The 72,089-nt window shown below is 37.9% G+C and overlaps 1 protein-coding gene across 1 annotated transcript; it reads right to left on the bottom strand.

The window, feature by feature from the left end:
• Positions 1–21,573: 21,573 nt before the first annotated feature.
• On the bottom strand, positions 21,574–70,816 carry LIX1 (limb and CNS expressed 1). Its single transcript, XM_081300846.1, has 6 exons — positions 70,570–70,816; positions 52,725–52,888; positions 35,982–36,122; positions 33,751–33,846; positions 24,785–24,862; positions 21,574–22,933 (listed from the first exon to the last, which is right to left on the bottom strand). Exons 1-6 carry the CDS (start codon positions 70,649–70,651, stop codon positions 22,646–22,648), a joined length of 849 nt encoding a protein of 282 aa, XP_081156972.1. The 5' UTR covers positions 70,652–70,816; the 3' UTR covers positions 21,574–22,645.
• Between the last annotated feature and the right edge of the window lie 1,273 nt (positions 70,817–72,089).

The following is a 72,089-nucleotide window of genomic DNA, read 5'->3' as shown; positions in this document are numbered from 1 at the left end:
ATAAAAAGTCATAGATGCTTCAACCAATCTTTTTCTAGAAGTATACTTGTCCCTCACTAAGTGGATAAAATGAGAGGTAATCAGTCAGGTCATACTTTATACCAATAAATAAAAAGTTCCGGGGATGAGAGCTAGGTGTCAGTACTTTTTAAGATTCTTAGGTGATTTTTTTTGAGGGGGGGAACCCAGGGACACTCTATCACTGAGCCACATTCCAAGCCCTTTATATATTTTATTTTGAAAGAAGGTCTGGCTAAGTTTCCCAGCCTGACCTTGCATTTGCCATCCCCCTGCCTTTTGTAATCCCTGAGTTGCTGGGATTACAGATAAGCACCACTACACCTGCCTTCAGATGATTCTAATATGCAGCAAAATTCAGGAACTGCCATTATAACCTAGTGTGTGCATCAAGGGCTCTTCTTAGTTCTTGTGGCTCAGCACCCTAACCCTAGTGGTTCCTCAGCCTAACAAGTCTACCAAAAACTCCATTGAACTTTCCCAGACATTCTGCTCCATTTCTTAATCATACTTGATTCAAGTATCTTTAGAATTCAGCAATTTCTTTGAGGGGAAAGCAGGACAAGTTTCTGTCTCCATTCTAAACCCATTCTCTTTTACCAGGATTATGGCCTCCACGTCCCCTGTATTGCCTCATAAGACCCATGAGCCTGACAGAGTTCTGCTGGTTTCTTTAATTCCAGAAGCTTCCCCCTGCCTAAGTGAAGTCCATATTTTCAACTTCTTATTTATTTCCCACATTAGCATGTGTCCCCAGGAGAAAAGTAATGGGATATCAGTTTATCTCTCCATGATCTTCCATCTCCCACCCCACCCCCACTAAATCATGGCTTCTCTAGCATCAACAATTCTCCAATACCTCCAAAACACATGCGCACATATTTTTTTAAAATCTGATTTTCCTGTTGTTTTCAATGAGCATGGTCTTCTCTTAATAACTCCATTACACCCAGAAGTAGAAGTTTAACAATAGACTTTAAAATATTTTAGCTAATTATGTTCAAGATTAACAGTAATAGCTTGCATCCCAAGCCTTATTCAGATAATTATTTATTTTTAATTTTTTTATCGAGCACCTACTATACATAGGGCATTAAGATAAGCAAATAAATAATTTTTTTTGCTCTTGCGGACCTAACATTAAAGTGCAAGAGACGATAATCAAACAATATGATGCCAAGGAGTAATTTAAGGCTAAGAGGAACATAAAATAGGGCAAAGGAACAAAGAGTTGGGAGGGATCTCTTGTTATAAAGGGTGTACGAGAAAGGCCACATTGTGGCCTTCTTAAAAAAAAAAAAAAAAAAAAAGCCTGAATGAAGCCAGAGATCAAGCCATGTGAATGATCTGAGATCAGTTTATTCCACAAACTCAGAACAGCAACCATGAAGGTCCAAGAAAGAGAACATTCCTGGTATGCTAAGCAGCCACCTGATCAGCAAAGCCAGCAACATGATGGGGAAAGGGGTAGAAAATACTAAGGTTTTTGTTTCTCTTATTATTTCTCATGCCCTGTCTTTTTTCTTGTTCAAGGATCTTAATGGGGAAGAGGACACCATTGTCTTTAAGATTCAATTTTCTGTGTATTGAAAGTCCTAGGGCCTTGGCCCTCCATAGGTGATATTTATGTGTTTTTTTCCAAAGAAAGGCTCTATAATGTCTACTCACTCTTCCCATGTTTATGGAGGGCTGACACAATAATACACCGAGCCAGGCTTACAGAATCAGGCTTTCCGTGGTTTGAAATGCTTGGTATTCTTGAGTCACTTTTTTTTTCCCCACTTTAGTACATAAACACTACATATCCTTATATTGCCATTTTTCAATTTTAAAAGAATTAGGTATTAACCATTTGTCCAGTATAAGAGTAGAGAAAGGGCACAAAAAGAGTATGGATTCTGCCTTTGAGGAACTTCATCTTTGAACAGGCATCCCAGTATGAACCTAGATTAAGCCTGTTCCAGGATTTGGGTGGGAAAATGAGACTTTTTTTTTTTTTAATAGAAAAGACATGCCAGGTGCAGTGGCAAATGCCGATAGTCCCAATGACTTGGGAGGCTGAGGCAGGAGGACTGCAAGTTCAAGACCAGACTCAGCAGCTTAGCAAGGCCTTGCCTCTAAATTTGAAAAAATTAAAAGCCTAGGGATGGGGTTCAGTGGTTATGCACTCCTGGGTTCAATCCCTGGTACCCCTCCCCAAGCCCAAATAGAAAAGACAAGTTAGGTAAATAGTTTTATCTAAAGCCAACAGACCAGTGATGAAGAGAGAGGTGTTTAACACACCTACCCCATGTGAACTATTGTTTCTCTGAGAGAAAGATTTAGAAATGTTGTGTAAAAAAAAGAAAAGAGCTATTTCCTGTATGTCTTCTAACACAACCAGAGCTCCAGGCAGGCCAGTTTTGCATCCTGAGTGTCAGAGATAAGCTCCCCAGGTACTATGAACAGGAAGGGGACTAAAAAGATCAGAGAAGCCAGGGGACCAGTCCTCTCCTTAACTGAGAAGATGCAGGAGCAGGCCTCTTTCTTTATGGTCTTGGTTCTCTTGCGCTGGCAGGAGCAGTAATGCCTTTGGGCATGACTGGCTGCATTACCTTCTTGGGTGGGACCATCAGTGCTTTTGGTATCAGCAGTCACAATACAAAATAGGAGAAGAAGATGATGGTACATACTATGTGGTACAAAAAGAATTAGCCTGTAAGCATGTCCAAGATCCTCCCTGTGCATGTCTTCACAAGGGGAAATTTGATTTGAGTCAGAAGTCCTACCAGAAGTGGGATGTGATAAGGACAGAGCATAACATTCTTGGGTCCCCTGGCCACCATACTAAGGATTGACTCCAGGGGTGTTCTACCACTGAGCTGCATATGCATCTCTTTTACTTGAAATTCTGAGTCAGGGTCTTATAAGTTACCCAGTCTGTCTTCGAACTTGCGATCCTCCTTCCTCAGTCTCCCAGATCACTAGGATTACAAGTGTGTACCACTGTGGCTGGCAAGAATGATTTTCTTGATGATACTAGGAATTGAACCCAGGGGTGCTTTAAGATTGAGCTAAACTGCTATTCCTTTTTTTTTTTTTTTTTAATTTTAAGAGTAAGTTGCTGAGGCTGAGCTCAAACTTGCAATACTCCTTCCTCAACCTCCCAAACTGCTGGATTACAAGTGTGCACCACCATGCCTAGCTAAAAATGACCTTTTTTTTAGTTATTGTGGATTAAAATTACACATTTAATTTTTTAAATTTATATATGACAACAGAATGCATTACAATTCTATATTACACATATAGAGCACAATTTCTCAAATCTCTGGTTGTATAGAAAGTATATTCACACCAATTCGCGTCTTCATACATGTACTTTGGATAATAATGTTCATCACATTCCACCATAATTTCGAACCCCATGCCCCCTCACTTCCCCTCCAGCCCCTCTGCCCTTTCTAGAGTTCGTCTATTCCTTCCATGCTCCCCCTCCCTACCCCACTATGGATCAGCCTCCTTATATCAGAGAAAACATTTGGCATTTGGTTTTTTGGGGATTAGTTAACTTCACGGAACCACCATTTGACCCAGCTATCCCTCTCCTTGGTCTATACCTAAAAGACTTAAAATCAGCATATTACAGGGACACAGCCACATCAATGTTTATAGCAGCACAATTCACAATAGCTAAACTATGAAACCAACTTAGATGTCCTTCAGTAGATGAATGGATAAAGAAAATGTGGTATATATACACAGTGGAATATTACTTGGCAATAAAAGAGAATAAAATCATGGCATTTGCAGGTAAATGGTTGGAGTTAGAGAAGATAAAAATGACATTCTTATGGTCATTGTGATATTATTTTTATCCCTAAATAGTAATGGTATCTGGAGGTATTCCTAAGGGGGATAAAGTAAATCCACTTTACATAAGGAGATTAAGGCTCTTTATACTCTAAATTTTAGTATCCTCTCAAAATTTGTATGTAAAGCCCTAACTCCCAATGGTTGGTATAAGGAGGGCCTTTGGGTGATAATTAGATTTATCTGAGATCATGAGGGTGGAGCTCCTTGATGGAATTTGTGTCTTTTTAAGAAGAGTTACCATCACCTCCTTACACTGCCACAAAAGGATACAATGAGAAGGCAGCCATTTACAAGCCAGGAAGAGAGTCCTCATTGGAAACCAAATCTGTTGATCTTCATGTTAGCCTTCCCCACCTCCAGAACTTTGAGGATATAAATGTATGTTGCTTAGGCAACTTTGTGGGGTTTCTATAGCAGCTAGAGTAAAAGCCCAAATTAGTAAGTGATTTATATAAATGTAAATGTAGTATGTTTTCTCTAGAGAACATGAGAGTTAAATCTATGTTTCAGCCTCAGTTAATACATTTATATATTCTCTGTGGCAATGTGGTGGAACTGAAAATGCTTAGCAATTTGGTAACCAGCACATCATATCAGGTGTGTCAGTAAACTTCCTGCCCCACTATAACAAATACCTGAGATAACCAACCTATAAACAGAAAAGATTTATTTTAGCTCACCATTTTGGAAGTTTAATTCCATGGTTGGTTGGCCCCTTTGGTTTAAGGCTGTGGTGCTATATAGCAAGAGCATGTGGCAATGCAAAACCACTCCCCTCGGGCTGAAGTTGGTGGGGGAGAGGAAAGGAGTAGAGTTCTACTATCCCTTCAAGTACACACCTCAGTGACCTAAAGATCTCCCCGTAGTCCCATCTCTTAAAATTTCTACCACCTCCAAATAGTACCAAGCTTTTATGGGCCATTCAAATCCCCTGGTATTATAGTACCAGGGACCTTCCTCCAGATTACAGAAGGTATTAAATATTTTTATTCATGCCTTTATTTCATTCACCCATTACTTCTAAAATATCTATTATTGCTTTTAAGAACTTAACGGTGGATCAGGTCCTAAGCCAGGAGGTGAAGATTTTTGTAAGCATGCTTTGGCTTTGCTTCCCATTGTATTCTGAGCTTCTTGAGCATGTTTACCATTGTGTTTATCATGCATTATTTAAGGAATATTTGTTGAATTAAGGGAATGAATAAATGTGACATTGAGTCTAGCCTTTCTTAGCCAGACTCCCGAGGAACATGGTGATGATCCTGAAGTAGTTCTTCTACTTATTAGCATTGTTGCAGTGTGCACTGCTAATATGATTCTTTTCTCTTGGGCTATAATTAACAACACACATGTTTTATGCCAACATGTTTGTGGAGTTCAAATATGAATAAGACATTGTGAGTTTATGGTCTTGAGGAGAAAAAAGAGACAAACAGGGGAGCTCTGACATAAAATAGAATACGTGGGAAAATGTGGACTCAGTCCAACCTGAGGTTTTAAGTCAGTCTTCTTGGCTATGATTTTGGCTTTACCTTGCTGAACCTACAAAATTTTTCCAGAAATGCTATGATATATCTGACCCCTATTATATTTCATACATTATTATCCTTGTCCTAAAATTAGACTACTTAATCTGCACAACAAACTGAAATGATATTATCCCAGATTGAATATTTAAAAAAAAACAAAAACAGAACCTCAGAAAATTAAAGCAACTTGCCCAAGATGCTTACTAACTAGTAAGTTTGAGAGCTGGGGATGCAAACCCAGGTCAGTCTGCTTTTCTCTTAGTGTAGACTCACATAAAATCAGAATTATACAGTGTGGAGAACACACTGGGCTTGAAGCCAGTTCCCAGAACTATTTCCTATTATCTATGTGACCTTGGGTAAGTCATGTAAAACTCTAAGCCTCAGTTTTTTTCATCTGTAAAGCAGGAATGAGAGTTACATGATAGGATAGTTATGAGCATTCAAATATAGAATTTAATTTGAAGTAGTAAAGCAAAGTGCTTAGCTCCATGAATATTATTAAGAAAAGACATTTTAGTCTCCATAGATCTGACCAGAGATCCATGATGTCCCTGTGTTTGCACAAAATACTTTATTTCTCTTGTGTGCACACTTCAAAAGCATAACTGTTAGCCAAGAGCAAACCCTGAGTAATTGTCTTGAGAATTTGAGGTTTTATCAGTAGCTTTTGAGGTAAAAATGTCTCCCAGAGGAGAAGCAGAAGCATATTTTCACACTAACTTCTAAGTCTCCTAAATTCTTGGGAACAGCTCTGTGAAATAAATTGAAAAAGACTGAAAATACTATGTAAACTTGCTTTTTTCCACTGATGATGGGGATTGGATTTGACAGGAGACCAGCAACTCAGACAAGTCTTAGGATTCCAAGGAATTTTAATGGGCAAATAAAAGTTAATAATAACTGTCAGATCAAGACCCAGATGATCATGTCAAATCCTCACAAGCATCTCAATGGTATTCCTTCCACATCTTATGTATGTGCCAGACTACTATTAGCATGGCCAGTGTGCCACAATATAGCCCAGAGCCATGAAATTTGACAAGGATTTGGTTGACCATATTCATACTCCAAATATGATCCTCAGGCCAGTAGTATCAGTTTCACTTGGAAACTTGGAACTTTTTGGGTTTTACCCAGACATTGGGTGAATCTCGGACTGCAATGCACAAGAACTAGGTGATTTTTACATTCATGAAATTCTAAGAAATATTAAATTAATCCTGATGAGGAAGAGCTTGTGCTCAGATCTATGTAGTGGTGTTGGATGCTTTTTAACTTCCTACCTGTGTATCTTTGGGCAAGTTACTTAATCTCACTGAATCAATTTCCTCATTTATAAACTGTAAATACTAATAGTTCCTATATTACATAATTATTTGAGAGTAAATGTGCAAATTAATATAAAGCATTAGGTTAGTACTTGATGTATATTAAGTGAGCTAAGTGTTCTTATTTTACAAACCCATGTCAAACAGAATAGAAACAGAAAATTATAAACCTCCAAAATGTTGAAGTCAGAGGCCAGTGCTATGGTTTGGATATATCCCCCTGGCCAAAAAAAGTTCCTATATTAATTCAGGAATTAATTAATTAATTAATTAGTTAATAATAAGTGAAATGACTATATTATAAGAGCTGTAACCTCATGAGTGGATTAATCCATTTGATGGACTAATAATCTGAAAGGACTACAGAAATGGGTGGTACACATGAGATGGTAGAGTATGACTGGAGGAAGCAGCCACTGGGGCCATGTCCTTTGGGATTATATATCTTATCCCTGACTCCTTGTGTGCTCTCTTTCTGCTTCTGGGTTGCTATGCGTTGAGCAGTATGCCTTCACCATGCCCTTCTGCCATGATGTTCTGCTTGATCTTGGGCCTAGAGCAAGGGTGTCTGCCAGCCATGGGCTGAAACCTTTGAAACCCTGAGCCAAGAAACTTTACTCCTCTAAGTTGTTCTTGTCAGGTATTTTGGTCACAGTTATGCAAAGCTGACTAACATAACCATCAACTTTGTTTCCTCTCAAAGAAGAACTGTGAAGGAGGGGAAATGTTCACACGGTGGCTTTATGAGGAGATTCATGCCTGGATCAGCCATGACATCTGATCAGACAGATTAGAAAAGGTCAGCAAATATCTGGAACACATATTGCATACCAAAATTTAAGTTAAATTATGGTATATTCTATCTTTTATAATCATAAGCTTCGGTTTCTGTTCAAGTCTGTTTCCTAAGAAAAGCCGAGAGCCTCCCAGTAAAATTGAAATGTCTGTTTTAATGGTTTTAATGACTGTTACCTAATGACTTGGGGTTAGAATGTTTGTTATAGTAACATTTTTGAGAATACATTTTGCCACAGACTACTTTATTTGTTCACCTATGTTTATCATAGGAATTTGATTTTACTCTCTAACCTGTTGATAACAATCTATTATTACATCCCTGATTTTACCCTAAACCACTGGATCAGTATAAAAAGACTGTGCAGACACTCCTCAAATTAGTAGTGCAGCCAGGTGTGGTACTGCTCACCTGTAATCCCAGCAACTTAGGAGACTGGGGCATCACAAGTTTGAGACCAGCCTCAATAACTTAGAAGAATCCTGTCTCAAAATAAATTAAAAAAAGAAAAAAGGACTGTGTATGTATCTAAGTGGTAAAGCACCCCTGAATTTAATCCCTACTACCAAAAAAAAAAAAAAAAAAGAAAAGAAAAGAAAAAAGAATTGAGAGCACAGATTAAAGTTGTTTTATTGTTTTTGTTTTTTTGGAGAGAGAGAGAGAGAGAGAGAGAGAGAGAGAGAGAGAGAGAGAGAGAGAGAGAGAGAGAACCCATGCTGGAGATTGGCAATAGTGTCCTGTGCATGATAAGCAAACTATCTACCACTAAGCTACATCCCAAACTTCTATAAAAGATATTTTTAAAGTAAAATAAAGTAACTTTGCAATTAACTTTAAAATTCACATATGTATGCATTTTAAAGTTAATTTTAAAGTTAATTTAATATATATTTAAATAATAAATGCTGTCTTGCTATGTTGCTCAGGCTAGACTCAAACTCCTGAACTCAAGAATCCTCCTGCCCCAGGCTGCTGAGTAGCTGGATCTATAGACCATGCCACTAGGACCAACGGACCGGCTAACATACATATTGTAGAATTTAAATTTGCCACAATTAGCAAGTGTTAGTCATTATGTACTATTTGGTTGGGCAGAAGGATAGTTACATAAAAAGGGTGGACAAAATAGATTCATATTAGAAGCTCAGATTGTGTGGAATTGGGAAAATTTAAATAGACTATGGATAAAGGATACTAAACATCTATATGTCAAACAGTTCTAGCTGAGTTAACGATACTTTAGAGATTGTATTTTAAGCCATATTTGCTTATTTCAGCATATTAGCTATTTAATCTAGTTTTCCTCCCTCATTAGTTTATGATAACTGAAGTGGACTGTTTTCAATTTAACTTAAGTATGTCTTTTAAAATCATTTTCATCTTTAAAAACATAATTAATTTCTTCAAGTGTCCAGGTGGGAAAATCTCTTCAATAAATATACACACATACATATAAATGTATACACAGGCAAATATTAACAACTTAGATATTAAATGGGGAATTAGTAGATTCATGTGCAGAGAGCAAATTGCTATTTATCGGCTATGCTAAATGATATTTGCATAAAGTAATGCAATTTATTTCTGGAAAATAAACTTCTTTTGTCAGTGGGGAAAAAAATCTTTCTCATGGGAGAAAATCTTTCTCATACCAGGGTTTGTTCAATTTGAACTGCCCAGGCATTTTAGTACCAAAGCTTTCTCTTTTAATTAGTTGGATAAACTAGAATAACTTTCCTGCATACAGAAAGACTATTGTGTTTTAAATGCTCAAAGCCTAATTAATCAAAATATCAGAGTTCATTTGTACCAGAAGAAAACCAGGAGAAGAGATGGGGGAGGAAATTCTCACAGTTGTCTTTGTTCCATGGTGTTAACAGATTTAAAACTTCACCTGTATCACAAACTGTACCTCTGTAAGGACAGTGAGGAGACACAGCTGTCTGCCTTGGCCCTCTTGCCATACCAAGTGGATTTTGTCAAGGCATCTATTGTGAGGGTAAAGAAGCTCATTCGTTTAATGACACATTGGCTCAAGTCATCATTTGCCAACCCCACCGAGGAAAATAAGTGTGTAACCGGCACATGGGCCCCATGTGAGCCTTTCTCTTTTCATGTCCCTTTTCTTTATTCTTTCAGGTCCCACCCCTTTCCTTGGAGGCTGAGGGGATGGGGGTAGGCATAAGGGCTGTTATAGAATATGGAACATCTGTAGGGTATTATTCCAAAACACAGAATAATGGTTTGGTAGGGACAAGAGTAGAAGCAAAAATATTCAGTGGTATAACTGAATAGATTGATGTGAGGAGGAAGGCACAGAAAAGAAAAAGAGGAACTCCTAATATGATTTGAATGGGACCTTTGATGCTTGTGCTTCAAGTTTTCTTCCTGTGGCAGCCGGTTCCTCCAGGCTGAGCTGTTTTCCAGAGAGCAGGATCTGCAAAAGTTGACATGTGCATATTTCAGTGTCTTTCCTTTCCTTTATTTGCAACAAAATCTAAGCTATGGTGAAGGGATGCAAAAGAGACACAGTGATAGTTTGAATATTTTAAGTAAAACTTTTGAAAAACAGAGAACTGGAATAAATTTGTATAAATTCTCCATTCGGCAGAAATAGCAGAGATGGGGATTTCTTATAACATTTATACATAGCCACTTTCTACAGGAAATTTGTCTTCTTCATCTTTGTATAAAGTTGCTAATAATCTTTATTGGTTAATCTGAATGACACATTCTCTGTTTACTCTTTGTATATGTTTGTGTTTAACATTGATGTTAACATTAGTCACTTTATAAAAACATACATTACTTCTATGTAACTGCCCCCATCACTGAACATCTCTAAACATTGTCTATATATATTTTTTTCTCATTTGGTTGAGTAAAAATTTACTGGTGAAAATATAAAAATGGAAGAACAAAGAAATAAAACTTCTTGAATGTGTAGATTCTCCTTCAGATGACAGGCCTAGTTTTGAAATCCAACACTTTTTTTTCTCTTTTGTAGTGAAGAGCATTTACAGATCTTGGGAACCTTACCTATTACAGCAGCAATAACAATAATTCTAAGACTTTTAAAAGGTAGCTTTGTAGGGGAAATTGAACCACATATATTGCAATCTGTAATTGATTTTCTATTTTTGGAGAGTAATCTCATAATATGTGCTAAGTATTTATTATGTGTTAAGAATCTTTAAATATTCAAACCATTTGTCAAATTAATTCCACCCTAGAAAATGTTTGCTTATTTTTATGTGATTTTGAAAAAGGGATTGAGGCCACTTATATTAAAAAGAATTCATAAAAGAATACTCAAAATGAAGATTTTAAAAGAGAGTTCATAAAAACCTAACAGAACTACCTTTGGAGAAAATAAATCAGACAAAAAATGTAGTTTGTACAAGAATTTTCAGAATCGTGCTACTAAAGATATTGAAAACTAGAACAACAAAAATTCCCCTGAAGAGCAAATAAATTTACCGATGACATACTATTTAAGAAAAGTGTGGGAAACATGGTAACACATGTAAAACTTAACATGAAATAATGTTAAAAGACTAAAATAGGACAAAATAATGTGGATAAAAATCAGAGCTATATAAATATATGTAAACCTGCGATAAAAGTGAGATAAAATAGCTTATGTTTGTTAGGTCTTTATTTTTCCTTTTAACATAAAAAAAATCTCCTGCCTAAGGAATTTTTCACCATGGCTTCCTTCTACCATTGGGATGGTTGTATCAGATGGTAGCAGATGGGTGGAATTTAAACCTTCTGTGCATTGTTATCAACCCTCGAGGGAGAATCACAAGAACCAAGTTATTATCTGATTGAAGTTTGGTTTGTTGTTCACCGCCAAGACATTTACCTACCCTTTAATTTTTTTTTTCCTTTGTTGAGGTTAAAAACAAAAGAATGATAGCAATAGAAAGAAAATTTTACCATTCTTTTAGGGGAAAACTGAATGATGAATCAATATATCTTCCAAAAAACTTCTATAGCTAATGAATTCCAAGGCAGTAAAACTCACATTTGGATATTAATCAACATGAAATCCTGAAACTGTCATTGTTGGTTGTTTATTCTCCCCAACCCCCATGAGTTTACTTTCAATCTTCAGTTCTCATTAAAAAAAATCCTGATATACATAAACTGAAATTTAATAGATAATATAGTTTCCCTCTTTACCCATAACCCTTCCTTCCCCAAAATATTGGAGCATAGTGTTCCGAATTTATTTTTTACATGTTTAATTTATTTTCTTAAAATCTATACCTTTTGTATTGCTTTGAAAATTGTTTTTCAATCAATCTATATTGGATCTTTTTGTGTCTATACATGAAGATCTGCCTTCTTCTTTTTTTAATTAATTAATTTATTTTAATTAGGCATATATGACAGCAGAATGCATTTGATTCATTGTAAAAATGGCAGCACAACTTTGCATTTCTATGGTTGTACAAGATGTAGCATCACACCATATGTGCAGTCATACATGTACCTAGGGTAATGGTATTCATCTCATTCCATCGTCTTTCCTGCCCCCATGCACCTCCCTCTCCTTCCTCCCCTTTGCCCAAAGTTCCTCCATTCTCTGCCTTCTTTTAATAACTGCATAGTACAGCTAAATGCTAAGAGAAATACAATGCAAGTTTCAAATGTGAGTCACATATGCAATTATACATATACTAGTAAATATAAAAAGATAAAAATAAATAGATGAAATTAACTTTATTAATATCTCCCAATATACCCAGAACATTATCATTTCAGTATGCAGTCAATGTAAAAATTATTAATTAGCTATTTTACTTTACATTCAAAATGCAGTGTATCCTCAATTTAAACTAGCTATATTTCAAGTGCTTAGTAGGTATATGTGACTAATGACTACCATATTGGACAGCACAGGAAGTGATGTATCATGAACATACTTAACTAGTCTCTACTAAAGAACATTTCAATGTTTATTATTATGAACAATAAAATAAGGAATATCTCTTTGTATATATTTATGTAGAAGTGTTTCTACAGGGTGAATTTTGTAGAAGTCAAAGGGACAAATCATATCAAATTTAATAACACTGACTCCAAAAAAGACTGCATCAATTTTCATTCTCACCCATACAGTGTATTTCCTCACAGACTCACCAATGTTGGATATTATAATTCACTACTTTTCCCAGTATGACTGGTAGAAATTTTATTATTCGATAAATAGTGAGGTTGAAAATAGGAATTTCTTCTCCTGGGAATTTCATGTTGAGCTTGCATTTTTCTCATAATAGAATAAACCTGTCTTCATTTTCTAGGTTAATGGAACCAGATTCTAACTTTTAATTCTGTATGTCTAGATTCCGGAGACTTCCTTCCTCTTACACAGTGAAGCTCAATTCACATCTGGAAACTGACTGGAAAGCCCCTATTCTTCAGCCCAGTGCAGGGAATGAGGGCAGTCCTCAAACTTCTAGTTCAAGACACAAAAATCAATGCTGTTTGGCACACACACTATCATTCCAAGTTCCCCATCTTTGTAAAGGTTTACCAGAAACATACAAGGTAACTATCTTTTCTTTGCCCTTAGGATAGAAGAAACTTTATTGTTATCAAGAAAAATATGCTGGAAGTGCCTCTCTAAGTTACATATTTAACATAAAGTACTCCAGGTTATCAGTGGTGTAGAAATGCATGGCACAAAGAAAAAAAAAAGTTATTGCTATAAAAATTACATATATAGCAGTATTTTATTACATATAATATACATTAATATAATAATATTAATATGATATATACAATAATATGTTGTTATAAAGCAATGACAATAATAAAAAAGGAAAGAAGGAAGGAAAAAGAAAAAAGAAAGGAGGGAAGGTGAGTAGCTTTATTGGGAGTAAATGTGAGAAGGCTTTAATTACCATAGTCAACCCCTTTGACTAGGGTCACAGAACTTGAATGCTCAAGTGTGAATAAAGAATAATTTGAATAAAATGAATGGAATGTGTAACAGATGACCACAGCATGAGAAGGAAATTGAAGATTGAATCAAGAGAAGGAGTGGCCCTTGAGTTAAAAGGAAAAATGAGGGGTCAGAGTTAGAAGGACGAAAGTTTCTGCTTTGTACTAAGTACTGTAGGAAGAGAAAACTTCCTGTCCTCTGAAGATTCAGTACTGGAGTTTGTGAAGTAAACAGACAGTGCACAGATTAACTGGAGAAAAACAAGTTTTATTATGTTTTCTCCCTTTTTATTTTATTTTGCTTTGGTGGTCTTTTTGTGTCCAAAAATGTGTGGGGGTCCCATAAAGTAAAACTTGAAAAAAAAAAAAAAGAGAGAGAGACTTGAAGAAGGGCCACATGATTGAAGCTAATATTCAATGTCCTGATGAAGATAGGGGCTGAGAGTTTCTAGGTAAATGGAGGAAATGCAAAGGGTAATAATAAAAAGGGTAGAGCAGTCAGTCAGAAGGAGCAAGTCTGGACAGAGCTTATCTGGGTTTGGTGTTTTCTTTCCTATGAACTAATCTTCCCTGGTTGGTGAGATTCCTGAGGAGGGGTTACTGACAGCTGAGTTCCCTTTTAGAGGATTTGTCTTTAGGAAGGCAAGGGGAATTTAGAGTCCCTCCTTGAGCACTGGGGGAGGAAGAGGTACTGGAGATAGGAGAGCAGGAGTTCAGAGAGACTATGTGTCTTTAGTTCACAGTGCTTGGCAGCAGGGCATTCTGGCCCATGCCTGTAATCCCAGTGGCTCCAGAGGCTGAGTCAGGGAGAGCCACAGGTTTCAAATCAGCCTCAGCAACTTTGTGAAAGCTGTCTCAAAATAAAAGAATAAAAAGGGCTGGTGATGTGGCCCAGTGGTTAAGGTGTTTCTGGGTTCATTCCCCAAAGCAACAAAGTGCTTGGCAGGCCTAAGCATCACACTTGGGGGTATCATTTTCTGAGCAGCAACAGTATGATTAGCTCCCATCTTCCCCAGAGTCCTTTTCTCAACTGAGATCCTCCTTTTAACTCTGACGCACTCTCTTCTAGCTGTACATATAGCTTTTGGGTTTGTTTGTTTGTTTGCTTGTTTTTTTTTCTTCAGGCCATTCATCTAAGACCCTGTAAATCCTTCAGTCAACGTGTGTGACACTTGCAATGCCTGCAATGAAGTTGATTATGTGGCAAGATGTAACCTGTCAAAGCCTCTCTTCACTGGAGTAATAGCCAAGCCCCACTGGCTTTTCATAGACAGCTGGTAAATCAGCCAAGGAGAGACTGTCCTTAGATTCTCATGGGAAAAAAAATGAAAAAGGATGCATGACATAGTGCCAATAACAATGCTCTAAATGAAAGGTAGTAAGTTCTCTTAATTTACGGAATTTAATCTTTAACAAATATATTTACGTGAATCATCATTTGAGGTAAAAGGAGCTATGTTTTGATGTTTTGGCCTTTATGAGAATTAATGTTTCCTCCCTTTTTATTTTATTTTGCTTTGGTGGTCTTTTGGTGTCCAAAAATGTTTTCTTTTAATCCAAGAAGCCATCATAAGTAAATAAATAAATGTATTTCCCAGATCATTTGCAAGATTAACTGAAAGGATAAAATATCTCCCACTTTTCAGTTTCAACTAATTATGGTAACAAGTTGACTTCTTAACTCTCATTGTCATCTGGAATCTCACTGACTCACCTGAATTTTCAAAATTTCCATATGGAAAACTGTATGCACCCAGCAGTACCTATTGACTTCCAGACAGCATCTAACAAATCACTACATGAAAACTATCCAGGAGAGACACAATGGATTGCCTCCAAATAAATTGTTTTCAAAATCATTTTAGGATTCACTGAGTCTGCCTTGAGTCAGAGGAGGGCCATACTGTAGGCTTGCAAGTCACTCAATATCAAGTAGGGATGTATGAACTATCTAGGTTTTTGAACTGCCCAGTTTTCCTACAACTGTTTTCATTTGTGGGGATAAACAGTTTTCCTTTCTATTAAGGAGCATTAGCAGCCACTGATAATGAAAGCCAGGGCCCACCAGAAATAGACCAGAAGAAATTCCCTGACTCACTTGCATAGCACCAATTCATCAGCTCTGAAGATATATGAAGTGTGACTGCAGAGTAATGAGAGTGATTAGGTTTCCCCACACATCAGAACACTTAAATATAAATGAGCACTCTCCCCTTGGGGAGTCCTTAGGGAACCTGTCTGCTTATTCCAGTGTGATTGGTCTGGAAGTATTTTTTGGATTTCCCCTCTGGGGAGAATGTTCTTTTGAACATCCTTAATAGTGACAGTTTGTCCTTTGAGGATGGATTTGATTTTTGGAAATGGTACAATGTATTCATAGTATACATCTGTTGTTTTTGTCTACCCAGAAAGTTTTTCCCAATTTCTGGTTAGAGACTACATTTCTTCTATTGTTTATTCTGTCTTTGAAGGCTCTCAAAGAGGAAATGCTTTTAAAAATGTCTTGGGAGCAGAATACAACAGTTACTAATAGGGCATTATGTAAAATTGTGGATGTGTAACGGACGTGATTCTGCAATCTGCATTTGGAGTAAAATTGGGGGTTCATAACCCACTTCAATCTAATGTATGAAATATGATATGTCAAGAGCTTTGTAATGTTGTGAACAACCAATAAAAAAAATAAAGAAAAAAAAGAGAAATAAAAACAAAGATATACAAAAAAAAAAAGAAGGTGACAGTGCAACAATTATATTTTCCATTTTTAGCATTTTTCAAGATCAATGTCTTAATTAATTTATAATCATTAAAATGAAATCATTTAGAAAAAAAAATGTCTTGGGAAATGGCCACGTTTCCCTCTGGTCACTGAACCCATTATTTTGTGTGGGTTTCTCCTCCTTTCTGGGTGTAAATTTAGGTAGGCTGACTTGATCACTGGGCTCAGAGGGACAGAGAGATGACATGGGCCTGACCACAGGCATTTATTCAGGAATGGCTGCCTGACAAAAGCACCACGAATGCCCTCAGCTCCGGAACTGGCATTGTAGGGAAGTGTCTCACTCTCTATGACAGAGTGAGACATTGGTTGCTGCACATGGAGAGAGACATTTGCTGATACAAGGAAAGAGCCTGCCTAAAAATGGAGCCAACACAAAAGAAAGCAGATCTGAGACATGAGCAGTGCAGGTCCATACACAACTGTCTGTGCACGTCCATACACAACTGTACATTAAGAGAGACTAAATTCTGGTTTGTGCTCCTGAATTCAGATATTTCTGGAGCAAAAATTGGCCTGGGATCTTGTGTGTGTGTTGTATGTGTGTGATGAAGCAGTAAAGTCCCTCTTTGTCAACAGGTTTGACTTAGATTTCTATCTTACCCCAGATTAGTCCTTACCACTCAGAGCCATGTTTGGTGAATGACTGAACTTACCAAGAAGCGAGTATGGAAGGCATCAAGACAATTATGACAAACTTCTACTCAAGAAACACTTACTGAGCGCCTGTGAAGTGTTGGGCTTAGGGTCAAGATGCTGAGATGAGTTGGTCAGTTCAAGGTGCCAAGCACTTTCACTTACAAAAGACTCTGCTTTTCTCCTTTTGCTTATGCACACTTGCAAGGTTCTTCTCAGGGAGGACTTAGTGGCAGGAAGGCTACCACTATTTAAAAAAAAAAAATAGAATTTTATTTTCCCTCTCTAGTTCTACCTATTGTAGAACATGAGAACACAGAAATTTCTATGCAGGAGGAAAAGAACAGAATGGTTAGCACATAATTCGCTAGTTTATTTCAGAGTAGAGAAGGACTCCTGATCTTGAGATACCTTGTGGAGTGGGAGGAGCAGTGAGTGGGTTAATGTCAACCTTGTCACTAAATCTAGTGCTGAATCTAATTTTCCCAGCAGTATTCCTGTCACTGAAGAAGATCCTCCTTGAGTCAGCTTTTTTGTTCTATTCCGAGTATGAAAAGTCCCAGATAGTCAAATGTTGTTTGCTCTTAAGTGAGTAAGATGAGATTTCTTTGTTTGTAGGGTGTGTGATTTGCTCAGAAAAAGAATAAGGAAGTTTACTGGAAGGTGTGTGGGCCCACAGTCCTTGTCATCCTCTCCTGGGCCTCATGCTCTCACCATCTTGGATCTCTGCCTCTCTATATATGTGTTCTCTACACCAGCCAACTTCTCCACCTTCTGCTGACCAACTTCCTTTACTGATATGGTTTCTGCTTTCTTATCCCTTTAACAGGCAGAGCTTCTTTCAACTTCAGCTCCCATTTCAAAATGGCAAATTCCTTCTATGTTTCTTAGTAAATATCCCTGAGGAGGACACTAATCAGTCCAGGGTGTAGATTTGAGCAGATTTCCCAGAATCCCGCGCTAACTGATGGTGTTGTTAGTTGGGACCAGAATGAGCCAATGTCACCTGGAGCCAAATAAGATCACTGAGGAAACAGGAAAGCTTAGAGGTAACCTGTCCACCGTAGTCCTGCTTCACATGCCTCTGCCTGCCCCCACAGACCCGGCAGAGAGGCTTATTGGCTGCTTTTTAAAGTCACCTAGACATTCCTATTTCTACTTATAACAATTCATAGAAATTTTCTAGGGGTTTGTGGGAAAGTCAGGAAAAGTCATCTCTTTTTAGAAGTTGGTAGAAGAAGCAACTTCTTGTTGATGGCAGTGGTGAGGCACTGAAAAGTTGATCTATTGGGGAACAAAGGAAAGTAAAGAGACTGTCCAGAAAACTAATCTAAAACTGAGAATTGCACTTAGAAAGGCATTCAGTAGGATGCCCTATGGATACTCCTTGTCCTACCTTCTTTGCCCCTACACAATCTAAATCCATATTAGGTCCTATAGATTCATATTTTAGGTACCCTATGGCTTATATAGGCTGGTCTAACAGACTTATGACCATTTATGACTTTGTTTCCTATGGAAAAATTCACCCTCAGGGTTGAATTAACTGATTTACAAATGGACTTGTGGAATACAATTTCTGCCAAAATTGAAAACTGCCCATCAATAGCAATTTGGGACTTTCACTTGGGAACGATAACTAGAAAATCAACAGCTCTTAGAAAAAGGTTCTCCTTGCTTTCCCACCACTTATTCTGTTCCCAGAGGAAAGTATTACCAGGGTTTAGTAACATTTTAATAAGTGAACTTAACCATGAACAATAGAGATTGTCATGGTTTCTAGTAGAGCAGTTAAGAATAAAGTTGAGTGTTGGAGCCAAAGTGATTCGAGAGTGGGAGTTGCACTTGTGGGAGAGAACCAGCACATCTCCTCTTCTGCTTCTCTCTATCTTCCAGGAGAGGTATTCCTTTTTGTGTGCTCTCCTTCAAGGCCAGGACTCTGCTGCTCAGTAAAGGATGTGTTAGATAACTCTAGGCCAGGAGATCTCAAATTAAGTGTGCTCTGAAACACAGAAGTGGTAAATAATCTAGACCCTCTGCCAGAAATTTTTTAATAAGTCTGGAGTACAGCACAGAAATTTGTGTTTTTAAACCAGGACCCCAGATGATTCTGGTGCAGATGGTTCATGTATCATATTTGAGAAAGACCCTATACTCTGGGGCAGAATCTGGCTCTCTGGCTTGGATGAGGGATGTGTGTAAGCACCAATGCATGTGGGCACTTGCCCTGTTTTAATTCTGGGCTCCAGGAGAGACATTTTGTCTAAACAAAAGGATTTGCCCCTATCTATGCCAGAAGACCTCCACATATGAGTTTGGGATCAAGTTCAAATGAAGTAATATCTCCCACTGATTAGGGCATTGATCTCTGATCATTGAATCCCTGGGCAGAGCAGAGATTCTCAGCCTTCTTTTACATTAGAATTACCTGGGGATCTTTAAACAATATTGATGTCTGGACTGCACTCTCAAAGAGTTGATTTCATTTGGATATAGTTTAGATACAGTCTGGATATCTAGATTTTTTTAAAAAAACTCTTTGGCTATTTCTAATGTGTAACCAAAATTGAAAACCACTATGATAGGGAAAATGAGCTTTATTTTCCTGGAGTCCTACCTGAAAACAATTTTAATATTAATCCTTTCTTTTTTTTTTTTTTTTTTTTTTTGCAGAACTGGGTTGAACCTAGGGCTTTGTACTTGAGCTACATCCCCAGCCCTTAATATTAACTCTTTAAAAATTTTATTATACTTTTCACCATAAAAGAAATCTCAAATTTGCATTTCTACATGGCAAAAGAAACAAACAAAAATAACAGGAAAGAATACCTTGATTAGGGTTTCCCTGTGAATACAGTTAACAATAATGAAAACATTGCTAGTCTGCCTTCTTTTGTCAGTTAGCTACAAAAAATGTCATGACATGATAAAACCCAGAATTCCCTAATATCTCAGCTATAGATAAAGTCAACTACAATGATACCTTTGGCTTTAAGTGCTTTCCTTAAAAAAATAAGAACGTTTTAAACCATTATAGTTTTTTACCTTTGTATTTGTCTAGAGACCTATATGATGAGATTCATGGTTGAGAATAATTACATTTCATGAATTCTATTTCTTTGCTAGAAATAGGTAAATAAAATTAATAGCAAAAGTAAAAGTGAACTTTTAAACAAATGGATAGCTGATTTTTAACATTAGAGGAACAATGATTTTATTAAGTCTGTAATAATCTGATATATTTACCCAAATTTTGTGGCTAGTTTGTCTAAGCTTTCTTTATAACAGCATGGTACATTTGGATTTTATGAAAATTAGACTGTCTTTTGTCAAACAGTGGAATTCTGTACTTCCGGATGATAATATTTATCTTAGAAATAGGGTGCATGGCCTGGCTATATCTAAGCTACATTGTATATCTGATGTGACACTAAAGAGACTGTGTGTATGTGTTCAAAATTATGAGTCCTGAACTGGGGGCCAATAATCCTCTAGGCAATCTGTGGACTTTCGAAGGTCAATGTACTCTTTGAAACTGTTCAGTTTTGAGTGTATCTGTCTTGTTCTATTTTCCTTGGTGATGGGCCATAACCTTTTTGAGAGTCTCAAGGAGTTTATAACTAAATAAAGAACAAAAAAATAATCCATTATGATTCAGGGCTCCATATGTGGTCCCTTTTACTTCAATGTATTACTGTGAACAAGATATAGAAAAAGAAAAGAAAAAAATCTGCTTTGTACCTCAACCTTGCTCTTCCCTGTGCCAAGACTGCTCATGTTTATGTGATGTTCTGATAACCATTGTCTTAGCCAAAATTGATTTGCTATAAATGGGAATCAAAGGGACCAGTCATTTTTCAACTTTTGTTTCTTTTGCCTCTATTTGCAGTTTAAAGAAAATAGTTTTCTAATTGTGGGACAGAATGTAAATTTGACATTGTCCCATCTGATCCCTGTTTTCCTATACTTAATTAGATGGTGTCTCTTTGAGGTGGTCATTGTCAAAGGCTGCAAATCCTCATAGTAACTTAACTCTAGATATACTCAACATGGGAAAGTGTGGACTTTTTGAAATGATAATGTAAAGAGGAATGATTTATGAAAAAAATACTTTAAATAGTAAATTTCCTTAACTTTAAAATTTATTTCACATACAAAAGTTAATTGTAATTCCTTTTCAGGAATATAAGGGAATATTGTTCTCTTATAGGTGACTTTTAACCCAATTATGGGAGGAATGTGACTTTTGGCAAAGTAATATTTTAAGGTAAAATTTACCATTGCCTTTTTGAGATATTAGAGTAGGACAATTGTGTAATTAAAATTTCCCCTGGTCTGAGAAATGGGATGTTTATAATTTTTTTTATTATCAAGACTGTTTACAAAGTATATGGTCAGATATAGTGGTTTTCATAAGAATTTAAAGATTGACACTAATCTTTGTACATATTTAAATATGAGGGTGAAATATATTTTGTAAGCTTCAATGTAATTATAATGATTTAACTTTGAGAAAGTTAGTCTGCATTTGCATAAGAAAAAGAGACTATTTAAACAATTCATAATTGAAAAAATCTTTAATTTGAATTTTGTCTAAATTCAGAATACTCCTTTTCATGTTACAGATATAGAAATATCTATGAACCTTTAAAATTACCGATGCCTTTTCTTAAATCTAAGTGGCCAGGAACTATCTGAAAATTAGTTTGTATTTTACTATGATTTTCTAATTGGTTGGTTGATTCATAGAGATGGGTCAGATAGAGATGGAAACATCTTATCCCTCTTGTAAAGAAGATTCCAGTGACTTAATAATAATGATATTATTCATGAGCTCCTGGTTTCTTATGTATTTAACAACAAAGACAGCTAAAATCTCTCTAGTGCTGTGAAAGGAATCAAAAGTGCTTTGTTACATGCTAATGATTTTTCAAAATGTTTTAATGTTTAAAATGTGATTAATTTTCTCAATTGTAGATATGTCTGCAGTAGCAAAAATAAAAGCAAATTATTTCAAGTCACCTCTTTGCAAATTAAAAACAAATATGATTAACTGCAAGACTCAGAAATTGAATAGTATTTCTTCTTGAGGAAGAAAAATAAGAGTACCACTGTAGGTGACATTTACCTTCCCCTATGGAAGAATGGGGTTTCAAAAAATTATTACAGTGGTGTTTTAATCCACGTTAAATTTATCTAAGATTTTCATACTGTTGCCACTTTAAGATCTTTGATAGTGAAATGTCCAGAAAACATTCCCATTGCTGCCTTGGATTATACTTTGTGGAGTAAAAACTGACATTTAGCTTTCAGAGATTGGAAAGAGACTCTGACCCTTTATATTTTTAAAAACAATCTGTATTGTTTATTTAATTCCAAGTATTTTTTTTAAATTGCTATCCTACCACTTCCCCTGGTCCTGGCTGCTATATTGGTCTATTCTTTAAAACAACATATACAGTCTAGCAAGGCACATGTCAGCTAGGCTTTAGATTGGAGCTAACCCTGGAAAATGTTTGTTCAAACAACCCTGTCTTCAATCTTTCCTTCTGAGGTGAAGCTTTTGAGAAAGTAATGAGAAAATAAATCAAGTGGGAGATTGGGATCTGCCTGAGTCCTGTCACTCCCACGGTCTATGAATGGCATGGATGGGAGTATTAGTACAGCCTTCAGGTAGTAGCTATTGATGCTCCTTCAAAGAGCTTCCTAAGGTTAGAGTCCTTGGGGGCACTGGGACCTGGCCTTGCTAGTGGTAGCCACAAAGGGCTGCAAGACTCAGTTGGTCATCACCGGGTGAGGAAGGGTCAGGGTCACTGTAGATCTGAGTCAGGGCTAAGCTTAGGATTTCTTTCTTCTCTTTATAAAACCGTAGTTCTTGTCCTGCTTTCCTGGCTTCCTCCAACTGCCTCAGGGCCATTCGCAGCTCTTGAGAGAGAATTCCTGGCGACTCCCGCTCCTTCATGATCCAGTCCAGTGCCATGTGGCTGCGCATCTTTTCATCTAGTGAATACTGGGAATAATAGGAGATGACTTCCTGGGAACCAAGAAACCAAAGTTCAGAGTGTCAGTAGAGAGCCACAGAAGCACGGTGCTCAAGGCCTCCCTCCCCCTCCACCCCAGTCTTGGGCTTTACCAACAACCAAATTTCTCTGATATCCAGAGATGAAAACCAAATCTCCTGGACATACTTTTAAAAACGAAATGATGAGCTAATTTTGGTCCAGCTGAACAAGTCACTCAGGTCTGCCTCAAAATACTATTAGGAATGACAATAATGTTCACAAAATAAAGCCCTTACATCTCTAAAAAACACAAGCCTTCTTTTGAAAAATATATTCCTAGAAAAAAATTGGTATGAATATTGCCTCATTCTTTCATTGGACACTTCTGCCCAGCATCATCTTCTTTGAGAAGATAGAAAGAGTGAAACACCTTTTGCAGAAAATAGGAAGTGTTTATTCAAGGGAACTTCAGAACAAGACTTGTTGGAAGCCAGGAGAGTCAGCCTCCTAGCTGCTGTGGTATTCACATAAGGAAAATAACAGTCTAGATAGGTCATGGTTACTACATAGAGAATGTTAAAAATGTATTATGGAATGTAGACATTATCATTATTGACAGGATAATGATAGCTTCATGGTATATTCTCTCTTGCTTTGGAAATGATTAAAAATTAGCCACTACCATCAATTCTTTTTTTAAATTTTTTTTTAGTTGTACACAATACCTTTATTTTGTTTATTTGTTTTTATGTGGTGCGGAGGATCGAACCCAGGGTCTTGCACATGCTAGGTGAGTGCTCTACCACTGAGCCACAACCCCAGCCTCTACCTTCAATTCTTCTGTTAAAAAAAAAATTGTTAATACATCCTACTGTCATGTATAGGTTTGATTGTATGGAGTGGATGCATTGCTTATTTTTATTTTCAAAAACATATGGTATTTATTTATGACCTTAACAAATTAAAAACAATCATGGAAAAGTGTTTATAACCAACCCGGCATATTTCAAAGGCCTCTTACAAAATCAAAGGAAAGAGGGGAAAAAAAAATAGCCAAAGCCATTGTCAGCTACTCATTTCTTTTCCATTTTTGACATTTTGAAAACCAGGCTTTCTAAGCAAAGAACAACAGAAAACTCCAGGGGCTGCAGTGCGCAGGAAAACTTTCACATTCAGCCTCCACTTGCTGACTATAGAGGCTTTGTTCCTCATACAAATTCCTGTTAGGAAATACTCAAAAATAAACTGCCGTCTTTCAAATTCTTATGGTGGATAAAGAAAGGATAAATCTCCCAGAGGCCAGCAGGTGAAGACCATTAATATACAGGAGAGGGTTTACATTTGCTTTTAACAAGGGGGAAAGGGTGCTTCTCATAAGTAATGAAGAAGGAGTAGGACCCTGTCTCTGAAAAAGGAAGAACTGCCAAAAAAACTGAGGTGATTGAATGCCAGCTTGTCCAACTTTACAATTCTTTCTGTAGTCCACTGGGAACTTTTAGTGGGTGGGGGTGGGGATACCCTAACCACAACCACCTTTGCCTATTGGCAGTGAGAATGTTCCAGACAGTGAATCTCAACTTCCTTCTGCACTGGAGGTTGTGAAGGCACCAAGCCGGAGGAGATTCTACATCTAACTTGGAGACCAAGTCTGTCAATGATGGCTGCATTTGGCATTCAGTACAGGTATTTATATCAGTCCTAAATCCAGCCACCATTTTTCATATATTCAGACTGTTTTATATATTTCTTCATGTGCCCTCTACTCTTGATAAATAATTACAAAATTTAAGTAGACAAATAATCTACATCAAGGAAATCCCCTAAGAAGATGACAACCAGCCATCTGCTTTATCATACAGAGCAAACCTACTAGACAGTCTCACCTGTCGAGAACACTTCGTTTCACGAAGGGCTTTTAGACTTCCATTCCAGTGCAGTAGTTGGAAAATGGTCATCAGCTCCTATGAAATGGAACAGCTGTCATTAGTTATGAAGCAGAAGTGTCCATCTGCAAGAGAGGACCAGGGCATAATTCTGATCCCCAAAAGTATCAGGGAAACATGCAATATTGTCATAATACTTTGGGACTTTTCAAAGAGTAGAGTCCCCAGGCTCCTGGAGAATTCATCCTTCACGCCCTTGCTATATCCGTGCTTTCATAACACAGTAACTAAATAATTGACATGTATTTTTCAACAATGAAAAGTCATATGCTCTAATAATCATACACCCAAAACGTTTCCTAAATATACCAGAACATCTGAGAAATAATGTAAAGGCAAGGTTAGATGTTGTATTGTTTTTTTGAAATTGTCAGAGATTGGGAGCATTTTAAATGTTCTTTTTTTTTTCTTTTAAGAAATGTTTAAATAAAGTATGACAAATCCACACTACTGAATACTTCACATACGAAAAGGATGAGAACATTCTCTAAGTTCTAATGTAAAGAATTCCATGGTATATCATCAAAACAAAAGCAAGGTGCAAACAGGTGTAGTCTGTGCTACTATTTGTTTAAAAAAGAGGGGCTGCAGTTGTGCCTCAGTGGCAGAGGCACTTATCTAGCACGTGTGAGGCACTGAGTTTGATCCTCAGCATCACATTAAAAAAATAAGTAAATGAAGGTTAAAAAAATGTACCTACTTAAAAAAAAAAAAAGAATAAAAGCTCCCTCTGTACCATTGACATGTAACTGCCTGGAAGAGTTCTGTCAAAATACAAAAGAATCTGGTAATAAGGTTGGTGATGTAGTTCAGGTGGTAGAGGCTTATCATGTGTGTAAGGCCCTGAGAGCATTCCTCAGAACCAAAATAATAATAGTAAAACAAACAAACAAATAAATAATCTGGTCGGGTATGGTGGCAGATACCTGTTATACCAATGACTGGGGAGGCTGAGGTAGGAGGAAGGCAAGTTTGAGACCAGTCTTAACAACTTAGCAAGAAATTGTCTTGAAGGAGAAGAAGAGGAAGAAGAAGGAGAGAGAGGAGAAGGAGGAAGAGGTGGAGAAGGTTAAGGGCTAGGAATATAGTGGTAAACATCCCTGGGTTCTATCCTGAGTACCAAAAACCAAATCGAAACAAAATTGGTAGCACTTGCTGTTTCTAGGGGTAAATGTATGCCTGAGAGGTGGGGGTGGGAGGGTTTCTTTCTTCTAATCTTTTAGAAAACCTTTTGAATTTTGAATCATGTAACCATGTTAACTTATTAAAAAAATAAATAGATTTTAAGAATTTAAGCCCAAACTAAATATGTAAATATCATGAAATAAAATTTACAGGAGGCCACTAGTTTTGACTGAGCTCCTACAGTGGGTCTAACAGACCAAACCAAAATGTAGTCACTCATGCTAATGTTCCATGTCATGGAGCTGAAACTAAGTTGTTTTTCTGATCTTCCAAGAAACCAGAAGAAAGTGATAATAGCCAAGTTCCAGTTGTAGCTGGGATCCCAGCATGATAAGGAGGTCACCTCTGCTTTAACCTTTAAGAGGAAATTAACTTTGAAACAACCAATCTATTTTTGGTTCTGTTTCTGCTTTCCTTAGCTGTTTTCTGCCTATAAATTCAAGCTTTACTACTTAGCTCATCAGAATATGTATTCTATTTTATGGAATTCTTGCCCAATTCTAGAATTGCAAATAAAAGCCAGCTAAATCTTTAAAATTTTTTGTGACTTTATCTTATGACAATATAAAACATACAATGGACAAGCTACAGAAAAACTGTAAACATCTCTAAGTTTATAAATTCAGTCAAAAATGCCTCAAAATGCGGACAATAAAGTTATATTGACATTAAAATATGTCAACACACACACACACACTAAAAGAAAAAGAAAAAGAAAAAAGAAAAGAAAAAAACAAGTCAACACTGTCCACATCTGATGGCATTAAGTTCTATAGGAGCTCCATTTTTCCTTTCACTGTCTGATATCAAGGGCAAGCTAAGATGTAACAACATACTGAAGAGTGTTATTTTCCTAATGTAGTTAGAGCTAGAAGTTTTCCACCAGAGTTATCTGTGTTTCACTTATAGAGGGATTTTTTATTTTTCTTTGTTTTTGCCAGAGAGATATCTTTTAGGATGAATAGCATAAAACACAACCACATAATTATTGGAAAATTACTCAACACAATTAAAAAATTTCCTGTTCTTGAAAGATTATGAAAAAGAACATTTAGACAGATGTCTTACTTATACAAAAAGCTGACTGGTTTTTTTTTTTTTTTTTTTTTTTTTTTTTTTTTTTTGACTGTCTTTACCTCCGCCTACTCAGGAAAAAATTTTCATTAGGAAAACCAGGAGACACATACTTAGTCTTAGATTTCAGGCATCTTATAATTGTCTGGCAAATTTTAAAGCTATAAAACTATGGGAGGAGTAAGTAGCTCTATCTATTCTTACTTTAAATTTGCCATTACAATTTAGTGCTTCTCTTCTTTTCAGTCTGAGATCAAGTTTGGCTCTCTTTTCTGTTTTCCACTGAACAATAAGTATCTTGGGAGCCCAAAGATCCATAGTAAAAGAAAAAAAAAACTTTAGTTTCTATTAATAAAAATGCAATATGAATATCAAGCAAGTTTCTTGTTTCACTCCAGAGATCCCATTATCTTCCTGGGGTCCTGGGTCTAATATCCAGGGAAGCCACCCTTTCATGGCCTCCTCTCTCCTGGACACCATCTAGGTTTTCACACCATCGCATCAGTACACTAATATGGAAAAATGGAAATGCTTCATTTCAGAACTCAAATCTTGCCTAATGAGGCTCTCACTGCTATGCTTCTCCATTTTTCCATCAAAGTAGCCTCAGTGACTCTGGCTGGTAAATATGTGCTACCCTTCCCACCAAATCTACTCATAAATACTTTGTAACCATAAAAGTGAATATACACTGTGCATACTCTAATATGGAACAGGATCTATGATGCAATAGGAGGGCCAATATTTGTAAATAGAAATTTACAAATGTGTGGTTTCAAGTTTTATAAAGAATCTACTTGAGCATTGTGAATTTCCATTTTTTAAGAAGATAAATACCACCCTACTCCTCCACTTGACCCCCACACATTCCAAATCTTTATGTAAAGTTTTTTTTTTTTTTGGTGTGTGTGTGTGTGTGTGTGTGTGTGCACGCACTACCAGAGATTGAGCCCAGAGTCTTAAGCATGCTAGGCAAGATCTCTACACAGTCACACCCCAGCCCCTATCTAAAGTTGACAACTAAGAGATATACTAGATTTATTTTGTGGTTTCCAGTATCATCTTGGTATTGTCCTATCATCCCTAGAGTCCAGTTGAGAAACAGACTGTTGTTAATAGGCATTTTGATTCATCCTCTGACAGTTGTTGCCTAAAAATATGTATTCTTCTTCCTCCAAGATCTTCTGGGCTCTCATACTTATCTAACCACTAAGGGCTGCCTCTTCCAGATGAGTTGAGGTCATTCCAATCTGCAAATCCCCAAAGATTCTAAAATCCACAACGACACTGTGAACAGAACTGGAAACCTTTCTCATGCCCCTTGACAACCTTCATCTCACAAACTTTCCCAAAGATGATTATACCATTTTGTCTCCAGATTCCTTCTCTGGTTTTTCTGAATCTTGATCCCATCACCAAGCAGCTCTTTTTCACTTCAGTAACACAGCTGCCTCTTCAATGTTGCTCTGGTTGCTGAAATTCTCTAGGGAAAATGACCTCCTTTCACCCTCTTACACTATATCCTAACCTCAGAGTTGTCCTCCTTTGTAGAGATAGTAATCTCATCATCATTATTCTTCCTGTCATATTTCCTCTCATGAGATGAAATTTACTATCTTCCTGATGCTGAGTGACAACATGCTCAGCCCCAAAAGATCCTTGCATGATTGCAGACTGACAGGGAGAGGGCTGCTGTGGAGTTGTGAGGAATCTCTTCCTAGTCCCACCATGCTTCCTCGCTGCCTGATGCTTGCCATCTTGCTTTCTACCTGGAGAAGTCCTGTCACCCTAAAGGAAGTTAGTATTGTCCATTCCACCAGGTCCTGTCCTATTCTTCCCTGAGTCTTTATTTTTATTTTTATTTTTTTTAGTTATACATGGACACAATCTTTGTTTTGTTTATTTACTTTTATGGTGCTAAGGATTGAACCCAGTGTGCCTCACATGTGTGGGGCAAGCCACAACAGCAGCCCTTCCCGGAAGTCTTTTATGTCCTGGTGTTTGTTATATGGGATAATCTAGAAGCCCGGCAGCCTGGCTAGACTGACAGGACAATCAGAAGCTGACCTCTTAGGGTGAGATAGGCGAAGAAATGTGTAACCAGAGTGAGATGATTCATGCACACTTAGAGTCTTTTGTTTAAATTTTTGATCTTTTACTTATTAGGAGTTTTTTTACATTCCTTTTGAGTTTTTAAAAGATTACACTATAACATTATCTACCTTGATCATTTTTAGTGTCTGTTACAATTTTGTGCCACAGACAAATGCCTCACTCACCTAACCCTAGTCAGGGCCCTTCTCATATGTCTGTCAGCAGGAAGCCCTGCTTCATGAGTGTGAGGTCTATGCAGTCACAGAGTTCAGCACATATTACAGTCTCAAACTTAACAAACTTTAACATGCTACAGTCTCAAACTTCTTAATAGTTTTAGAACAAAGACCCTTGCATTTTTATTTTGTATTGGGCCCTGCCAATTACATAGCTGGGGTCATGGTTAGCAAAGAGAATTAAAGTTGAATGGAGAATAAATCCTGTGTTTTCTTTCCTCTTCAGGGAAAATTGCAGTTGCAGCTCTCAATAACAGCTTTCCTGGTTTATTTTTCATTCATTCCATTTAAACTGGCAACAAGCGGGCTCTGTGCTCACAGCTTTGCCTGGTGTTGCCTCCTATTAGACACGATGTTTGATTTTTCGGCTACTTTGTCGGCTACTTTGTCGGGGAGAAAATGCTCACCCTTTCCCTCTGGAACTTTGTCTGAAAGACTGGCTCGGTTCTGTGATTCATCAGAAATAAGAAAAACAAACACTGTAAATGGAGAACTTGAAAAACAGGTGGGCACCATCTCCCCACCCAAGAGAATGGATTTAAGAGGAAATTTGTTTATGGGATGAGGTTTTAAAAGGCGACCTGGAGAATTTAGCAAAGATGTAAATAAACAACTCTTCCATGGATTGCATTAGGCTTCAGAATAAATATATTAACCAGCTTCAGTCAATGTCTGCCTAGAATCTGACCTTGACAAGACCCAGCGACTATTGCTGCCCCATGCCCTCCCCACCCCCATCAGCAGGCAGTTTTCTCTGTGGCAAGGTTACCTTAAAACAGGCAGCCCTGACTTCCCTTGCTTCCCTCCCACGAAGTGAAGGTAAGCAGAGGCCTATCATGTTTCCTCTGAGTGCTGGCTGCAGCATGGGCCCCCTGAAAGCCCGAGGGCAGTCAGCAGACACCAACCTTGTTTTTCTATGGCATAGCCATCCATAGCTAGATAAAAACACATGTCTATGACCCACCAGGGGACTGAATTGCTGCTTCTCTGCAGAAACAGCCCAGGTCTATAGTCAGTTCCCATTATGTGCAGACCCATGCTGATACATTTAGCCTAGGCCACTAAGGAACATTCTGGTCCCCAGCAGGTAGGCGGAAGGAAAAGGGATGTGCTCCACAGGTCCTCCTCCAGGGTTGCCAGACTATCTCCTGTGGAGAGGGAGCTTGGATTTTTCCCTGTTCTCACATCTTCCTCTTCCTTTGTCCCCATCCTGTACCCAGTCTTTTTTATGGGAATTTATGAAGCATTTCCACAGTATGATTCAAATTATTATTTCACATATTAAAATGCCCTATTACATAGACCACACAGAAAACACAGCCCAAAGCAAGGCAATAAAAATATGACTAAAAGAAGGCTGAGTAAAGCCTTTCATAGTACTTGGAAGGAATTTTCAGATTTTTAAAAACTCTCACTTCCCCATCTTTGGCAAACTGACCCAATCCCATTAAAAATCATTCTCGATTTTTCTGAAAATAGAGCTAGTAAATCACATGGAAGGTACTGTGTAGTGGGGCAGGAAATCTTCATTCTATAATAAAAGAAGTGCAATATTCTTTGATGGGGTGTAAAGGGAGGAATTTTTTTAAAAAAACTTGTTTTCCTCCATGTGGGCAGTTGTATGCTATGTGCTTTATAAATGTCACATTATTTAATCTAGAGTAGGCATTAATGTTTCTCTTTTATAGATAAGAAAACTGAGTCTCGGAATGGGCAAGCTTCCAGATGGTAAGTGAGAGGCTTCCCACACAGGACTATGTGATTTTAAAAAATGTGCATTCCTTCTCTTGAGCCATTCTTTTCCCTTTTAATTTTTTGTTTAGTTTTATGTTGTTATGAAAAAAATGGACCTTCTGATGTTGCACCTTTTTATCCTGCAGCAGGGGCTCACAGTCATGTTGGCCATTCCACATCTGAAGCTTTAGGTTAGGCAGAGCTGTCAGGGGAATCCGTCTAGCCACACCTGGCATTTCAGTAAAGCAGTCCTCCAGAAAGACATAGAGTAACGTTGTTGACCCCCAGGAAGCACTTGCCATGTGCCAGGCACTGTGCTGAACTCTTCCCCTACTGTCCCATTTGATTCTCACTTGGGCAGTGTGAGGTGGTGCTATTATTGTCCCTGAATTATACCCAGATGAAGAAACAGGTTGAGCAACAAGGAACAGAGCAAGACTAAAACCAGTCAGAGCACCCCAGAGTCTAGGCTAGAACTAGAGCTAACACCACGTGCCCTTGCCTGCTCCACAGGGTAGACTTCAAGGCTCCTTAGCAACACCATGTCCCCTAAAGGAGAAAATTAGATGACCAAGATCAAGGCCAAAAGGAAGAAAGAGTATTTTTACTTCAGTCACAGGGGCAACTCATAAAGAAAATTATTGAGGGCTGGGGATGTGGCTCAAGCGGTAGCGCACTCGCCTGGCATGCATGCGGCCCGGGTTCGATCCTTCCTCAGCACCACATACCAACAAAGATGTTGTGTCCGCCGAGAACTAAAAAATAAATATTAAAAAAAAAAATTCTCTCTCTCTCTCTCCTCTCTCACTCTCTCTTTAAAAAAAAAAAGAAAGAAAATTATTGATTTAAAAAAAAACAGCAGGAGGAATGTGTACATGCAAGACATGGCTATGCCATTGGTTGGAGAAAGATTTGAAATGTAGGAAGAAGGTATTAGAAAGTTGATTGTTTCAGGCCTCAGCTGTAACACCCTGGTAAATTTTACCATGATGAAACTTTTTTTTTTTATTTTTCACACTTTGTCCATGAAATTTTGTATTTCTGGTTGCTTCTTAGATCTAATTTTGTAATCTCTGGTTACTTCTTGGAATCTAACCTAAGAAAATAGAATTACTGGGGATAAAGTCTCCTGTTTGTAATAGTATATATTGATTTCTAGCATCATTGCATGTTTTGAAATGTTCGACTACATTCAAGTTTCATTTTCTAGGGGAGTACATGTTTCCTACCTGATCCCCACTGAATTTTCATTTGTCCATCCCAGTACCGTATAAGAGTCAGGCATGTGAGCTCAGAGATCAGACATCCTGAGTCTGAACCCTAGCTCTGCCATTTGCTAAGCTATGACAAACTTCTTTTCAGCAATAACATGAAGATAATAATAATAGCTACTTCATATAGTTGTTTCGAGAGTTGAATTATGATAACATTAGTTAAGTGCTAATCATCACATCAGATGAAGAAAGAATCTAAGAAGCATTACTTATTAATACTATTTTCATTGTTATTAACATAAGTGTTTATTTTGCAAATACAGATGCACCTTGACTTCCCACAGGGGTAATATCCGGAGAAGTGCATTGTAAGTTGAAAATGCCATTGAGTCAAAAATGCAGTTAACCAACTGAACGTTATAGCTTACCTTAAATGTGCCTACCCTACTTTAAACATGCTCAAAACACAACCTACAGTTGTGCAAAATCATCTAATGCAAAGCCTATTTTATAATGAAGTATTGGATATGCAGTGTATTTTATTGAGTACTATACTGAAAGGAAAAAATAAAATGGTTGTTCAGGTATGCTTTTACACCATTGTAAAGCTGCAATGTCATAAAGAGGAAACCATCTGCAATAGGTAATGTAGCAAGCTCCTCAGCTCTGTTGTTGCTGGTCAGCAGTGGTTGGAAAACGGTAACAGATTGTTAACTTTTTTGATTTGGTTGGTGATAGGAAGAGGCAGTTCTTATATAACAGAGATACTATAATTGAAGTGGTATCTTTCAGTGTACACTGTGGGAAACTTCCTCTATGGTGTCTGAAAATTATAAACTAGAAGGGTACAACCAGAATTTTAAATTTGATTTGGTTTAAGGGAAATTTTGTACTGAGAAGCTGGTGGGGTGTTACAGGGAAGTAAGATTGCCATGTTCCTCACCTACATCTTAGACTTAAGTCTTTTACTTCCCTTCATAAAAGTGAAAATTTTGCCTTGTTTGCTTGTTTGTTTTAGTTCACTAAAGTGTGGCTAAAATGGGGCCATGGTGTTGGACTCCATGAAAGGGAAAATTAAACAAAAATAGTTCTTTTTTTCCAGTCAGTACTAGGGATCAAACTCAGGGGTACTTCAACACTGAGCTATATATCCAGCTCTTTGTTATATTATTTTGAGACAGGATCTCACTAACTTTCCCAGGCTGACCTTGAATTTGAGATCCTCCTGCCTCAGCATCATGAGTTGTTGTGATTTCAGGCATGCACCACTGCCCCCAGCTGAGAACTAGGTTATTAGAATAGGAGATGTTAATGATGAGAGTTGCATCTCTCCCAGGCTTCTGGATAGAATAATCAGGAAGTCAGGTACCTGAAACTCCAGCATGGTCTTCCCCATGTTTGACTCCAGCATATAGTGATAGGCTCCAATGCTCGTGCTTGGGTCATCTGCATCATCTAAAGTTCCCTTGGGAAGGAAAGGAGAAAAAGAAAATGTTACTGATTTCTCCTCCCCTTATTTGAGTGATCAGAGATCAATCCTATGGCCACACAGCACGTTTACAATCGACTATCACAGTTGATTTTGGATAAAATCCTTAATCTTACCCTAATTCAGAATAGAGAAGATTTTATAATCAACTTGAAACTAGCTTTTGATTAGAATGTTAACTAATTATACACTTGACAGAATAGTAATTCCAAAGCAGAATTTCCCATATCATTGCATAGGGTTTTAGTTGGTGGTGGTGTTAATGCTGGTGTGACTGCCCTTTGAGGTGACTTCATTGCTTTCTGAACTCTCAAAGCACTGACCTTGCTCTGATTTCACTGACAGCCAGGGCAAGATTATGTAACTGACATTGAAGAATTCTCCTACTGCATGGACCATTCACATTTTATTGCCATGATTCTTAGGGGGAGCTTTTATAATATGCTGGCATTTGGACTGGAGACATGGATCTTGGTTGATATTTTTTCACTCTCGGACCACTTAATCTTTAGGAAACAAGGTGGGTGAGTGATGGGTAGAAATGAAATTCCCTTTCAGTGTGGTTGTGGGAGTGGTGCTAAGAAGCTAACATAAGCTCTGGAATGGCATGCAGGCCTCCTTCAATATCCCATGGCCTGAATTCCAAGGAAGGTGGGCAATGGCGACCTTGTGAGGCTGAGCAAACAGTGACCAGCATCAGATAGCAGCAAATTTATAGCTTTTGAATGCAATAACATTAACACACTGCTGCTGAAATATTTATGTTGGCTTTTTAAATATCCCAGAGGAAATCCATGCAGAAGCCTGCAAGCCATATATATTCTTTTTCTTTAGAAATTTCCATGAAAAAAAATGATAAATCACATTTACACTGAGGGCCCTCCCTGCTCCTGAGTAAATTCCACACTTATATAAATCAGGCATCATTTTCCTAGCTTCTCTTCCTCAAAGGCACTTGAAATTTACAGAGCCGGAAAATAAAGGCTTCCTTTCATCCTTAGACCAGATATAGTGCAGAGCTCCCTGCCTTCTCCCTGGCAGGTCAATTGCTCTTCTTCCCTTTCCCCTTTCAAATATCTCCTCTATGTGATAAGAGCATTTGTGAGGGGGAAAGGACCATGATAGTCAGATGATGTCTCCTTCACTATCAGCAGCTTTTACAGAAGGATAGCTTTCTAGTCAGATTGAGGCAAACAAAAGGAAAACCTTAGATAGGGTTTACGCATGCTAATACAAACCAAAGTTGGCTACTCCTTTGGTAATGCCAAATTCCTGCCTTCAAGCACACTCAAGAGAAACACCTGTCACAGGTGGGGGCCCAAGGCTTCCTCTGTGGCTTGTAGTTTGGAGGTAATGGGGGTGAGGACCTCCAAATCATTCATGGGGCAATTAATAATTCAGTGCTGAATTGCTAAGAGAATGCCTTATTTAAATTTCTAAGGGTTTTGCTCTTAAAGTACTTCATATTTAATTGTGTCCATCACAGAAATTTTCTAAGCTCTCTGAAAGAAATAAATTGATATTAAATATGATAATTATAACAGTTAATATGTATCAGGTTGACTCTTTAAATAGTGTTTTCTTAAAAATACAGATTATAGAGCCCCACATTGGCTGACTTTGACATAAATAAATAAATAAAGGTAGATGAAATTATCTACCTTAATGTAAAGTTTGATTAATTGTGATCCAGGGAATTTAAGAATATTACAGAGCCATGCGTGGTGGTAATCTCAGTGACTCGGAGGACTGAGGCAGCAGGATCACAAGTTCAAGGCCAGCTTCAACAATTAGCAAGACCCTGCCTCAAAATAAAAAGAGTTGCTAATATAGCCCATTTGTAAAGCAGTACTGGGCTCAATCTCTAGTACAAAAAAAAAAAAAAAAAAAAAAAAAGAATATTACTGGGATGTGGAGTGGAAAGCCAGCTCCAATTTCACAATTTCTAATCCAAGTATTCTTTTTGCTGAAAAGTAATGATTCAGTGGGTAAAATTTTAACCCGTGCAATTTTTAAACTAAGAATCTGCTCACTTTAGCATCTCCCAAGATTCAAATGCCTCCTTGGTATTCTCAGTGAGGCCAGCTTATCCCTGCCCTGATGGTACTTACACTGGTGGAGGCCACCGCTTCCTGAACACTTTCCATAATGAATTCCTTGGTGATCCTGCGAGAAGGCAGTTCATTGAAGAGGGAGTTGATTAGGGCCACTTTTGCTGCATCCCGCCTGGCCTCAGCTCTACTTAAGCAGCACTTGAGAAGGGAAGGAGAAAAGCAGTCATTAAAGGATTCAGCAACTCACCATTTTATCCTTGCATCAGTGAATCTCTGGACATTTCTATTCATACATTCAATGTCTGCACCTGTTCTTCCATACCCATTGCTACTCCCTGAAGATCATGCAGATTTTCCTTTAGTTGTAGAGCCCATGCAAATGTCTTAATTGTCTTCGAAGGCTTTTGGTCCAATTGCAGAGTTACGCAATGTCTACTATGGATCAGAGGCTTTGCCTACTCTGTTAATAAGTCCTAATAAGAGAGTAATGGCTGCTATTGTGGGCTAGGTTATTTAAATTCATTACTAGGACCTTCCTTGAATCTCTATTTCAATGAAAAGAAGTAAGGAAAGAAGATTAACATGGAAACTGGAGTTTCTTGAACAATGATCAAAAACACAGGGTTCAGAGTCAGACTGCAGGGGTTGGAGTTCAAGCTCTAACACATACTAGTTGTAAGATTTGAACAAATTGATTAGTTTCTCTGTGTCTCCATTTCCTCCTTTGTAAAATGGAAACAATAGCAAGATTGAAGTAAAAAATAAATTAAATAATACAGTTCAAATATTGAGACTACCTGGCACATGACAGCACTCTCCAAGAACAGGCTAGTCATATAGTCTTTTACCTCTAGGCTCATGCAAAGGTGCTGCTGCCAATATCTACTGCTTTTGCTTTTCCAGCATTTATTCCTCTTTAGTTCTAGAATCAGTTCTCCAATTTTCTTGAGGACTGCTTTTTTCACTTTGCTCTTAGTTCATGCAGTTTGGGTGGGTAGTATTCCTTTTGGCTTTCCCAAGGATAGACAACACAGACAGCCTATGATTAGTAACTCATTAAGACAAATGAGTTACTAATTCTACCCCGTGTGCCCAAATGTACTATTGCTTTCCATCCTCCTAGCCCAGCTTCCACATTGTTCACGTCGATCTGCCTAATATATCCTGCTGGGGTTTTTTTTGTTGTTGTTTGTTGTTTTTTTTTTTTTTTTTTTTTATGTCCTCTTGTCTCTTTTTCTAACAGATAAAAATTCCTATTCTTCAAGTTCTGGCTTCATGTGTATCTGAGGTATCCAGAGATGGGTAAAGGCCTATAAAAACATGGACTCTGAATCCCATGGACCTGGGCCCCAGAGTGTGATGGCCTGAACCCAGGATTGTAGATTCTACAATTACTAGTGCAAAAGAAGCCAGGCCCCGGCCCTTGCCAGTGGGGTGGTCAGGTAGCCACTCAGTGACTATGAGCTCTGGACCATCTGAACTTTTGGGGCAAATTGTTTCATCCAAATCTTCTACTTCCTAAAATGTATGATTCTCAGAATTTGCTTGATAACTGGTATGGAAGAAGAAGGAAGATGCCAATAATCACATTCTTCCACAGTTTCACAGCCTAAAGGACCTGTACCACTCACAGAATTAAGCCAAATACCTCTAGTTTTTAAGCCCTTCTTCAATTCTGCCCCATGCGCCCTATGTTAACCATCTCTGCCCTACCCAGGAACACTCAAAACATGTTCTCCAGAGGCCTGCTTCTCCCCCCATCTCCACAAACCCAGTTAGGGGCTTCTGAAATCAGGTTCCAGGTCCTCTGTGATTTCCCCTGAAACGTCATAGAAATGATGTAGTGATCATGTAATTGACTACTCATCACTCTTCTCATCCTCTCTCCTAACCTCCAGACCTTGGCAGGGCCTAACCCAGGGTCAGTGTTTAGAGATGTTTGTTGTATGGTCAATGCATGGATGAAGTAAGTATAAAACCTCGAAAATGGCAGGACAAGACACTGAGGAGAATTAAAAAAAAAAAAAAAAACCTGAATGGGCCTAATAAAGTAGAATATTTAAGGACAGGAGGAGCTACTTTAAATCACAATACAGAGTAATTTTCCATATAATCTTGCTACATTTTGGATCTTAAATGCTGCCCAAACCCCCCAGCCATGTGGACTGGGAGGTTGTGGAACCTTTAGGAAGTGGGTCCTAATGAAATAAAGTTAAGTCACTGGAGATATGCCCTGAGAGGGGATGCTGGGACTCAAGCTACTCTTCTCTCTCTTTCACTTCCTGGCTGCAATGTGGTGAGCAACTTTCTTGTACCACAAACTCCTGTCATGATTTGCTGCCTCATCATAGGCCTAAAAGTCACAGAATCAACTGTCCATGGACGAAAACCTCTGAAACCAGACCAAAATAATCTTTTTTTTTTTTTCCTTTTCAGTTGGTTCTCTCAGGTATTTTGTCACAGTGATGGAAAGCTAATACAATCATTTAAGGGAAAGAATAGAGTTGGAGTTCTAAAACATATGTGGAAAATAGTTTGGGTTTTCTCCTTGGTTTGAATGATGAGAAAAAAGACTTTGGATGTAGCTATAGGCAGCAAAGTCATTCAAAGTTTAGACCTCTTCCAAGGTTTAGGTCACCTATATAAAACCAGAGGGTTCCTGGTTTTACTTTGTCTTGTAGACTTTGCTGGAAATTTACAGAATGTTGGGTCCTGAGTCCGCAGTCCTTTACTGAACTCTGATGCCACCTTCCCTAGAAGTGTTTCCTGAGCATGTTCAAGGCCAGGCTAAGAGGACCACTGACCATGACTATACTGCAGGGTGATTGTTTGCTAGTGCTGTGCCTTCCTGCTTCACCTCCAGGTTGTGAGTTCCCTCAGGGCAGAATCCATGTCTTAGCTGACTATAAGTCCCCTGCCCTACTTGCACAGTGCTTTTGTGAATAACTGAATACAGCATAGGAAAATTTTTTTAAAAGTTACTAGACCACCAAATATAATGTTCAAGAAATTCTTAAAGAAAAAATTATTTGAGAACAGGGTCCCATTTCAATATACGTTGTGTGGTATGTGTAACCCAGTAATATAAAAATACATTAATACCTAGATTTCAGAGGGATAATTGGGTATTATGTTTAGACAGACTGGTAGGACCATTTTTGCCTAAGTGCAGGCTATGTTTATTATTCTTTGGAAAATCAGTTCCCCATTAAAAAGCAAACAAAGTTTTTGCAAGTATTACCTGACATCTGTAGCAGCAGCACATTTTAATAGCAATTTAGCTTTACAAAATCTACACTAGAGCTGTTGGGTTTTAGAATTTAGAGAATTAGATTCAGATTGGAGCACTCTTAGAAAACAAGTTTCTATCTAAATAATAGCAATTTAAGCCATTTTTCATAAAGAGAGAGCCCTAGTAAACACTACTTAGTTAAAAAAAAAAAAGCTATCTATTTTAAATAAGACCAGCAAAGTACTAGATCAAAGGCACCACATTTACAACCAAATGGCACTGCTTCAGAGATCAAAGTGCAGCCAGGATGAGAGAACAGAAAGAGTCTTTACCCAGGATGCGTGGGAAAAGAGACTCAGCCAGTATCAGGATGTTAAGATGGACACTGTCTTTACTTATTTTCTTGTTTCAGTGTACAAAATCCTTCCTTAAAACAGGATAGAAAGTGTACCAATTGATAAGTGCATAAAATAAATTCTGAGCATCTTGGGGCTTTTCTTACTACTGTATTATACATTTCTGAAAGACACGTTCTTCAAAATGGCTATAATGTTAACCAGTCACTTTCTCCTACAAATCTAAGCCAGTAATTCTTGCATATTTTTCTTTAGGGTTTTTTTAAGGGGAACTTTAGACCCATAAGAACCTGTACTTGGGAAAGAAATTCAGCAAAACAGAAATCTACTGAGTCTATCGAAACCAGAGTGTGGATTCTGCTGGAAGAAGAATTCTGTTAGAGTTACCATCAAAGAGTGGGAAATGCTGTAAGAAAATAAAATATGGTAAGTGACAGGACGTTTTATTGGTGTTCAAACTGGCCCTCAAAGACATCAGTTGGGGAGTGAGTGAAGTATGATGTTATTTCAATGTAACTGCCTGCTAGAATTAGACTTCCCAGGTTGCATAGTTTATTCTTGCTATTTTAAATCCAGACCCCATCATAAATACAGATTAGTACACTGTGCCATTCTTACTTACATCCACTAGCCATTCTTACTTGTTAGTATAGACAGACAACGCCTGTCCCTTGCACTCTGTGAACGTGCAGAGCTAGGGTATTTAACAGTGTAGATTTTACTGAAGTCAGCTGTGGATTTCTTAGGCATATGGAGCCACATGCTTTCCAAGTGGCCAGCAGACCTCACTCAGACATTATTTGTCTTGATGCTCAGATGCCTTTCATTTGCTGGTAGATTATAAACCATTATAATCATTTCAAAGTCTTCTGACTAATCTAAAATTAAAGAAAAAAAAAAGAACGACTTAAAATAACCCAGGAAGCTATTTAAAGGCAGTAGTAGCCTGCCTGCAACATGCCCTCATGATCTTACCTCCTAGGGTTCACATTCTAGTGTATTCCTGCTCACACTGCACTGGGGGTGGTCTGTGAAACCAATGGAACATGGCAGAAGTGATGGGCTATCTCTTCCAATATTGGATTGTAAAAGACTGTGAGCTTCCATCTTGGTCCTGCTTGTTTTCTCTTTGATCACTGCTTTAGAAAAAAAATCAGCTCCCCAGTTATGAGCAGGGACACATGACAGGGAATAAAAGCCTTCTGCCAACAGCACCTGAGAGAGATTGGAAGCTGGTCCTCCAGTCCCAATCAAGGCTTCAGATGAGTGCAGCTTCAGCTAACAAATGGACTGCAACCTTCTAAGACCCTGAGCCTGAATCACCTAACTAAGCTGCCTTCAGATTCCTGGTCATCAGGGACTATATGAGACAGTTAATGTTTATAACTTTTGAGGCAATTTGTTATGCAGCAATAGATAACTATGACAAAGGCTTTGCCTACTGCCAGTAATTAGAAATTGTCTTACCACACCCTTGAGGGAGAGCTCAATAACAATAATCCTCATTGCTGACACTATGTGCTTGGAACTGTGCTAAGCATTTTGTTTATTATTACATTCCATTATTACAGCAATCCTGTGAGGCTGATTTTGTCATCCTGATTTTGCAGTTGTGGAAATGTAATTTGAGGACAGGTAATTTGGCTAAAGTCACACAGTATTCCCTAATCCAGTTGAGTATTGTAGACAAGACTCCAACTTTGACTTTCCATGGGTCATTTTGACATCAGATTCCAATGGTGTTTTCCCCATCCCTACATGGCAAACTTGATTTCACTTAAAAGACCAAGGAGGACAGAGGACACTGTGGTAGTAAATCATGCTCACCGAGGAGGGGAATGTGTTAATAATTATCTTAATATCCTTTCTCCTATTTCCCATTTGATGGTTTCCTGAACTATAGGAAGATAGAAATAGAAAGACCAATATGACTAAACAAGAAATCAAATGTTATCTCTTGTAGGAAATGTCTCCTTTGGATTGAATATATCCTCTTGATGAAATATGGGGCCAAGAGCTTTGGAAAGTCTGCCTCTTGGAGTTGTTTAACAATTTTAAGAAATGTTTGGGAACTTCAAAAGTAAAAATCATTCATATTAAATTTTCTCAGTTGTATGGGTTAAGAAATCCCATCCCCCTCTCTAGCCCAGCTCCTTCTGGCTTTGTGTTTTATTTTGGAGCTTAGATCATCAAAAACCACCAAGCCTAATCCAGGAGTAGAGAACAAAGTTCAAAAGCTTCAGTGTTCATGGCACAGTCTCCTGGGAACTTGTTAAACATACGTAACCCCAGGTTCCAACCTGACCTATTGAACCAGAATCTCTGCGGATGGATCACAGTGGGTGATTGACATTTTAATAAGATTTCCAGGCGATTATGAAGTTCCTTTTCGAGGAACATCACTCCATGCTTTCCCTGACTCTCATATTTAACTGGCAAGGACAGATCCAGGTTTTATGTGGCCCAAGGCCTACCCAATTTGGGGACCTTATTTAAGAAAAATCACATAAAGTTACAAGTGAAAAAAAGTTGGCATTGTGACTTGCAAGGGGCCTTTGTGGAAGCTTCTTCGTCTTCATGGTAAATTCACCTTTGTTAACAGTGAAAAGTGCTAATTTTTCACCAGAGAAATTGCCTCTACCCAATGTCAAAAAAAGCAGTATTCAGGTTAACAACAACAAAAAAATTCTTCATTACAGTTCTTCTAAAATTTGCTGACTTATCTAAGTGATATCTCAATTTTACTTTTCTACTCATCAAGTTTTATTTCTTCTATAATAATTTTTCATAATGTAATGTTAAGATCCATCCAAGATGATGAGGATGACACGACGACGAGATTGTCACTCACTGAGGCACATCCCCAGGCCTTTCTAAGTTTTTAAATTTTGAGATAGTGTCTCACTCAATTGCTGAGAGCCTCACTAAGTTGCTGAGAGTGGCTTTGAACTTAGCTGCTGGGATTACAGGCATGCACCACCATACCTGGTCCATCCAAGATTTATTTTTAAACTGTCCTCAAATAAAATAATGGTTAGTCAATTTTTTAGGATGAACAGAAGCTGTTAAATTAATTTAAATAAAATTTTGATAGTCATGAATGTTTTAAATGGAAATGCCTCCTAAGAAATTAGTTTTATTGCTATTTGTGAAATATTTTAGAACTAGTTATAGGTGTGTTACTGTTTACAGAAACACCTTCTAACCAAACTGACACAATGCATACTCTGAACAATGTTACCCTAATTTGATCAATTTTCCTCCATGCTTTTGTTTCAGAAAATGAGGCAGAATGCATGTGTTCAGTAGACATTTCTATGTCCCAAGATTTTACTGAACATACACCACAAACACAGTGCATCATAAACAAGAGGCTTTCTAGAATTATTCATGCATGTGTTTTAAAGATAGGAAGAAAGGTCTTCAGATTCAAAATGTGTACAACCAAATTAGGTTCTCTCGTACTCACTGCCTATCAGTGGTAACCAAGGGATTGAAATGTGGCTTGTAAGGAGCAAAATTTTTTGAATAATAGTAATGTAATGGCTAATGCTGCAGATTGTATCCAAAGATAATGATGCCATCCTCCCTAGGGTTAATGACAGGTCAGTGATATTTAGGTGGCATTCCCTCAACAGTACACAGTACTGAGAGGTTCTCCAAGCTGGGATTGTGCAGGTGGCAAAACCTAATAAACTGACTGTGAGAGGTGAGAATTCTTGCCCAAATCCTGTAGACTGTTATGTCTAACATACAGGTGGTTCGGAACATTTTGCTTTTGCAACTTACAGTCTCTGTGACTTGCAAGAGTTTGTGTGTATGGCCTGCCAGCTCTGGTCAGTGTCACCAACACCTCGGTTTCATCCTGACAGCAAGCCTTCAGCAAAAAAAAAAAAAAAAAAAAAAAAAAAAAAAAAAAAGAATGCCACAAGCCAGGCCCCAGTGCTTTCTGTTCTTTAAGACCTTGACTGCCCTGGCCGAAGCATGAAAATTTACATGTGTTCCAATTTATCTAATTGTGGGTATATTAGCATTTTACCCCCTTCCAGATGGTGATATGAAAAGAGGGCAATGATTGAAACTCAGTCACCCAATATTGTGTCTCTCTGTAGGTCATGCTGCCAGCAAATATGTTGGGAACAATTTAGAGCTCTGTGTGTGCTGGGAATGTGGGTCTTTGCTAGGTATGGGGGAGGGGACTGGTCTGGGAGTCCAATTTTCAGAGAAAACTCACCAGTTCCTGTCAACTGAAAGAAATGTTTCAGGCACATGGTGGGTCAGAATGTTATTTTTATAATATAAACCACCTGGCCTTCTCCTAATTTACCTCTGTCAAAAATGCTATTCTACACACATACCTGGAGCAAGTCCCTGGTAACTATTACAAACCCACGTGGTACTGTGCTCCTTGAAGCCTTTTTCTTTCTCTATTCTTCTGTTTTTTTAATTTATTTATTTTTTTCAAATTAAGGTGAAAACAAGATGAATTGATCAGGTCTCAATATTTCAGTTTATTTTTATAGTAATTTTGATGCTTTAAAAGGATCACATGAATGGGATGGGAAGGGATTAGAAGGAGAGGGAGTCAGACTTTCTTCCCTACTCAGCAAGGAGAGATGAGAGGGGCAGACAGTGAGCATCCTCCTGGAGTTCACAGACCAGGGTCTGGGAGACTCCTGTGGAGATAGTCTGAAGTCTATCATGGGGCCTTGTCTAAACTTTTCTTTCTCTACACTCTACTGTCTTCTTTGAAGGTCAAGAATCTCAATCCACTCCGCTTAATAAAAGAAACAGATTAAAGTGAGGCAAGGAAGCTGGGGTCTCATTAAAACAATATGCACTTCCAAATTTCATGGGCAAGTCATTAATGTCTGATAATTAGCTGACAAGACTTTTAAATGGGGATGGGGTTTTAACTGGCCTTCCTATCTTTGGGTCTCATTAGTAATAAACCAGAATGTTTTCCTATGGAGATTTCCACCAGGAAGTGTGCCTTTAGAAGTTGTTATGCTGCATCTGAGTCTAGGTATTCAACTCTAGAGACAGAGAAGATGTCATGGATGACTTCAAATAGAAATACTTAGCATTAAAACAGCATTAGTGCTGGGCAATAGTTTCGATTTTATGGCAGGAACCTAGCCACCATTTGGAGTGTGGAATGTTAAGGCCAGGCCTTATTAAATTATCAGCAAAGAGAGCATTACAATTCCATTTAGTCCAGTATAAAAATTGATCAAATTTTCTCTTAGTCATTCTCTCCTGGGAAAAACTTAATTTTATAAACTGAATTTATTGTGATTTAAATGTACCTTTAGTTCCCTGGACTTCAAGAAGATTCACTTAATGCATGAAAGTATAAAACATCTGTTATTATGTTTGATCATATAGGTGAAGTATGCCTTTTTTGCCTTAAGTAACAAAAATAAAACAATCTTAAGAACTCCTATCTTTCTTTTAGGAGATATGATCGTTGGGGAACTAGTTCTTTTAGGTGTTTTCATAGGAAATGAAATTGGTTTGAATACTACAGTGACAAAATAAACAAAAATGAATCCAATGCCTTTTAGAGAGAAATATTTGTAAGGAGCACATTTGCTCTCAGTGTCCCTCTCAGTGTCCCTGTGGAGCAGCCCTGCTCCACAAAACCAAACATAAATGGAAAAAAAAAGACCCACAACAAATCAACAGCTTTCCAGTGGAAATATTAAATGTGTCAACTTCTTGTGGTTTCTGGTGCTATACAACTAGCCTAAGAACCATCCCTCAGCTTTTAACACCTGTTTATTTTCTGTGAAGCAATTTTAACAACAACAAAATATTTACTTGAAAAAGATATGATACCCTGGTGAATAAGTGTCTCAAACTTCAAATAAATCAAGCTATTCCATTAATGTTTTAGCCAGGGGGCACATTTTTCATTTAATCATAATTCATGCACATAAATAATTGCATGTTGTAGTACTATAGCCAAGGGAATTTTTGCTTTTACTCAAAGTAAGAATGGAATTCATTAATCCAAGTCATTCTAGCAAACTCTATATGGAAGACCACGTCACTGGCTTGAAAACAAAACTTGAATCAAAAACCTTTAAATCTAAATATGAAATAAAATAAAATGTTCAAGTTCTCTTTTGGATTTGGAAACAAAAGCAGCTGCTGAAGCATGAATGACTTATCTTCTGAGTTTCTCAAGAGGGGGACCAGAAGACCATCTGATGGCCCTTCTGTTCCTCTTACTGTGAAACATGGAAAGTTTATGGTGAAACCACAAGTTTTCATGGTCATGATGTGTGGCTAGGGAAGGATTAACTGCCTAGATAAAAATTGCATAAAGAAATTGTACTCACAATGAATGAATTTTCACTTAATGTCTGTAATAATAGAAAATGGTTTCTTTCATAAAAGATACAAAATTAATACATTTCAATATAACTTCCTGAAAAATATTTTGGATCCATCAATCAATCAAATTATTTATTGTTTGGGAATTCAAAAATAAAATCATGTTTTCACTTCTCTTTTTGTAGTAGTTTCTGAAGGCCTGGTTTAAAGGCAGGGGTTACATATGCTGGTTTTTTTCTCCCCTCTTTCTCTTTTGTGGGTTGTGGTGTCAAGACCAACAAAAAAAAATTCTTTAATTAGTCTTGGTGGACACAAGCTTTCCATTTACTTCAATGGGAAGTTTCTTTACATAAAAACCAGTGGTTTGTGTCCATTGGAGCCTTAACTGGACTGCTTTCTTTGATTAATCAGAAAACTAAGGTTGAGTCTGAATACCACTTTTCTAAAGAATGAATGAGCATAATCTCTTACAGCTTTCATGAAAGGGCCTGAAACCAGAGGATTAGTTGTGCAATCCAGGCCCATACTCCACTTCAAGTATTTTCAATTACTTGGCACCATTGGAAGTGACATCCACGGCTAAGTAAGAAGGCTACTGCTGGCATAATGGTTTCTCCATGTCTCAGCACATGGTCTTGGCATTAATAATCCGTCGTGAAATGATTTGCAATGCACAGGGGTGACATTTGGTTATGTGAAAGGCATTGCAGGAATGAACATGCAGGTTCTCCTAGGCCAACTGCTGGCAAAAGCATGATGAAGTGTTATATGGTGAAAAAAGCAATGTAGGAAGGTTTCTGAACTGACAATGAAAACTGCGGGGACATTGCTTTAAGAAAAATTTTCTTTTTTTTTTCTCCTCCTGATTTTCCTTTCTCAAGTTATATTTTGGAGAGCCAAATGGGTAAAGGGGCCACGTTTGGCAGCCAACCACCCAAACACATTTTCAAAACATTTGAATCAGGAAATTCTGGATCTTTTAAAGCAAAGATGTTAACAATCCTCCTGAGAACCTTAAAATATGATGATTTAAACATAAGGAAAAGGAGACCCTAAAACGACCAGAGAGATCAATCAGAGGCCCTCCAGCTGAAGAGTTCAAATTTTCATTTTGTTTTCTATGTTTTTAAAGACCACAAGGAGGATGTTGGATCTGCCTCCTAAGGGAAGTCCTATCATTTGAGGACAAAATTTATGAGACAATTGGGAAGTTCATAATTCTCAGGATAGCAAAAATAAGAACAAGAGAACTAGCATTTCTTAGATTCATATCCCCTCAATCTACTCCAATGATCTGCCAAATGCATTATATTCCAGATAGATTATAATGAGTGCATTTGTTTATTTTTGTTTTTTTATAATTTATTATTATTTTTTGTGGTCTTGGAGATTGAACTCAGAGCCTTAATTCTGAGCCATCTACTGACTTTACTATGTATGTTCTATCACTGAAATTTATTAAATTTTAACAAATGTATTGGTGCCCGAGTGTGAGTGCAGCCAAAGTTGGGGGAAATTATCATGCTTAAGTTAAATCCAGAATTATAAGTTCTTTTTTAATTAATACTTTAATTTTCATCCATTTCCAATATTTTAGCTACAGATATGAACAAAATAATATCAGTTGATTTCAATGTCACTGGCTTTTCCTTCCTAGCCCTCTATCTTGCAGAGTTAAGTGGAATATCTTTACTGACTATTGATTATGTACAAAAATGACATTAACTTCATTTATTCTTCAGATTTGTTATTCATTTCCATATTCATTCAACAAAATCTATTAGGCACTTATTATATGACAAATGTGCTTAAAATCATGAGGGACATACTATAGATGCTGTCCCTGAGGCACTTACATTTTATTTCAGTGATAGAACATACATAGTAAAGTCAGTTGAAGGTAGCAAACATGAAACATCAGAAGAGAAAGAGAAATAATGGCCTTGGGAAATCAGAGGCAGAGATTTCTAGTAGAAAGATTCAGAGAATATTTGTCAAGAATATAACATGGCATGGAGTCCTCAGATAGGGCAGGGTTTAGACCCGAAGAGAAGGTAGAAACAGTCCTCATATGTAGGTTACTATGTGAGTATGGAAATGGTTAATGTTATGATTTGGATCTCAGATGTTTTCCCCAAAGCTCATGTGTTGAAGACTTGGTTCCCAGCGGGTGACGCAATTGGGAGTTGGTAGAAACTTTAGGAGGGGGGGGACTAGTTGGAGGGTGTAGATCACTGGGGGCATGCTCTTGAAGGGTATGTTGGGACCTTCATGCCTTCCTCTCTCTTTACTTCCTGCCTATCATGAGTTGAGCAGTTGTCCTCCACCACCTGCTCCCTGCCATGATGGGCCTCACCACAGTCCCAAAGGCAACAGGGTCAAGTGACCATGGACAGAAACCTCAAAAACTGAGCCAAAATAAGCTTCTCCTCTTTACGGGTTGTTTATCTCAGGTATTTTGTTTATCTCAAGGTATTCTGTCACAATAACTGAAAACTCACTAACACGTTTTTTAATAAGATTCGTGAAGTATTCTTGTATTACACTCCTATGACTGAATCCTTTCTCTTACACTTAGTGAGGTATATGCCTTGCTCTTTTGCCTAATCAGAAATGCCAAAGATATATCTTTTTTGTTTGTTTGTTTCTTTTTGAAGACACAGATTTTGGTTTTGTTAACCTAGTTTCCCAATTTTTGTCCCTTTCATCAGTTTTCCTAATTCCCTCATCAATACCTAAACATTTAATGTAATTTAAAAACCAGAATAATGTACAGATGCTATATCAAAAAAAAAAAAAGGTTCCTTGGTCACTTTTAAGCAGAACCTGTCTTTAAGTGCTACCTAGTCACAGAGCTGTGTGATTCTTTTATCATTATCTGGCTGGAAATATGCTGGGCCATTTCAGTCTGAAACTTGTGAATTTATTTAACTCAAAGAAAATTGCTTCTGTTATTTATTCCCTCCCCTATATTTCTCATGCCTCTTTCTGGAGCTCTTATTAATGTGCATCTTTAGGATTTGTCTCCACATCTCCTGTACTTTCATCCTCCATTGCTCTTTTTGCTTTAAGTTCTTGAAGACTTATTGTATTATTATTTTTTAATTTGCTACCTATTACTAATTTGGCTGTCATCTATCTCTACTCAACTCTTCACACCTCTTTTATTTGTTCTTTCTATTATTCTAAATTAGCAATAACATATTTTATCTCTTGTATCCTGCCTGTTCATTTTATCATAGCTGTTTTAGGGGGCAAATTCCTTTCAATATTTCCCCAGGATGTCTACTATAATATTTTCTTACGTTCTGTATTGCTTGAATTACTTTGTGCTTTTGTTTGCTCACCTTGGCCTTTTCTCTTATGCTTTTGGTTTTCCTCAGATGTTTAGTTCACTAACATTCATGGACCAAGATACCTATTACTTGAGGTGGCCAGCAAGACCTTTCCCTGGTCTGAGTGTGTTTCCTAGGGAGTCTCCCCACTGGAACTGCTGACAGGCCCTTTGGATGAGCAGGAAGGGTATGTTCCCTGGCAGGCCATCCTCTAAGGATGCTCAATTGTGGACTATAGGTACACATGAGTTAGAGAACCTCTTTCTCGGGCTGGGGATGTGGCTCAAGCGGTAGCGCGCTCGCCTGGCATGCGTGCAGCCCGGGTTCGATCCTCAGCACCACATACAAACAAAGATGTTGTGTCCGCCAAAAACTAAAAAATAAATATTAAAATTCCCTCTCAAAAAAAAAAGAAAAATAAGATTTAAAAAAAAAAAAAAAAAGAGAACCTCTTTCTCAATTGCTGCCTTTCTTCTCCTTCCCTGCCTTTATTCTGGTCAAGCTGTGTCTGTTCTGAAACCCACATGCAAACTGCTTTCGTTAGGTGATTTGCCTCCATTCATCAGATGTCAAAATCCACTGCTGACTCCTGCTCAGGGAAGGGGACAGCAATACCTCACTGGCTCTGTGGGTCAGAAGTTTTGGAAGCAGTTCTTTAATTAGCTTTAAAATTATTCTAGAAAACCTTCCTGCTCTCTGCATTTGTTCTTCCGTTCCTAGAGTTTCTCTAGCTCTTCTTTACCTTTATAGTACATTTCCTCCTGAATGTGTTTAGACTGTAGTATTTTTGCACCTGATAATCTGATTCCACTTTCATCTCCCAGAACTGTCTCAAGGTTCAGCTCTTCCAGTGCCACCCTTTCTTGTTGCCCATCACTATTGTGAATTTACGTATTTTTAAATACTTCTTTAACATTTCAAGACATTTTAGACTATAAAAAAGGTTGAGGTATGTGCCAAGTCCATCATCTTGATTCAATCTTGAGACATCTTGACATTTTATAATCTATGAGCAGTTCATCTTGTTTATTCTGTAGGCTATTTGATGACTGTCTGAATATTGGGGCTCAGTCTTAGTTGTCCTTCCCAGTTTTAATTAAGATGAGATGTCCAGAAGTCACTGGTGGCAATTAGATGAGAGCATGCTTTCTCACCAGCTCCCCGCTGGACACGAAGCAAGGTGGTTCTGTTTTCCCCAAGTAAAGTTAACCATAGGAGTAGGAGGGAGTCCTCCAAATCCTTACTGAGATATGCAGCCTGCATCCTAAGTCTCTCTTGACCTTCTAACCTTCTGTAGTCTGAGTTGTGTCTCATTCCTTCACTGAAATCACTCTTCTGAAGGTTATCAGGGACTTTACACTCATCACTACCTGTGGCCATGGTGGCTTCAGCTCAGGAATGTATAAATATACAAGTCATCTCTCTCTGAAGGGCTGTTTGCAGTTCTTTCCCTGGGGGCTTCCAGTTACCTCACATGAACTTTGTCTTCATTTTCCACAAACCTGCTCTTCCTTCTCTTGTGTTTTTTTTTTGTCCAGATATTAAAGTCAAAGCTGAGGTGTCACCCAAACACCTGTCCTACTATAGTCCTTTCACCCTTACCTTCTAACCACACTGTGTATGCAGCTTACCTCCATGGGGACTCATTGCTCATTTCCTGTTGGTCTCTCAGTTTTTAGCTTCATTTAGATCTAAAGCATTTTCCCCCAGTACTTGGGATTAAACCCAGGGCCTCACACAGCTAATCAGCCCCTCTAACTCTGAGCTGCATCCCCAGTTCTTATATTTTATAAGTGTCTCCCTAAGTTGCCCTGGCTACTTTTGAACTTGAGATCCTCCTGCCCCAGTCTCCTGAGGAGCTGGGGTTACAGGCGTGCATCACCACATCTAGTTAGATCTGAAACATTTTCATACTACTGCCAGAATAATCTTTCTGAAATATGTCTAAATATATTTGTTCACCTTCAGAGGTTGGTTTTATATAGAATAAAACCTGTGCTCCTTTGAGGGTGTGATAGTCTCTCATTCAATGGGAGTGCCTAACTGTCATTTCGCATGGGTCCTTACCACACAGAATGATGCTCGTGTCCCACAATTCTGCAAGTGTTTGTGGTCTCCTCTTGCTGTGTGCCTTTGCTCACAGTATTCCTTATGCTGCAACTGTGTTCTTCCCTTTTTGACTGGCCAAAATACTCTTGAATGCACATCTCCACTCGCCTTTTTGCCCCCTAGGAATCCTTTGACTTCTCTAAGGCAGCACAGGTTTGTGGGTCTCTTTATTAATTTATACTCATCCCTCATTCCACCAAGGACTTGAGACAATGTAAAACAGACACAACAGGTAAAAGGATAACATGAATGAAGGAGGTATTATATTTGAAGGGAAAGTAAAGATAGAAACACAAATAATACCAGGCATGATGTTAGTCTTAAAATTGATATAACACTAAGTTCTGTAGACTTATACTACAAAGGGACACAATGAAAATCTGCCTCTGGAATTCTCAGCTGTCGAAGTTAAGAGAGATACTTGGTTGCTTGTGAATTTCATAGTGTACACTATAATGAAAGCATCTTTGCCAGTTACTAAAAAATGAGAGGTCATTACATTAAAAATTATTTATAAAGAGGTATGGTAAATTTAGAAGTTTCCTTCCTTGAGCCCTCATTGGCTCTTAAATATAACTCTGTAATTTCTGTAACTTTTTTTAAACACTGATTTCTTCAGAGTAGGGACCATAACCTCAGCCCACTGCTTGATACTTCCTGTTACTCAATTATTTTTTGTTATACAATGTTGAGGTAATGTATGTAAATATTTTTGTGTGAAAAGTATACAGCTAGAAATCTACCATTATAGACAACAGACATAAAAATTTAACCAACTGGAAGAGTCTTTATAATAAAAACAATACCTATGATGTACCAGATACCATGCTGAACACATAATATGCACATTTCATAAGATTTCCAACCAATCCTGTGGATGCTGTTCCACATCTTAAAGCTTGGAAATGAAAAATGTAAATTGGTTTCCCAAGGGTTTGCAGGTAGGGAGTGGCAGACTTGGGCTTAGCACTGATGCCTGATAGCAGCCCTGTGACTCTCAACACTTTGCTGTTGGTTTGTGCTTTGGTGTGCAGGTTGATTAAATTGATTAATATTAAATTTATAAAAGGGGACACTTGCTCCTGATGGGAAGCCCTGATGGAAAGGCTTTGCCACCACTTGCTAGTTCTTTAAGTTTTATTCCAGAAGTTTTTGAAGGAAAGGGCAGCAGCTATCTGGCAAATAAAATACTGTGCTATAAAACTTATTTTCCATAAAGAAATATCAGGGTAGACTCTCACATAAAGCTAAATTTAAAATGTTTTAAAAATTGGAACATCTGACCAGTTTTCCAGTATATATGATAGTATATGGCACAAATTTGTTCACTATATCCAAGGAAACACATAACTTCACTATTTTACAAAAGGATTTGTTCTATTTTAACCAAGTAACTTTCACCGATGAATTGGTAGTTGCCTCTCACCTGAAAGTTGCCAAAACAGCTTCCCCCTGGGAGTGTCACATAACTCACAAAGGGAGGCCCAGAGGATGGCAGAGACTCATAGACGACCACACCTTCGCTTGGGAATGCAGCCCGCTGCTGCTGCTTGCTTTCCCAAAATTCCTGTAACATTGACACAACGTTCACTGAAAAAGATAAGAAACAGCATCTGTTATTAAGGATGGACATACCCTGGCTAAAACAAATTTTATTTGAAGCTAGATTCTGTAACATGGCAGTTCCAGTAGGGTTGAGGTTGATTTCAGCTTTGAAAAAATATATTTTATTTAAATGTATTTAAATAAATAAAACACATCATTTATATATATATATATATATATATATATATATATATATATATATATTTTTTTTTTTTTTTTTTTTTAGAGAGAGAGAGAGAGAGAATTTTTTAATATTTATTTTTAGTTTTCAGCAGACACAACATCTTTGTTTGTATGTGGTGCTGAGGATCGAACCCCGGCGGTACCATGCCAAGAGAGCGCGCTATTGCTTGAGCCACATCCCCAGCCCCTGTATATGTTTCTTAATGAGTAAAATAAGTGGTTTTCAGACTTATCCTAATTTTGAAATTTTTCCTTAATAGACTTTTCCAGAGTGATGTTTATCTGTGGCCTTATTTCCCATTTCTCATCAACTCCCTGCAAAGTGAAAGTCCAGTTGCGAAGTAAAGATGAAATTGATATCATTTTAATTTGGATTCATCGTTTATAAGATTTAAGAGAAGAAATTCAGAAAGAAGGTAACTCTTATATCCTCCCTCTCCCCCAATCTAAAGGAGAATGAAAGGCAACTGTGGAATAAGCAGGGGGCTGGGAAAGGCCATGAGTGAAACTAATAACATGGAGACCTTGTTAAGGATAAGCTCTGTTAGATGACTTCAGAAAACATGGTAATGGCTAGGCCATGTGTTTTAGATTAAATGACCCATGATAGCCTGCAGAAGTTCCAGATCAAATTAGGTTGGTTTGTTTATCCTGTACTCCAAATTGAATTGTGGAAATTAACAAGGATAATAGAATTGTAGAGTCAAAAGTGACCTTATGGGTCATGTAGGCAAAGCTCTGCCTAATGCAGGAATTCCTAACCAGTACTCCTGACAGTTGCCCATCTGGCCCGTACCTGAACATGTGGAAGGACCTGGTATGTGACATATCTAAAGCTGGGCGTTTCAACAGCTAATGGTGTGCCAAAGTAAGCTGAAATCTGTTTTACTGTCAGGTTGAATGCAGGGGGTCTGCTTCTCACCTCTGGGGCTTCTCATATTAGTTTATCTCTTAGCCCACAGGAGAGACCACCACATATATGAAGGCAGTGTAAGATATCTGCTGTCTGGCATTTGTTTGCCTTCTTGTGTGAAAAGAACAAAGGTTTCACTTGAAGAATCACGCAATTTCCAGGGGGTAGGTCTGGGGATTTGACCAAATCCAAATCATTTACAGGCAATGAGTCCAGAACTTTTGTTGGAAATTTCGTTTTTCCCGGGGTTGCAGTAAGTTTAGGAAGTACGTATGGCACTGCTTAAGTCAAAAAGGAAAGCTGTCTTGAGAGTCAACACAGAGAAGGGTACAACCAAGAGAGAGAAAGAAGGTGAAGTTCTAATGACCTAGTGTGAGCCCATTGTTCCAGATTTGCCCAGATCCAGAATCCTTAGTTGAGTTACCTAAAAAAATGATCTGCTTTTCCTCTTGAGTCATTTTGAAATGGCATTTTTGACTTGCATATAAACATACACCAATACAGACAAGTCTCACATTTCCTGAGGTTCTAGATTAAATGGTTTTTGTCCTTTCAAATATTTTTTACCAACATGGTGTCTATGCCCTTAGCTATTATTCTGAACAAGCTGCTGGATGTGCTCCAAAATGCTGTGCATTGATACTTTTCTGGGAGCCACAAGTGCCAGAAACTTTGATCCAGAGGAAAAACGTTGCATAGCTACTTTCTATCTAAGTTGTTGACTAGAGTACAGGCCCCTCATTGCAGCTCCTCCCTACATCACTAGTGGATCAACTTCATGGTGTATAATTTAAGAAAGTTCTGGAGACTTCTGAGGAATTGAATGTCTAGGGAGATGAAAAAGAAAACTTCAGTGTTTAATATTTAAGAAGTATTTTGGGAAATAAATTGAGAAAAGGTACAACTATCAGTGGGGAAGTTGAGTTAATAAAATACATACTGAAGGGGGTCAAGCTTATAATTGATCATTACAGAGCTTTTAAATTCATTTAAAAATTAGAATAGTATTTTCTACAAGTAGATGTAACTCAAAATAGAATAATAATGTTTATATTCTAAACTTTATTTCTGCTCCCTATCCTCTTTTCCTCCTCTTCTTTCCATTTCTAAGAAAACAAGGATTTATGAGTCAACTGGTTTGTGTCTGTACTTGCAGTTGACCTTCAGAACTCAGCAGAGGCGTCCAGAAGATTGAAGCCTAAAACTACTGGAGTAGGCTGTTGCTCTGCTACTCAGCAAGGGCCATTAGCTTCCTATTTTAAGTTAATAAACTGTAGAATGAGATTTAGCTGAGAACTGGAGTAGGAAGTTGAGGATTCATGATTATCAAGGAAAAATGAACACAAGAATTTTGGCATATAAAACTATTTGGGTTAAATGGTTTTAAGGTATATACTAAGTAAGAAGAAAAGCAGCAGTTTTCAACATTTTCATTCTACAACCTTGGAAGATTTCTTTGATGGTCCTACAGATGTCATCACCCCTATAGATTACAACATATGTACGTACACACACACCATCCATCTTTCTATCTCTATCTCCTCTTGTCAACTGGAAAACCAGATGAATAGAGTGCAAAGGAAAGAAGGCCAGCTTGCTGTTTGGAATTTCAGAGATTGGTGTGTACCAGAGGATGCTCTATTTATGAAACACGTGCTCCTTTCTTTTGGTGAGGTAGCATCAGCAACTTTTATGGGCAATTTCAAAGAAAATGTGAGCAGAGGGTCACGTTTGAAAGCAACCACCCAAGACTGAAGTTAAACCTCATTACACAGTTTAATCTCTAGGTGCGCCCAGTCAATTATCCTGCTTTCCATGTTACAGAATAAACCTGAGCTACAAAGTGTGCAATATCCATCCCTACATCTTGTGACCCATTTGCACAAATGTCCAACTCCACCTTATTTCCTATAGTCTCAAATGAATTGTGCTGCTTTTCCTGAGCATTGTTTTCTTAGTCTTTCTTTTGACCTATTTTTCAATGCTTCCTCTACTTACTGCTTCCCAGAAGCCATAATGAGCTTGGGACAACAAATGAATGAATAAGTGAATTAATCAATCAATTAAGTGGAACACTCAACTTTGGAACTATTTCTGGCCACTAGTTATGAACTTTTCCTAATATAACCAAACTGCTAGAAAGAATATTTTACATTGTCTATTTCTGCTTTCTTATCTTACATTCATTTTTTAGCCTGCCACAATCTGGCTTCCCTCTACATCATTTCACTGAAAATACTTTGATGAATATCACCAATTCCTAGCTTTTAGTTCTAATTTATTTGATTTCAGCTGCATTTGATATAGCTATCAGTTTCTTCTGGAAATTCTAGAAATCTGCCTGACAATATTTTCTGCTTTTCTGATAGTATTTCTCCCTGATTATGAGTCTCTTTTCCTAATAATTTCTCCCAGGTTGCTTTTGTAGGTTTCTCTCCCTTTGCTAATTCCTCATGTTGGTTTCCAAATAGAATCCTATCTTGTTTTTTCTTGCTTCTCTCTCTGTTATTATCCTTGAATGATGGAACCTATCTCCACAACACTATCTGCCGTTTTATAAAGAACAGCTCTCAAATTGTTCTCCGGTAACTCCAACTTTGCTAGGTAGACACTTCCATTTGGATGTTGCACAAACAGAACATATTCCCAAATTCAACTCACTTTATTTTCTATAAACTCTTCTCTTCCTCCTGAATCACTTTTTATCCTTCTGAATTACTTGGAAAGTGATGTTATCACCTACACAGTAACCTAAATCAGAAGGCTGGCAGGAACCTTAAACTTTATTTCCTCTTTTCATATTTAATGAATGCCCAAGTTCCATCAATTCCATATCCTGGATGTCCCCCACAGGCATCTCTGCCTCAGTCCACACTACCATTGCCAAGTGGCTCCTACTCCTTCCATCTCACACGTATAGCACAGGACCCTTCTGATGCCAGTCATCCTCTCATCCTCCCAGTGTTCTCGGGGCAATAATTTTAGGTCTCATAGGTGATCACGTCCTCCACATTTTAAAATCCTTTTGTGGTTCCTCATTACCTGTAAAATAAATAGCTCCTGGCAAGGCATGAAAGATCCTCTGTTTTGCCTTGGTCTTTCATCCTGAACTCCTCTCTCCAAGTTCTTCCTCCCGTCTCCTCATTTTCCTGTATTTCTTTTAGCACTGGCAAGCCCCATACTTCCTTCCATCCTCCTGGAATGCCCTCATTTCTACTGCCTACTGTCTTCTTGAATGGTGCCTATTCGTTTTTAAGACTCACCTCCAGCATCAGCTCCTCAAAAATAAAAACAAAATATAATCTCTAGTCATTTGCTAATGAAAGTGCAGTGTCTGGGAAATATCATGAATATCTCTTGGGGATTTGTTAGAAATGCAGAACCTCAGCCCCTACCCCAGTCCTACCAAACTAGATCTTCACTTAAAAAATTCTCAGGCAATTGGATGCAATTAAAGTTTAAGAAGTCCTGTTGTAAGAAGGACTACTCCCATCTCTCTTATGTAATTATTATAAGTCAAACACTGCTTGATCCTTCAACATCCTCCCTTTTTTTTTTTTTTTTTGTATCAAGGATCGAACTCAGGGGCATTCGACCCCTGAGCTACATCCCCAGCCCTATTTTGTATTTTCTTTAGAGACACAGTCTCACTGATTTGCTTAGCACCTCACTTTTTCTGAGGCTGGCCTTAAACACATGATCCTCCTGCCTCAGCCTCCCTAGCTTATGAAATTACAGATGTGTGCCTCCTCACCCGGAAACATCCCCTTGAAATAGGTATTTTCATACACAGCTTATAAATGAGAAATAAAATAAGTTCAAGGTGCAATCACCCAATTACAAAGTCTTGAATTTTAAATCCAGTCAGTCTGTGTTTCTAGTCTATATTCTTTTTTATCCCAAGTTACTCCCTAATACAATGGAACTTAAGTTGTTTTCGTGTCTGTCTACGTCTACTAGAGACCTTACTCTTTGGAGGACCAATGACATCATTTTTCCACAATGCTTTGAATATAGTAGACACATAATAAATATTAGTTGAGTGTTTGAATGTCATCAGAGGTGTAGGAGATGTGCTGCATTTGTGAGGCTGCTGGCATGGTGGGTATAAGGAACACACCACAAGAATTAATTTACTTACCTTTTCCTGTGAACCATTTTTCTGACATTTTGTTCTTGACAAAGTCAAGTAATGCACATGCTAATATCTGTACTTTTTCATATAAGTGAGATGATATGGTTCCAGCACTGAGCTGTCTTACTAAATGAGTAGTCTCTGATCATGTGAATAGACATCTTCTGAATCAATTTTTAGCAACACTTTGCACTCTCGGCAATGGTGTGAATACCCGCTAACTATGGTCAAAGTGGGCTGTGGCTAAACCTCCTGTTCCAGTCCCTTCTTTCAATACGTAAATGAAGGAAAGGTCTCAAGAGGAAATGGCCAAGATGGTAGTTGAGGGCCTTGTGGCAGCAGCAGTCTTTGTCATTTCCTCTATTCCTCTTTGTGGGAGCAAAAGTTCTCCGCTCTATCTCAGGGAAGGAAGCTACAGTCTAGAACACATCATTTTTAGCAGTGCATTATGTATTTCAAAGATTAGTAAAGATCCTTTGAAATTTCTCTCCTCTGTTAATGGACATGAAAGGAGAAGAAGGACTTTATCCAGAACCAGGTCAAGATAAATGGGTCATCTGGTGAATCTGTACACTGGACATGAGGGTATCCATGATTCTTAGCTGGAGACTAGAAGAAAAGAGACAATTTGGCTGGCCCAGGAGTCAGAACAGGTCAAGCAGTGCATCTGGTGCAGGGCTTAATAGAACTCATATTTTGGTTTTGCTGTGCTCAAGTCTAACTAATAAAACTGCTTTTAAGAAATAGAGCATCAGGGCTGGACCTATAGCTCAGTGGTACAGCGCTTGCCTCACAGGTATGAGGTCCTGGGTTTGATCCTCAGCCCCACATAAAAATAAATAAAAATATTGTGTCTATCTACAACTAAAGAAGTATTAAAGAGAGAGAGAGAGAGAGAGAGAGAGAGAGAGAGAGAGAATATCAAATGGCTGAGGCTGTGGGCGTGGAAGGAAGGAGAAGGTGAGAATTGTTGGAGAAATCTTGGAACAATAGCATGATATCCAGTTTGGTTTTGTGCCTTCAATCATCTTTTGAATGTCTGAGAATATAGAAAGCAATTTTTCTCTCTGTTGACATTGCACATCAAATTTATCGATTCTTCCCCCTGAACTACTTTTCTGGACAGAATAATAGACATCTTCAGCAATTTTGAATATTTTGTGTGTCAACAAGACAATGTGGCATGTAGTTTATACATAGTAGCATGACCATTTTCTTCTTCGGTGTGTTTTGAAATTTGAAAATGACTTGAGATTTCAGAGTAGTAACTAGATCCCCCCCCTCGACCCCCCCTCCCCCGCAAGTCAAGTTCAACACTGAGGCTTTTTCAACTAACTAATGAAGACACTGTGGAATACCTTGGCTATCTAATCTTTGACCTTCTTTAGCAGAAATCCTCCACTGGTGTGTCCTTGAACACAGGGTGCTTATTTATCATCTCTTTTTTTCTCCTGTTTTTAATTTAATTTTTAAAAATTTTTATCTCTGTCTTGGTTCAAGTGCTTCTTTCTACCTTGAGTGTTATTTCTGCCCCTCCCCTCTCCTCCCACTTCAGAGGAAACACTACCTCCTTCATCATGCCATGCTCTCTGATTCCAGCCCACATGCATCCCCTCTTCTGAGCTCTTATTCCATTAGTGGCCCTGTGTCTTAGCACTTAATCACCTATAAACCATGCTAATAAAATGGATAAGGTGCTCCTGGCTAAATTTATCAAGTTAAGACTTGGCTGAACTTCCTTCTGGCCAGAGGAATGAAACCCCTTGTGGTAACAATTCATCTAATAGCGCAGTTTTCCGTTACTTAACTCACAGCAGACTATGGGATTCTAGAGGGCAGACATTCATTCTTTTCTATAGCCTTCTTGGTATCCAGCACTGGGCTGTCTACCTAGAAGCAGCTGTGGAGTTCAGTTGGAATCTAAGAAGACTCTGCATAGTCTGAGCAGCTGTAGTACAATGAATGTGTAGAAGGTGAGTGAAATTCACTGTGATTCATGGAGAGGTCAGGATTTCCTTCTAAATGAACCTCTGCAGTTGCCACATAGCCTGGGTGTGATGGTGGCCATGTCCCAGCTGGAGACGGCAGAGCTCATGCAGAAAGATGCAGCCTGCTCAGCGTAGCACAAGATTGCTGTCCACGTGCTCACTTTGGTTTGTCCCTTTACAATAAACATGGCTTAGGAAATCTCTGAATGGGGATGGTAGCTCCATTAGCTTTGGATGCCAACTGCAATCAATTTATGTCAACTGCCTGGAATGCTGTGTTGAAAGGAGTTAAATATAGTTTCTGGGATCAGTTGAACAGAACCCCATAATTTACCAACAATGTGACACTGGCATAGTTGATGTGTCAACCCTGACTTTGATAATATGAAACAATAAAGAGATTCAAGTTTCTGCACAGAGATCCCCAAAGAGCTTTACAATCTGACTGGAGAAACAATACATTCATCACATAATTAGTGAACAAACTATTAAGAGTGCTAAACGGTAGAACACAGATGATGTTAAAATAATATTTAAAGCTTAAGAATTTGTAGCACAATAATTATGTAAATACAAGGGAGAAAGTAAATGACTATGTCAGGAAAATGTCAGGAAAAGTGTATACCGGAGGAGAGCCAAAGCTGCACTCTCCTTAGGGGAATAAAGTGTAGACAGGTGGGGAGGAAGGAAGAGAAATCCTCCTTTCAAAAGAGTGAGAGTGGCATCAAACAAAAGAGTAAGAGGGGTAAGTATGCCTCCACTGAAGAATTGTATAGGAAGTGAAATATTCAGAAGATGCCACCCCAAATATTACACTTTAGTATGCTGGTTACTTTCAGCCTAAGATACTTGGAGACCAATGGATACAAGCAGAAGCTTTCTCTGAGCTACTCTTAATCTTCCTAAAGATGGATCCTACAAAAGGAAATCAATAGTCATGACTCCCCTACCCAGGAATCTTATGAATCAAAGTCTATCACAGGAGACGGAAGCTTGACACCACATCCATCCAGACCCTCACCTATTATTTTGAGGGATGTTCTTGGAAAAAATTTTTATTTCTGTAATTTTTGTTTGCCTAAAACAACCTTCATTTGCTATACATTTCCTTACTCACCCTCTCATAATTTGTGTCTCCACCATCTTCCAGAAGCCCCAAGCCCCTGCTCCTTTCCATAACTCAGGATGCTAAATTTATCTGACTCTCCTTTGAGTCTCATATTTTGTGGGAATCTCTTGCATATATGTATACTTAAATATGGATGTTCTCCTATTGATCTGTTGTATGTCAATTTGGCCTATACCCAACCAAGAAACCCAAAAGGGCAGTGAGAAGTCATTTTTTTATTCTCCTATAGGAGCAATAAGAAAGGGTGCCATTAGGAAAAGGGTATGATTTGATAAGGGAACAGGGTAAGGGGGCTTAGCTCTTTGTAATGCTTGGAAAGGATCCCATCTTTATGCTCCAGCTTTACCCGAGTGGGAGATAACACTGGAAACGCAGAATCCATTGCCCTTTGCTCTTGCCTGAAGTACTATGCTTGCTGCCTATAGGTGGCGACTCCATCCATGAAACTGTGGAGCCACAAGGAAGGGCCCAGACACTCAGAATGTGTGGTTGCTCTTGTGCATCTGAGGAGCTCAGGGCAGAACATTTCTCTAAGAGGAGCCTATGTAGAAAAAGACATGAGATGTGGGCAGGAGATGAAGCAAGCAAAAGAATGCTTCTGGGCTGGGGATGTAGATCAGTGGTGGAGAGTGCTTGCCTAACATGTGTTAGGGAAAAAAGAAAAAGTGTTCCTTCCATATCCTGGAAGGAGCCTGAAGCACCTTCAGAAAAGGACATCAATAAGTGGACACCCGGAGAGCTTACCCTAAAAATTCACAGCTTGTCATATATACACATTATTGTATTTTCATTTTCATAGCTTGGACATAATGGAGATACCATAGGGACACATGATATATGTTTTCATATGGAAAGTGTGAGAGGTAGAGAATTTAAATTCCCAGTGGATTTCAGAGTATGTTATAGAAGAATCCTAAAATATAGGCACTACTTCATACACAATAAAATGTGTACTGCATCTTGTCTCTCCATCTTTTATCAACAGGCAGGCCATTAACTGAGTAGTTAAAAACCTGCTCTCTAGAGTCAGACTGCCTGGGTTTGAATCCTGTCTGTACCACTCCACACATCAGTTCCTCAGCTGGGAAATGCACTACCTATATCACAGAGTTGCTATGGAAAATGCTCACAATAGGTTTCGCATTTTAATAGAGTGTTAGCCAATATTTGTGATTATAGAAGGTGACAGAAAAGAAAAAGGAAAAGGCATGATTATATGTTTGCATATTGCATCTTTGAAACTGACTGTTCTTGAATTGGAAACCGTATGATTAAATATTCTAAAAATAGTCTACAAATCTGAAAAGTCTCCAGTTCAACACATCCTGCTATGTATTCCAAGATATGTGAAGAGTCCAGAGATTGAAAAGAGAAAGCTCTTTTGCTAACACTCATTGGCGAAGTCAAAGCTCCATAATAGCATATAAATGTGTCTAGTGCTACATGTCTCAGGATCTGGAAGCATGGATTTTTGTTCCAATTTTTGACTTTCAAATGAATGCTAAAGGCAACAGACCTTCTCTTAGCAAAACCTACAGAAAGGAGTTAACTTTTATTTTAAATTAATGTTTAATGACTAAATATGCCTCAGGAAAATAGAAACAATATACTTCATTGCTCAGTTCAATTAACTAATATAAGTCCTGCATAGAAGATAGTCATTTGTGTGCAAAAAGGGAACTTAAAAGTCTATTATAAATCTATCAGGAAAAAAAGGATCAATTTCTTTTAGCCCTACGTGAGGAAAAATTCTAGCTGGGTAAAATTTCCATTGCCCAAAACAATTGAAGACAAACTGGAAAGGCTGCCATTTAAGGATAAATCATTAAGAGGCTTTCAAGATGATTAACCTATTTTCAAATTGATTCTCAACCTCTAAACAGATGGATTTATGTTAAAAAATATTTTAATACAATCTTCAATTAAATCACTCTTAGCAGGTGATATTTTAAAATAGACTTAATTGGTATTTTCTATTCTAGTAATTCAATCCTAAATTCTTACCAATGTCATATCCTAATTTTGTTGAGGACAGATAGGAAGAGTCCCCCCAAATTGAAGAGACAAACTCAAGATATGATGCAATATTTTGTCATTTATGCAATTGGGTTGAAAAATGGAGTGTGCTTGGGTTTTGTGCTGGGTCTGTGTGGAAGTCAGGATACTGTCTATCCGTGTAACCATCCTCAGTCCCTGCTTTGATCAGGCAAATGGAATGTTGGAGATACAGCCTGTGTGTCTGGGCCCCTTTTTCTTTCGTGTAGACACTGAGATGTAGCCACAGTGGCAGGGTGGGACACAGGCAGCTTGGAGTCCTGCTTTGTTTCCAGCAGAGGGGTTCTTCTTTACTTGTGCCCCCCAGAGTCAACTCCTTCAGCAGCTGGAAAGCTAGCAGTTTCTACGTTTGTTTGCTTTTTCTTTTCTCATTTCACCTCCACCCCCTGCCCCAAATATTTTCCTGAGGGAATTATAATCTTTTGGGGGTTGTTTTACGAAGTCAGCCTCTCAGGAGATTCTATGAAATATGCAAAAGAAATATTCATTCTTTTTGGTTTAATTTTCACCTTTAGAATGGAAAGCTGCTGAACTATAAATCTTTTGGGGGGGGATTTAAATACCACTTGCTTTCTATGTTTGCAAGCACAGGGGGTGAGGATAGAGACTAGAAAAGAGCAGGAGAGTCACAAACACAAATTAAAATAAGAATTCATAAGCATAAAACATTTAAATAAGCATGTCTGAATTCACATGTGCACTTTATATATGCACTATGGGTCAGATGATGTCATTCAATCTCAAAAGATGCATAAAATAAAAATCTGATGTAACCTATTTAACCAATCAGGAAGTATGTATGTATCTTTCCCATATTCTATCAGGCATTGACATTATATTGTATTTAAAAGGGACTTTGTAGGACCTTTGATTTTAGATTACCAAATAAGGATCTGTCACACAGGTTGCTTAACTGACCAGTTCTACTTTGTTTTAAAATAGTCAAATCTTTACAAATGTTGCTTTAAGTTTATTATATATCTTCCTTTCCTGGAAATAGTCATTTTAAGAATACTCCTCAATACTGGACACAGCTGTCTAAGCAGTGTGTATATACAAGGCACAGATAGAATTTGATCCTGAAGAGCATGTGCATGGCCCTTGGTGACCCACAGTTGTTGGTACATGCCAAGGATGAACATAGGATGGGTTAGGTAAAGCTCTGTGCTCCGGTGGGGATGATGCTGAGCTACTCTAAGGCCAGCTGGAAGCATCTCTCTGGCTGAGCTGCCTGATGTGACTATGTTTACCTGTATGGCCCCTTTGTGCTCTAAGCTTGCTCCTGTGTATTTGTCAACTTATCCCTACATGAGGTTAGCCTGTGATAACGGGTGCCTGTGGATGCATGGATTAGAAAGGTCCTTTCATCACAAAGGAGAGCACCTGCCAGAGGCAAAAATCTGCCCCTCTTATCGTGAGGAAGAAAGATCACCAATCAGCAATCAAAAACCATCTGTTGTGCACCTGTTCAGATGTCTATCTCTGTGGGAGGCAATTTGGGGTTTCAAAAAAGTACAAGGTCCAGCTCTGCTCTGGGACTTACAACTTAGGCGTGGACAAAAACACCCCAGTGAAGTGATAATAGGTTGTGCAGTGCCACACAGGAGACAATGTAAACTAAATAGGATGGGCCATGAGTGCCAATGGAGTGGTGACTAAATGATGGGTTCCACAGCTGCTTAACAAGAGGAGCTCAAACTAGGGATCAACTGATTATCATCCCACCAGGAAAAAAGGGCAAAACCCTAAGTCAAACAACATCCTGTGGATACTAGAGAGAAAATGTAAAAAATTACATAATAATAAACTTAACAATAAAATTCTTTTTTTTCTTTTAGAATATAAGTATTTTAACTACTTCTACAGACTAAACTTAAATGGGCATTTGAACATGGAAGAAAAGAAATTAAGAGCCTTTGGGGTTAAAACTTCAATATGAAATGTATTAAAAAAGAGAAGATTCTTTTATGAAGGGCTTCTAAAGTTGTCTTACATTTCTTAAATCAATCTGTAGCACATAATCAGTAAAACCGTATCATTTAAACAGAAAGATCGTAACTTAGAAACTCACCCTTAGGCAGCTGTATCCTATTATGGGCTGTAACTTAACACATGAGTTTCAGAAGTTGTTAAAATTGAGTTCAGGCTACAAATCTTAACTGTTTTTTTTTCTTAAAAAAAAAACCTCTCTGGTGAGATGAGATAGCTTGGCCTCATAGGATGGGTTTCTATCATATTTTATTTTGATCTGTTAAGTCTTTTTTATACATAAGAAATAAAAGTATCAGGACAGATAGGGCTTTGTGATCAAGAAGCCACTCCCCCCACCCTCATTTTGAAAAATTTTTCTCTGGTGCTGAGACTTTCAGTATTTAAACTCTGTCACATGTCAAACAGCTCTTCTGTCACTGATGGCTGAATTGAAATCTACATTTTTCTTCGTATAAATTCAAATAAAAATAGCAACATCCATAATAAAGTAAAACTACTATTTGAATAGGCTTCTATAAAACACACATCTCCAGTTTAATGCTAAAATTATCAGAGCTTAAATTATTATAATTAAGATGTAGTCATTATTCTAAAATGAGAGAGCAAACAGTGAAGTTTTTGTTTGTTTCTGAGTTGTATATTCTTTCAGGCATGATTTCTATTGTGCAATGTGTGTAGGGATTTTACCCCACAAGGACCTCCATCCCTTCCCTCCTACTCCATTCCTTTTTGTGAAATGTGAAAACTATAAATATATCATCAAATTTATAGATTTCAAGTAACTACACTAAAAAGCATGGGATGGAAAAAATACTTGACTCTTGAGGGTTTTGCTCTCCTCTGCTGCATATAGCCAGAGTCATGATTACTAAGATGTTTTTAATAGCTCTATCGTCTGGTTCAATTTTTCCAAAGGGTAAAAATATACTCTTTGAAGTAAAGTATTCACCTATCTGATATAAATAAAACCTTTCATGCAGAAAAATGTTTTTCTAAATAAAAGAGTTAATGCACCTCAAATATGTGAGAAATTTTCTTCCAGTTGAGCAACGTTTAGTACAAGTTCCATCTTACTTTTTAACTGTGAGATAGAGGGAAATATACCTGTCACTTTATAAAGTCAATGCTAGAAAAAAAAACCCCTCATTTTCATATTGATAATTATGCCAGATTTTAAACAATTTTTTTTAAAGAAAGTATGTCTTGATTTTGGCCTTCAGTCAATGAAAGTGGTTTCTCCCCATAAGCACATTTGACATTCACAAATCTTACATCTTGCCTGAGCTAGTGAATTGTTTCTTGCTGAGAAAAAGCTGTGATTCCCCCTAACTTAGGTATTAGAAAGTGTACCTCCAACAGATGTCCATATAAGCTTTTCCCCAATGTACTATAAAGCCATAAATTCCCTGAATTTATCTAGGATCATGGTTAACTCCAATGGCTCCCTTTTGCCTGAATGTCAGTCAGACCCAACTTGCATCCTCCCAGGGCATGCTTCTTGCATTTCTATTGGACAAGATATTTCTCTCCTCAAAAATGCCCTTCCTGCTGGGTGCAGTGGTCCACACCTGTAAATCCAGGAGTTTGGAAGTCTGAGGCAAGAGGTTTACAAGTTCAAATCCAGACTCAGCAAAAAATGAGGTGCTATGCAACTCAGTGAGATCTTTTTTTTCTTTTAATTAAAAATATAAAATAGGGCTGAGGATATGGCTCAGTTGTCAAGTACCCCTGAGTTCAATACCTGGTACCCTCACCCCCAAAATATATGCCCTTTCTTCTCACTTTCTCAACATACTCTTGCTCAGATGTAACCAATAGGCTCTCTTCAAACTTCTAGAGAAGCCTATTTCTTTCCCCTCCATGTTTTCCTAATAGATACTGCTATTATAATGCAAGGACATGGTAACCAACACCTGAGTCTTTTAATTACTAAAGGTGAGGAGTTGGAAGACTAAAGAACAAAAGATGAGGAGTTTGTATCCTGTGCCTCCATCCCTTATTAGCTACATTATCTTAACCTCCATGAAACTCAGTTCCCTTACCTATAAATAACAACGATATGTATTGCGGGATTGCTGTGGACAATGTTTCTAGCACAGTGCCTGTCACATGACCAGGACTTGCTATCCTCATGTTACTATTAAATGGATGAAGGAAGAGCTCCAAAATGGCTGATAAGTATATTACACTCCTTCAATTTGAAGAGTTAACACTCAGATCAGGATCTGCAAGTGCAATCCTCTTATAGTCATGTGATGATATCTTTTGAGAAAGCAACTGAGGACATGGCAGACAGTGGCAAACAAACAGTAAGCACATATACTCCCCTGAAAGAGCACCAGGGCCACCTTCATGAGAGCTCATCTTTGGTTGTGATGTATGATGTGTGAAGAGAACCTGGATATTGCACAAAGCTGGGAATAGATATTGCAGCATGGACATATTCCATAATTTCTCTGCAAAGACATCCTGTCTGGTAGTATGGAACTATCCAGTGCTACTTGTTACAAAGAAGTGAAATTGATGTAGTGAAGAACAGTCCAGTGTCAGCCTAGACAAGCAAACTTCAAATTGAGAGCCTGCCTTGTTTAAAACCTCTTTCCATTATTTTTTATTTGAAATGTGAAATAGGGAATAAAGAACAAAAAACGTGTTATGGAATTAATTTCCTTTCAGTAGAGAAAATAAAAAACAAATCACAAATACTCCCAGATGAACACCTCCTCTAAAATAAAATGACAGATTTAACATATTGTAAAATTTGAAGGACCTCCTTGCCTGAGAAAAAAAAACTTGAGAAGTTCATTTCCTTCAATGAATGTAACTGTTCCCATGTGCATCTGTCTCAGACCAGAAAACGTACTGGGTGCTTTTTCTGACCAATTGCTTGTTTTAAAGCAAATCCAAAGCCAACGGAGGAGGGCAATGAATGAATAGAGTGACCATTTACACTCTCGGCCTTCTGTGTGTCCAAATAGTGAAGAGAGCAAATGCTGTTTTTGCATTCACAGAAGAAAAAATTAGAAAAACTGAAAGTCTTTTTTTTTTAATGCTTCTTTGTTCAACTGGGCTGGGTGTTAAAAATTCTTGGATCAGCTTTTCAGCTTGCAGAAAAGCAAGGTGACCATTGTTCTTAATTGGCAGTAATGTGCTCAAGTATTCATCCCTTCCCTTCTGGCAGAAAGAGGTTGGAAGGGGTGGCAGAGGAGGAGGAGTCAGGAGTGAACAGGAGGAGGGGGAGCTTCTCAGAACCTGCCATTCAAGGCTAGTGGCAGTTTTTTTTACAGGCTGCCAGCAAAAGTGTGGTGGCAGCAACTTATGAGTGTGCCAAAGAAAGGAGGTCCACGTGCCAAACTCTGGCATGTGTAGCACCTACAGGTTGCCAAGGCATGGCTTAGACCTCAAACAGGCTTGAGATTCTGCACCAGAAAGCAAGTTAACCCATTTCCACTATTCCACAGGATGGTGAGTGATAAGATGTTTAAATGCTATGGAAACTCCTGGTCCAGAAATATACTATTTGACTCTCTTTCACGGAGTCATTTTTCACATTATAAAAACCAGAAGGAAGAGGGTCAGTAGCTTAATATTCACACCCATTAAGCCAGGCAAGCAACTGCAGAGTGGCAGCCCATGCTAGGGTAAGCAGGCAATGCTACGGGATCAAATCTAGGTTCTGTATCCATGAATGAAATATATAAAATGGGATGCTTTTGTTTTTGGATATAAAAGACTTCCTGAAAAAGTCCGGATGATAGAAATTAATATAAGCTTCATTATTACTCCCTCTAAAGAATTCTATTCTCTCTTCTAAACTGTAAGCATTTTCTGGAATTTAGATCAGCTTAAAAAGTGGGCCATACAATCTCAAATTTAAACTTCTTAAATTTACAGTGAGCTTAGGGAAAAATCTTCTATTTCTTTTTACTGCCTCCACTCTCAGCATAAGTCCCCTGGTCCTATATAATTTATCCAAAGCTTTGGGCAGCCGAAAAGCCCTTTTATCCTTCACTAGTAATTCAGAGCCTTTGTAGGAGAGAGACATTCTTTCCTTCTCTTTTCACTTAAAGAAACATACCACGCCTGAATAGACTCCAGGCTAGGCTAGGGGATGGAGTGATTTTTATTAGCTCTAACATAGCTATTGACAAATGCTTGCAGACAATATTAAAAAGAAAAAGAAGAAGAAGAAAAGGCTTTCACTTTATGCCTTAGAGGGTAGATTGGTTACAATTTAATTTCTAAGAGGAAAAATTTATAGAATAAAATGGCCCAACATTTCTCTTTTTTTCATCACACATATGAGAAATATAAACTAAAAGGACATCTGGAAAGGAACGTTATTCAGTAATCAGAAAGCAAAAATCCAAACCATTGATGTTTTGATGGAGACAAGCATAACTAGATTCACAAGGAGGAAAGCTGTAACCGATTGAAGTTAAAAAAAAAAAATCCATATGCATTTTACCTTTTGGGCAGTTCCAAAGCAAAGTTCTATTTCAGAAGCCCTTTGTAATATGAAACCCACTGTAGATAAGATACAACGTGAAGATAGTCTGTTTTGCAGCAGCAGGAAATCAAATTGGTTCCAGAAACAAAGTTATATGACAAATAGTTTAATAGTATTGCTACAATTGGAAAGCTTGATTTAATTATTTTTCATAATTATTTTTTAAAAGATTTTTAAATAACACCTATACCAAAGGATGGGGTTTTGCTGAGATTGGTGGTGGGGGGGGTGATTCTCATTTTATTTTTACCTGAAGTGTTATAATTTGTTATCAAAATTAAAGAGCTCAGTGGTGATTCATTATTAAATTTTGCAACAAAATTTTATAGAAACACAATACTTGGTCTACCAAAACTAATATATGCTGTGGAGAATTAAACAGGTTAACAAATACAGGTATATTGTATTATCATTTCCAACTTATTTTTAGTTTTAATCTCAGTTCCAGTCAGTCCTGCTTTATTTAAAGAGCATCTGGAAAAGTTCATTAAGATTTGGCGGGTTTTAGATTTTTAGAAGAAAGGAACTTCTAAACAGTCCTGCAAGATGTGTCACTGCAAAATCACCCAGCGCCTCTTGCCAGTAGATGAAATGAAATCATTCTTCTGACTGGAGTCAGGAACAAGTTAGACATCATTTAGGACACAGAACACGACTACAGAGATTTAGAAGAATTCATACTTAAATGGGATGTGACTAGACGTTTAGAACTATTTTCTAAAGTCAAAAAAAAAAAAACTTCTTTCCCGTTCAATACTTACGGTCTTTGAAGACTAGAGCTGGGTCTCTGTGAGGCAAGACTTGGGCAATGATGTGTCTCAGAGATTCCAAGGTTCTGTCCATCTCGGGTCTGTCTGTGTGAGCCTGCTGCACAGTGTCCTCATGCCTGAATTCTTGCAGTCCTGGACTGAATTTGTGCAGCTCATTGATGCACTGGATTACCAAAGAATCGCTTTTAACATCTGCCAATCAGACATTTCCCAGAATCTAAAGACCCCTCAGGGGGCCCTCCTCTCAGGCTCACTTATCTTTGTTGTATGCTGAGCTAATTAGCTCGAAAGGCTGGCTGACAGGCGGTCCCCATTGCTTCCTTCTGTTAAACACACCCACCTACAGGCTAGCTGGGGAAACTCGCTCACTAATCATGGGAACAGATTTCCTCTCCAACCAGATTTTGCCTGAATGCTGTGCAGCTTTCTCGCTTGATTTTTTTTTTCTTCAACCGCACTGCACCCAGGAATATGAAATCAAGAAACTTATTTCTCAAGAAAATTTCCTAAATAACAAAGGAGCAGCTCAGGACTGCTTGAGGTATATAATCAGTATAATCAACACGACCTAAATTCTCCTTTGGTGAAAGAGTGCTATAGAGACAGTGACTGCAGCCAGATTGTGCTTTGTGCTGAATTCAGGAACATCTCTTTGGAAACCACAGTTTAGTACCCACACAACCCCCAAATATAGCCACTTCTGATGGGCCAAACCTGGTGAGCTGTTGTATAGCTTGCCTGGGAATATTTATTTTTCTATTTATCTTCAAGGAAAATCATTCCCAAGGTAGACTTCAATTTGTTCTGATAACAGTCACTTCTTTTCATTTCATGAGCATTCTGTTAAAAAAATCTCAGAAATTAAAATATGCTTTTCAAAGAATATAGGTAGTTATTAAGAAGATCTTAAGAAAATCAAGACTTTCTAAAAATCTGTGATCTATACCACCAGTAAATAATCTAAATAATCTTTTGACAGCAGACATAAATATGTTATGTGATCCCATTACAAAAATAAGGAATTATAAAAGTAATAAGATAACTGATTTTAATGGTTATGAGCTATGCTAGCTAGCTATTGAAGAGTTGTGGAGGATTTCTTTGCTTTTTTAAAAAATATTTTTTCACAGTAGACATAAGAGGTTGTTTTCCAATGTTCCTTTCAATTTTCAGATTCCATAATTATGTTGTATTTTATGATGAACTGAAACCAGTCCTTTAAAGACTATATAAAAATAAAATGTCTTCCATGTGATCAGCTTCTTCAGCTATTTTGTAGAAGTGTGGCCTTAATAAAAGGAAAAGAAAGGAATAGGACTGTAACAATAATGCTTATTTTAATCACTATCACCTGGCAAATGCCCATAGGGCATGTAGGCCACACAAAATACAAACGTGGAACTGCCCCAGGGCACCAAGACATTGATTCAGATTTTACACACACACACACAAACACACAAACATGAACTTGAAAGAAATCCCTCGCACTTCATGTTAAGATACTTATTTAG

Source organism: Spermophilus citellus (genome assembly GCF_964194105.1).
Source record: "Spermophilus citellus genome assembly, chromosome: 1".
NCBI classification, from domain to species: Eukaryota; Metazoa; Chordata; class Mammalia; order Rodentia; family Sciuridae; genus Spermophilus; species Spermophilus citellus.
The sequence above is the reverse complement of the archived record's forward strand: the minus strand, read 5'-3'. Positions and strand labels throughout refer to the sequence as shown.

Excerpts from the sequence above, each read along its gene's own strand:
- LIX1 (XM_081300846.1), bottom strand. The coding sequence starts at position 70,651 with ATGGACAGAACCTTGGAATCTCTGAGACACATCATTGCCCAAGTCTTG. Across the intron at positions 52,889-70,569 it reads AGCTCTAGTCTTCAAAGACC|TGAACGTTGTGTCAATGTTA; the intron begins GTAAGTATTGAA and ends TATCTTTTTCAG. Across the intron at positions 24,863-33,750 it reads AGACCATGCTGGAGTTTCAG|GAGCTGATGACCATTTTCCA; the intron begins GTACCTGACTTC and ends TCCATTTCATAG.